Source organism: Nyctibius grandis, chromosome 4 (assembly GCF_013368605.1).
Source record: "Nyctibius grandis isolate bNycGra1 chromosome 4, bNycGra1.pri, whole genome shotgun sequence".
NCBI classification, from domain to species: Eukaryota; Metazoa; Chordata; class Aves; order Nyctibiiformes; family Nyctibiidae; genus Nyctibius; species Nyctibius grandis.
Window position 1 is genome coordinate 69754748 of NC_090661.1, and position 71102 is coordinate 69825849.

Here is a 71102-nt window from a genome sequence, read left to right on the forward strand (position 1 = left end):
AGGTGACCTTATTGCAGTCTACAACTACCTGAAAGGAGGTTGTAGCGGAGTGGGAGTCGGCCTCTTCTCCCAGGCAACTAGCGATAGGACAAGAGGACACAGCCTCAAGCTTCGCCAGGGGAGGTTCAGGTTGGACATTAGGAAGCATTTCTTCTCAGCAAGGGTCATTAGCCATTGGAATGGGCTGCCCAGGGAGGTGGTGGAGTCACCATCCCTGGAGGTGTTTAAGAAAAGACTGGACATGGCACTTAGTGCCATGATCTAGTTGACAGGGTGGTGTCAGGGCAACGGTTGGACTCGATGATCCCAGAGGGCTCTTCCAACCTGGTTGATTCTGTGATTCTGTGATACAGCCCAACTTCATTGCCAGCGCTCCCAGCAGGACGGCTGCTCTTCTCCCTGCCAGACCAGAGCCTTACAGCTCCAGGCTGGCTGAGTGAGCATCCTACGTTAGCTCAGCTCTCCCTGCCTGGGGGCAAGCACTGCTCCTCCCTGGAAATGTTTGTAATATTGGCTGAAGAAACAGATTTCAAACCCCCACGGTAAGGTCTTCCCCCCGCCTCACCCCGGGGTGAATACATCCTAATTAATTAGGAGAAATACTCCTGGTATACAGCCATTTAGAAAGAAAAGGAACTGGCTGTTGTGATAAAGTACATGGCAAAACACGCTGGGCTCCACTCTAACAACATCACAGGGATCTGAGGACATGATTGCCTTGTTTTTCCGTGCTCCCCAGGGCTGTGCTGCAGGCGATTCAGCAGAATGGGCACTTAAAAACTGCCTCCAGCAAACTCCGCTCCCTTCTGCCTGCTTTCCCAGCTCCCCCCTTGCCTTTGCTCGGCTTGGCAGGAGTTCCTTCTCCTCCTGCTCCGGGGAAATTCCCATCCTTTGATTCCCCATCCCATGGCTGCTGCCCCGGACTCAGTTAGTACCGCTGCTGCAGAGCCCCCTCCCCTCCACCACCTCCCCTGTATTCATAGTTTCCTATTTTATGCTTGGACTTGAAATTCTCTGGGACGTGGAGCATCTCCTTGTTTTAGTTTTGAGATTAGCAGTGTCGAGCTCCTGTTGCAATACAAATAACGAACAGGAATAACCCTTCCTCAGTAATATTTCAGCCCAGTGTCACAGGGTCCAGGCTGGTTGGTGACCTGAGAAAACCAGTCTCATTCTGGACCGTGTCACACTCCTTCCTCGGCGCTACTTTAAGCTAAACACGTTCTGGGAAAAACAACAAGATGTGCTGCCAAAATAGCAGAAAGAACCAACTCCCCAAACAGGAGGCCTTCCCCTGGCTCCACTGCTTGAACTGCAGGTTTAATGAAGGAACAGGAGGTAAAAACAACAAGCTCAATGTTATTTAAAGTTATGAATAGCTCCTAATCACATCAAATTGTTTCTCAGGAACAAGTCGGTAGCAAGGATTGCAGGGTCAGGCTCCAAAACGATTACGCTGAAGCACAGTAAAAAATGAATGGACTCTTTCCTTTCCCTCGCAGCAAAGATCTAATAGCCAGCACTGTAGTTAGGTCTGATACTGCTAGAAATTACTTTTCTTTTAGACAAAATACATATTGCATGCCTGCTAAAATGTATTTTCATAATTAAAAATGAACTGTAATTGGCAAATGAATTAAGTATACTTTTGTGGAGATCTGCTCTCATTCATTCACTGATTTGCCGTCAGTTGTTTGCGATGAATCTCCCTACTGATAGAAATTAAGACGCGCTATCCTATTTAGACCGTAAAAACACCAGCATACAGCCATTTAGCGCCTCATTCAAAATAACTTTATAACATTTTCACTACTGGTAATGCTGATTTTGATTTTGAGACAAGTAAAGCACCCATTGCTGAACTGGGCCGGTCACTGCCTGAGCTACTCTTCCTTGAGCCTTCACTTGCGGCCGCTGTTGGGGATGGAGGGACTTTTGGCCCAGCCTGGCGTGGCCATTCACAAGTTCTGCTTCTAGATAAAACTAGATAAGTCAGTGTAAAAGTTCTGCATTAGAGTACAAATATGGTGAAGCCGAAGCTGGCAGAGGCAGTGAAAGAATTTTGGATGCTCGTGACGGTACTGCAGCCAGCGTGAGGCGGAGGGAGGTGTTCAGCTTTTGGCTTTACTCCCTGCCCCTGTGCAGTTCAGGTTCAGGTGGATAAGCTACAGTTGTGATTTCAGCTGCTACAACATGAAATTTCATTTGCTAATGCCATATGTTATTTGTGTGATAACAAATGTGCCATTTTTAGCTCATAAAGCATCGAACAAATTCATCTGGAATAATTTCTACCCTAATGTGGCCAAACATCTAAAAACCAGGGTTCCAAAACGTGCTTTCAGGACTGCTGTTTGATTGCAGTGTGTGGGGATTCCGGTTCCCCAGTTTCCCTGCCTCCCCCTTCCTTCCCTTGAGGTCTTCTCCATCCTCCCCTTCTCTTCCCCCTCAACAATCCTGCCTAGAATCACAACCAAGGAGCGCATCAGGTAAAGCAAGGGATTAGTTACTTGTGCTTTTGCCATTAAATGAAGCACAATATCAAAGTATCCAGTGCATCCCTCTGGCTCATGATAAAGAAAGGATCCTTTTATTCCTTGGCTAGTCTTTTGTCTAGCCAGGAATCTGCCGCCCACTCAGGTAATTTGTACCAACAGATTGTACCTGTGGTAGCAGAAGATCCTGTCAGGAGGGAATATCCAGCAGAAACCAAGTGTTGCTCGTGCGTAAGAAAGGCTGGCTGGGAAGGGGGTGAGACTTTTCTTTTTGACTCATTTGGAGGAGAGGAGGACTCAGGAAGAGGCATTTGCTCAAACAGGGAACATTTATTTTTTGGCTTATCTTAATAAATGCGTGTGTTCTTAGTGAATCAACCACGGGCAAGTGCCTCATCTGGCTGGCGTACTCAAACTCGCACCCTCCCACTCAGTGCCACCTTTGAATACATCTTCCCCAATAAAATCTTCTCTCATTTCCCCTTCACATTTGCCCTCTCTTTGGGCACAGGACCAAGATTCCTTGTGTGTAAGGATACCAGAGCCAGCAGCATCACACCAAGATATAATTTGGCTTGGAGAGTATGAAAACGAGAGGATTATAAAAATGACAGGATGTCCCCACCGCCAGCCCTGTGTTACCTTGGCGGCAGCGAGATCTCAGGCATCTTCTAGTCTAAGATGGACAAGAAAAGCCTCCAGCTTGCCCTCAGCCTCCAGCTTGCCAGGTCAAAGGTGTCCTGAAAAATGAGGAATTTCTGGGGAGGCTGAAGATCACACAGAGATATTCCTTGCCAAAAACACCAGGGTGGAGATTTCCCCTTCCTACTGATGACAGGTCATAGCCAGCCACAGAAAGAAAAGTCTCTATTGCGCCCTGGCATGGGGTTCCTTGCTCGGGTCAGCTGGCACCCCAAATTCCCCTTTCTTGCTGCACTTTCCCACTCAGGTTGTCCTTTGTGCTGCTGCGGACACCCTTCCCTCGGGCTGATGGCACTCTTTGCCTGTTTGAAGCCTTAGACGCCTCTGGAATAACACTAACATGCTGATAAAGTAAAGAAATTAAGTTTTGAGGGCTGTTCATTTCTAATGTGCTAAAACCATCAGAAAAAATATCCACAAACCTGAAATTATTGAATTTTCTAACTGTGCTGGTGGAGCATACCACCATGTCAGATTTAGTGGAGCTATTCCCTTCCCCCTGCCCCTCTCTCCCCCAGTGTTTCCCGAAGACCTTTCCTCCTTCCCCCAAGTCAGAGGACGTGACGTTTCGGATGGCTCCGAACAAGTTGTACAGCAACACATCCAGTGCTCAGATGGATCTTTCTTGACTAAATTTGCTTGATCTTTTCTTTCCAGCTTTGGATATCAATTAAAACAACGCTACTCTCTCGTCTTGTGTGTTGCTCCCCTACAAAATAATGAACTGTTTAATACACTAGAGGCAATTTCAAATTATCTAGTTTAATGAGGAAGGTTGTGACAGAAGATTTATTACCCTTTCTGATCTGCTAATGTATTTGCCCAACCATCCCGGCAGAACCAATCACTGTATTTTCATTATACACTCTATTTTCAGGGGTTCATTAGTTGTAGACTAAAAATAACAGTGAAGGTCTCGGTCTGAGAGCTAATCCAATTTTTTTAATTGGAAACAAAATTTGATTAGACAACTTTCTAATCATAACAGCATCAAGACCCTTACTGGGTGTTTTGTCCAAATTGAAACTTCATGTGACTACGCATAAAGACCTGACCTAGAAATACAATCACATAACTGCTAGAAAGGACAAACCCAGCCTTTTCCTTAAACAAAAAACCCCCCGATAACACAAGCAAGAGACTGCAGTCTATTCCAATTGACTTGCATGGGGGAAAAAAAAGGTCTGGCAATGAACCTGTTCAACTGAGACAAACTCAGAGATGTCCTTAGCTAGTGGCTGAATGTGAGACTTAACATATAACTAAGACTTATTTTCCCCTCAAAGAATTAAAAAGAAAAATAAGGCAAATAAGATGGAAGAGCTACCAGATTGCCGGCAGGGCCTCCGACCTCGAAGCTGGATTCAACTCTTCCTTAAGTTGGAATTTCCCAGCAATAACTTTGTACTGGCGGGTTACAGCATCCAACATGAGCCCAGTGTTTTTCCTGCTGCATCATTTTGATGTGCAAGAGCCTCAAGCGTAAGGAAGAAGACAGGGAGACAAACATTTATGGATTTTACAGGACATGCTTTTTGCCAAAGGCGTCACCACCACGGTGGGAACCCAAGAGATGCGCTGCCTGCATGGCAGCTGCCCCGCAAGGCTGTCGTCCTCGCATCTCACAAGAGGGTCATCTGCACTGGAAGGGGGAAGAGGGACCTGTATTCACAAGGGCCAGCTTTGGCAGAGGGACGCTGGCTTTGGCCCTCTACAGTGGGCAGACATCCTTAATGGGCTAATGAGCCTGCTATGACTTTTAATTATGCTGCCCCCACCACGGGAGCTATGCGCTCTGGTCCGGATGTTCCTCTGACCGGTCCCAAACACATGCTCTTCAAGGGATTCTCTCCAGCAATAAAATAACCGGAGTACCCACGTGAGGACATCCTGGGGGCACTTGGCAGTTGTTTCTAACCCTACAAGGATCCCCGCAGGAAGGTACTTGTAATGACCTGCCTGCGGGGAGGCTGGGCTGAGGACGTGTTTTGGCCAGATAACGCATCACTCCGACACCCAGGGGACTTTTAACATGGACGTAGGGAAGAGAGAAGTTACTGCAATTCACGTCAGCCCCATGCTATAGATTTTAGATGCATAAATTATATATTTACATTCAAAACTCTATTATTCATAGAGTTGAGTAAACAAGTATTGATTTTTACACTGTAGCACAGATGAGTATTTCTAATGATGCAGCCAGAGGCTCTTCTTCCATCCTCGGTAACCCTGACCTCATCGGTGCTTCCTGAGAGTAGTATTTAACAAGGACGATCAAGTTTAAAACCAGTTAGCTGCCGCTGTTTGGAATGGAAATCAATGTGCATCTCTTTCTGAATGGACAACTTCTCCACCCACACCACGTCACGTGCAGCTCGTCCCACGACTGTTGTAGATGCTGAACCAGACAGACACAGATGGAAAGCAAGCGAGGAAAGGATGCGTGAAACAATCTCAGCTCACAGAGTAAACCTTCGCTCTCCCACCTTATGGGATGAGGGGAAGACATACAGGCTGGGTGAAGACAGAAGAAAGAAGCTTACTTCAATGTATAAAAAAGGTTATACTACCACAGAGCTCATATTAAACCCTTTGAGGAAGGTCCCACTATGTGAGCTTGCATCAAGATTTCTCTCCATTAAACGTATGATACTACCACGCACATTTAGGGGTAGCAGAAAAAATCCTTTAACTGCCTTTTCCAGTACTACGTTATTTCAGAGGTTAACCAAAATCACTGACTTCATTGCTAACTTTGCTATATTGAATCAATGTACAAGTTCCTTATTGGATTTTTATTGCAGATAAAATTGACAGAGAAAATCACTAGGATATACTTAAAAATGGGAAGGAAATGTACGTTTACAATAAAAAGGTCTCTGAAGGTCTCTTGTTTCATAGGAAGGAAGCTGTCTTTATATTGCATGAACTATAAAAAATGATTAAAACTGGAGAGACAGGAAGCTGATAATTTGATTTATCATCTTAATGGCTATGATTCATGAATAAATAATATAATGGTTTATGTCTCTCTTGTAAAAGAAGTAGAGAAGAGCAATTTGTCTAATAAATGACTTCAAAAATTACAGCTGAGTCTTGTTTGCCACATTTGTTCTATTTAAAAAGAACGAGCGAGTATCTTATTTCTTATTACTTACTAGGACATTTGTTGTATTATTTATAAGAGTCAAAAACCTTAACTAAAAGCCACTCATCTCTGACCACAGTCTCCCATTAGCTTTAAATTCAGGAAAGAGAAAGGGATTGATCACTAGATCAATAAATCTAAGCTTAGAGCTGACTAAAAGCTTCCTTTAACCTCCTTCCTCCAGCATCCTTTTTCAAAATTAAAGTATCCCCCTTGTTAATTATTTAAGAGCACGTCAATTTTGCAGGAAGGCCATGTATGACTGCATCATACAAGGATTTCTTCTTCATATTGGAAACACACCAGCATCTTTAAAAGGAAAGCATTTAAATTATGATCACTAGTTTATTTTACTTGAAGTTGGACACTCTACTGTAGACACACATATACTGTTCCAAATGTGCCCTGGATTTCATCAAGACAACTGCTAAGAATAGGAAAATTGAGAAGAAATGTGTCCTCCCAATTATCAGACACACAAACTACCCCAAATCCATCGATTCTGATGGAGCTGAAGTTGCTCTGTATTGATGGCACTGGGCCAACAACTGACATTACTACAGAGCTGCAAAAAGTCACTTCAGGCAAAAGCAAACTCTGGAGAACATAATTAATGGAAAGTGTGTTTAATTTTTTTTAAACCATCCTGTAAAAATAGCTTGTATATGTAGGTTTACCCAGCGTGCGTCAAGAGCCTGACCTGGTTTTCCCCCCTCGTATCAAAATAATTTATCAAAATCAGATCTTTTTTCTTACCAGCTGCTGTTCACACTGATTCAAGACACTGTGTTTCTACTGTCCTCCTATGGAACTGCCTTCAAAACACCAACCACATCAAGCAGACACAATTCCTGATGCAAAGCTGGCTGGGTGCCCTGAAACAGGAGGGCTGTGGCCAGGGTCACCTCTGGATTATGTCCCCGCTTGGCCACTGACCTGCTGCGGAGTCTTGAGCACGTGTTTTTCCGCACATCTCCGTACCTTTCCTTGTTCCACATTTAATCTTCACCCTGAAGAACTTGGGATCTCTGTCTTGCAAGAGCTTGGGCTTAGATAATGGAAGTTCTTACCCTGTTCCTGAGGCTAATTTTTTAGAGGGCTTCAACACTGAACTTCAAGACTTGGTTATCTTTGGATCATACTTCAGACACAAGGTGTTACAAAGTATTATTGGAGTGGGCAGCACTGGTAAGACTCTTAATGACAGCAGCGGGAGGAAAACTTTAGGATGACAATTCTTGGCATATTGTAAAAGCAGTTAATTTCTACAAGGCTTATTAAAGAAAAGAGAGAAAAAAGAAAATGGATTTAGGCAAAATAGACCTTTTGAGTTCTTATGTTTCATAAAAAGATGGATACTTTCACAGACTGCACATGTATACACAACTCACTGTCATTAGGTACAAATGTCACACAGGTATGAATGAACTGGACAAATAAACCAAGGAAAACTAGGGTGAGCTTCCACAAAAACCCATTCATCAATATTTTCTGTATATGGTTCCTCTAAGTAAATGCCATTAACAGGCCCACAGGCCGAAGGCACTATTTTTATGTGCCACACCTTCTTCCCCCAACTGCTATATTATATAGGTCTCCTAAAATTGGAGTGCTCAAGACATTTTTGGGGTAAGTGTTGCATCAACAAATGTCAAAACAACGTAGGCTGCATACAGAATGACACTGAAAACACAGCGTGTTGGGGAACTATATCCCAAAAAAGGTTCTTTCATGGCCTTTCATTTTGAAGGGACAAAACCTTTGCTCGTTTTGAAAGAGATGGTGGCCTTCGCTAACTTCCAGAGCAAGTGCGACTTTTGGTCAAAAACTATTTTTTGTCATCTTGCGATAAAAATAATCATAATGCCAATCTCTATCTAAAATTATGAGCTTTTCACCCTAATTAAGAGTTTCTGAAAGAGAATTTTAATCAAGCAGACTGCAAATATCCCTGACGTCACTTTGCGAAGTCAGATTTTGAACCAGATACTATGACTTCGTACTGCAGCCACACAAGTCACAGGCCACCACTCCACCATGACAGGCTCAGCATAAGAGAGCAGAGCAAAGATGATCCCAGCTGCTCACTTGCTTTGTATTTGGGAAACGGCAGTGATAGATAGAGGGGGAAAATAGATTTACTAGTACGAAGCTGTCCTTGAGAAAATACAGTTTAGGCAAAAGGCAATGTCAGTTGAATGGAAACAGCACAAGGAAAAAATTACCAAAAAAAAGGGTAATTTTTCTGGCATCAGTCATACAATTAGCATTTGCATATGGAGGAGGGAGAATCTCAGCTGGTATAAGCTATTATAAGCGTATCAATAAAGCCATGCTGATTTATAGCAGCTGAGAGCTTGTCCTGTAGCGTATTCATCCGTGTGCGATGCGATAGATTGATGTGTTAGCATTTTCTCCCTGGAGACTTTGGTTCAAAACCTATTTAAAACACAGTGAACACAACCGGGCTGGTCTCTAAGCAGATGTCCCTGGAAGTCTGTTTACATCATCACAGTGACAGCAGTTTAGTGGAAAGGGTATTCTCTGCTCGGGGGGCCAAGGGCAGGGTAGCAGGTCCCCAGTGGCAAAGCTTCCTTGGTAACTCCTGAGTACCCAGCTTGCAGTCAGGATTTGATGTCCACAAATCCATAGGATTCCGTACAAGGTGAAATTAAAAGATTCAAATAGAAATATTGCTTTCTCTTAGTCTACAACCTGGCAGTAAGACTCTATGGCACCATGCTCTACCGCTGGTAGCCTGCACACACACATAACCTCACGCACACACATAATTGCTGATTTTTGATAAGATCTTTTGCAGGCATGAAATTAAACACATTTGTAATTCTGCAGGCTGGGGGTCTCAGTTTCAAAAGCATTTCAAGAAGGTACAAAAGCTCCCTGTGATCAAAGGAGAGGAAACAGTGCGGTTGTTGTCATTACAATTACATCACCTCGCATAGTTTTGGCAGAGTAGCTCTGGGCCCAGTTTTGGGAGAGGAGATAAAGCACATACAAGCGAAGACAACAGAACCGCAGGTCACTCCTGCACCTCCTGGAGCTGTGCCCTGAGGCCAGCCTGGAAAGCAAGAGAGTTTCTTGCCTGAACCCAGATCCACTGACTCTCGTTGGGATTTCACCAATAATTCAGCAGCAGATCTGCCTATCCATGTAATGTAACAATGCTTTTAGGAGCATTATCCATGCATGGTTTTCCCGTACATGGAATTTGGCAGGAGGCCATTTGACCAAATGCTTCACATTGCAAGAAAAATCTGCAGACTTTTTTTTTTTCTTTAAACTATACTTATTAAAAAAATAACCCTCCTACTAACAAAGTAAGAATGTTATTCATTATCACCTCAGGATCAACCATGCAAGATCAGATATTTCAATATGCAGATTTTTAAGGAAATATCTTCCTTCTCACCCTCTCACCCCCATGCTTTATCATTTCAGAAGCAGCAGCTCCTATAGTGAAGACTGGGCATTTCATATAATGAAATAGTAACATAGCAATAAAGTTACCAAGTCCAAGCCCCATCTATCATAAGCAACTATATCATTATCCCTTCCAGATCAAATCCCAGTTTATGAGTAGTTTGCTTTTTACTGCTATTATACAAAATGAAAAGCTGTTCCAGAACTCCGCTGCTCTGACCATTACGAGCCTTCCTCGTTTCCAATCAAAATCTTTCCAGGACTAGTTCATACGTGTTGGTTCCTGTACTGAGTGTTGTCCTTAACTTGAATTGTTTTTCCCCTCCCTGGTGTTTAGTCCCCTGATGTATTTATAGAAAGATCATATCCTCTTTCAAACTTCATTTTGCTAGGAATAGTGATGTTAGAAATACACTGATGAATTTACTGTATTAGATATGGACGGACATACATACACACACATGGAGGCTAGAGCACTCATTTTAAAAGAAATGCAGAAAATACAGATGAGTCGATCTTTAGTTAACAGTGCATTATTCCAAACATGTCAGCAACATATGTAAATTACAATATAAAAGACAGATCAAGTTCAAAACTGATTTTTAGGGTTTTTTTAGATCTAAAGACTATCCATCTATAGAAATACCAGAAAGCCTACCTGAAATTCCATAAAACTCTAATTTGGGAACAGTACCAAAAGCCCACAATGAATATAATTTCTAAAAAAGAGAGCTGGGAAGACTCAAAGTACATTTGGATAAAAAAGCCTTAGAACAGAGGCTAGTTTGGGTGGTAAATAATCTGCAGAAAAAGAAAAAAAAATGCTATTAAAAAAAAAACCTAGAAGGAAGAAAGACTGAACATACTATTTGTCTGTTTAGAGACAATTTCATTCTTTCATAAAAATATTTTCTAGCTTTGCTGCTCTGGTACATCAATCCTGAGCACTCTAACTTTCGACTTATAATGATATTCCTTCAGATACAGCTTCACCGATGGAGGAATGGGAAGTGCGTCAATACCGTCGTAAGTTGTACAGTTGCAAATAACCGTTCTACATATGTGTTGGAGAGAAAAAGGGAAAGTCCTGTTTAGTGGAGTGGATAAAAGTGGCTCAAAGAACATACAGGAACTTGGATCTTTGTAGTGCTCTAGGAGTCCCGTGATGTCAGGAGAATGGAAGACACAGGGATCGTGGGCATCGAAGCTGAAGTTGTGATTCCACTGCTCTATCCGCGCATGGAGGGAACGACTGTAGCGCCTGAAGCTCACAGAAAACAAATAGTCTTCTTGGGCAGAATCTCGTAACAAAAATGTTCCCTCTGGTTTTCCTTCTAGCAGCGCCTCAGCTGCATATTTATCCATGACTCCCCAGTAGCAGGGATTGTTATTGATCTGGAGGAGGTCTGGGACGAGGCAGTGGACATAATCAATCTGCGTATGATATTTTGGAGGTGTTTCCATCCGTAGCAGCTCATCATCCGTTTCCCATTTGGGCTTGTTTCTTTTTCTAGAACTTGTGCACAGTGTTATAACTTCCTCATCAGAGTCCATATCGCTCTCATCTTTACTGCTCCTTACCACCTTACCTGTAACCAACTCAGACCTCAAATCACTCCTAGAAGAACTGCTGTCGGTAAAGTCACAGGACTGGGAGGGAGAGTCTGTTCCCCCGTTGGCAATCTCATCGTCTCGCAGCTGATCCTCCCTTTCCTCATGCTGGGATAAATCAGCAATTATCCAGTCTTCTGCTTTTGGGTTTATAGGGGCTGTATGTCTTTTGATCAAGTGCCACCGAAACGCTAGCTCCGAGCGCGGAGGGAAAGGACACTTATCTAGCATTAACTCACTGATATGAATTTTTCTCTTTGATGGCAGTCCCGAGGCGTGCCGACTGCTACAGTTCTTGATGGGAAAGCACTGACCCACAGCATCTTGCAGCTTCTGTTTGAGAGACCGGCCTAAAAACCTGTGACCACACGAACGGTCTAGGTCCAGCTCGATAGATGAGCAGCTGTACTTCCTCTCTTGGCTCCTTAAACTAGTCCCTGATCTTCCCGCAGCACTCGCTGTTTCAGCATCAGAACAATGCTCACTCTTTTTAGACCAAGAGAGCTTCTTTCCACTCCAGACGTAACCATCCTTTCTGTCCGCGCTTCTGCTCCGGCTGCTTTTGGGTCTCACATCTGCGTTTTTCATATCACTGTCCTTATTTTCTGCCATTCTGACAGCTTTGCTTCACAAATTGCCAGAAAGCGCACTGTGTTTCTTGTAGGGTTTTTCTACATAAGGAAGCTTCCTCGAGGCACTTGCTGGAAATATCTAAGGAAAAAGAAAACATAGAGTTTTCAGTTAAGTTAACAGTTATGCACGCACACAACACAAGACCAATGCAGGTGTGTACACACAATAGCAACAATTAATTGCTAACCATATAAAAAATAATGTGATCAAGCTGAATTTACTAGAACACCCCACAAGCCTGATCCCAGACAAAGCTCTCGTAACCCTTCCTTGAGAAAAGCATCCTCCAGAATAAACCACCTTAGGTGTTTTTAGAGTATCCATTCTGACTTACAGAATCACAGAATCACAGAATCAACCAGGTTGGAAGAGACCTCTGGGATCATCGAGTCCAACCATTGCCCTGACACCACCATGGCAACTAGACCATGGCACTAAGTGCCATGTCCAGGCTTTTCTTAAACACCTCCAGAGATGGTGACTCCACCACCTCCCTGGGCAGCCCCTTCCAATGGCTAATGACCCTTGCTGAGAAGAAATGCTTCCTAATGTCCAACCTGAACCTCCCCTGGCGAAGCTTGAGGCTGTGTCCTCTTGTCCTATCGCTAGTTGCCTGGGAGAAGAGGCCGACTCCCACCCCACTACAACCTCCCTTCAGGTAGTTGTAGACTGCACTAAGGTCACCTCTGAGCCTCCTCTTCTCCAGGCTAAACAACCCCAGCTCCCTCAGCCGTTCCTCGTAGGTCAGATGCGGCAGAGCAGAGAGTTTTAGGTGTTGGCAATCCTTCCATTTTAAATGGAAGCACTTCACGTGGCAGGTGATACTGCTTTAGCTGTTCATTGAGCAAATGCTGCATCTCTTCCAAATAACCTTTCAAGAAGGAACAAGCCAGAACAGAAACAACTAGGTCAGAGTACAAAGAGCTACTGTACCTAGATGATACGCCTGTTTGCTACTAATCCACGGAGTGGGATGCCAGAGATCTTATTCTTAACTGACACTTTTGGGTCACTTTCTGGATAAAAATAAAATTAAATTATATCAGTCACAGATTCCGTCAATTTCTGAAAGCTGTTTTCCTCTGCCTTTTCAAACGGAGCTAGAAAATACTGAGCCCCTAAGGGATTGAAATATCTGGGGCTTTACATACTGAAAAGGATTAAAACAAATCCAGTCCCTTACTAAAGCAATTTTAAAAAGAAAGATGGAACTGCTTATTACTCATTAGAGAAGAAAGTTTATATTATTAAAATCAGCGTTGCTCTGAGACCTACGGTTGCTGATTTCATTCTCTTTTGTTTCCAAAAAGGTTTTGAATTCTCAAATAGATAAGAGGGTTCCTTTTGAATGTTGAGCTTTGAAAAAGAAAAAAAATCCTCTTTTGATTACTCAGTTGAAAGAAGAGCAGAATTTTTTCAAGGTTCATAGATAGCAGTATGTTAGGTATGTTATACTCTCCCGAGGCACGGCAGAACGTAGAAATATTTCCCATCACCTACGATGATGCTTTTGCACCAAAAAGATGTACAGCTCCTCTATTGCACTGTTTTTTTTGACTGTGGGATTTTTGTTGTGTTGGTTTTGGGTTTTGTTTTGTTTTTGTTTTTGTTTTTTTTAAATAATTGCCATGGTAAATACTGAGCAGGAAAAGAAAAGGGCATCCACTTCCTCTCTCCATTCAATCCATTCTCATCACCAGGATTAGCCAGCATGACACAACCTCCCTGCGGTCCCCTGGGGCTGCGCAGGCTGAGGTCTAGCCTCTGCTTTCAGTAAAAGAATAAGACCGCCATGCCAAAAGGCTTTACATGCAATCTGGGGGCCAAATGCATCCCAGATGTAACTTTCACCCAGGAATTTTTGACATTGCTTTCCTTATTTACAACCCATAGACCTGAGAGCTGTGGGGGAAAGGAAAAGGAGGAGATACAGAAATGTACAATGAGGGTAAGATAGGTGAAATATTGCAAATATGTAAAAAAACCTGGCATTAGAGAAATGGAGATGAATAGTACCTCACTGGTACCAAGTGGAACCACGGAACGGGGTCCATAGTCCAGCAATTACAAATCAAAGATTAAAATAAAGATTTATTTTTCTTCTCTCAGGATTTTGCAAACCACTTTTCACTGAAAAACTCTGCAGGGTGCAACGCAGACAGGAGAAATGCACATTTGTATATGAGGTCTGAAATACCTTTATTTAGACCAAGATTCATTGATTGCTTTTAACATTGATATTTTTCATCCAGAAACAACTAGAGTGGAGCACTGAATTTTCTCCACAATTAAAAAAAGAGGGAAAAAAGCAATCTTGTTTACCCTGGTGATAATCTGAAGTAACTGAAGACAAACAGTTATTCTAGACTCATCCTGTGGTAAAATACATTAACTCTCTATATATGGGATTTTTAATTGGACACAGAGATATCACTGAGGTTGCAAAGTCAAATACTTAAAAATTAGGATATGACAGTTTGTAATTGCTTTTGAAACCTTCAATTATCTCGTTCTGCACTTCCAGCCCATATAAGGAATAAGAATATGCAGAAAATGGGCTTTTAATTAAAAACTGCAAACCGTACAAAAGGCAGAAGTGCTGAAAAGGCCCGTTATCTCCTAACTTCTGCCTCGCAGCTGAAATCAGCTCAGTGTTTTATGTCACTTCTGGGTGGTTGTTGTATTTAACTGTAAAGCCACCTTCTGACTTTGTACCCTTCTTCTATCGCGAATCATTAGCGGTACCTGAACGCTGAAATTTAAACTGGAGAAACAGCACGTGATGCTGTAAGACACGCACCATTAGCCAGCAGCACGGAAGGCTGTTTCCCTGGGGTGTGAAGGCTGCTGGAACCCAGGCGCCAGTTCTGCCACGTCACAGCAATAATTGCTAATCAGATATTAACACTAGACCTGTGAAAAGAGCACGGAATAAATGGAGAAAAAGAGATGTCACCCTACTAAAGCCAGGTTTGAACTTGACCTTGCAAAGGAGGAGTAAAGGATGGCTCAGGGGTCAGCTTGAGACTCGGGAGACAAAACCTCCATTTCCAAATCTGCTACAAACAAGAGCTGCCTTCTGCAACACGCACCGGCCACGGTGTATTTAGGTGCCCAAATCCCACTGTTGGGCATTGCAACAAGGGGTTACGCCGTCAGACCTTTCAGAATCCGTGATTCACGGCCCCACCAATAAAATGGGGACCAGAACCAATTTGGGTGTCAGAAATAAAAAGGCATAAAGGGCAGTGAGGCATTCAGTGCTGTACTACCACTTAAGGCTATCCACCTAAACGAGCGATTCCTTTCACTGCAAACGTCCAAGGGAAACGCCGTGTACTGTACATCCATTAACGGCTGGAGCGCAACCGAAAGAGCCGGCGAGGAGGCCAAGGATAAAAGAGAGGGAAGACGGAGTGTACTTTTCCCTACAGGGCAAGGTTAAATGGAGGAGGCCAGCACTGTGCAGCTTACACGCATCAGTTCTGAGATCCTTTTGGTAGATATAATTAGTCTCCTGCCTACAAAAGCCGCCTTCCACACAGGGATACCTCAGGCATCTCAGAAGCAGGCAGATTTGACAAAACCCTTATGCTTCAAACCCTTCCGCCTAAGCAAATGGCAAAGACAAAGCAATGTGCAGGGGTAAGTAGAGTTCACCCTTATTTATATAGAGAGTTTCTGCCCTTATTGCAGTCTACAACTACCTGAAGGGAGGTCGTAGTGGAGTGGGAGTCGGCCTCTTCTCCCAGGCAACTAGTGATAGGACAAGAGGACACAGCCTCAAGCTTCGCCAGGGGAGGTTCAGGTTGGACATTAGGAAGCATTCCTTCTCAGCAAGGGTTATTAGCCATTGAAAGGGGCTGCCCAGGGAGGTGGTGGAGTCACCATCTCTGGAGGGGTTTAAGAAAAGCCTGGACATGGCACTTAGTGCCATGGTCTAGTTGACATGGTGGTGTCAGGGCAACGGTTGGACTCGATGATCCCAGAGGTCTCTTCCAACCTGATTGATTCTGTGATTCACTTCGGGCTATGGGATCCAGCTTGTAGTTCAAGGTTATCCAACACTGTCACAGCTTACAGTCCCTGAGGACAAGCACAGAGCTGGGTGGCTTTTGTTGTTGTTTTTATAATGTGCACAGCTCCCTCCTTCAGAGGCACATCTCTCACCAGGCTGTGGAGCGGGGGGCACAGACGGCTGCGCAAGATGCTTTTTCTTTGAAGCGCTGATGCCTCAACACTAAGACTTCAAGCCCAAACTAAAAGCGATAGCTGGTAGCTTATTTGGAGGCAATATTACCACCTCCTAGCCAGAGGTAGGCTGCAATCAACAACTGTGAAAAGACAGTTACAGCCTCACCATATGTCTAATTAAATCAGCAGCAAATACCCAATAATTCTAATAGGAGAATCAAAACCGTAAGCGCAGACAGACCTTTTTTTTTCATTTATTCAATAAATACTGAATTGCTTTAACTGGGTATTTATGTCCTGAGCCACTGGACCCTTGCCTCTAGCCCAGTACCTCCAACTCCTCTTCATCAAGCTGCTTCCCTTTTGGTATAACGAGGAAGCAGATGGTGGGGGGTCTCCAGCCCACCCTCCCGCTCAGAGCAGGACTGCTGCCAGCGTGGGCTCAGGGGAGCCACGGCATGGTCTGGCCATGTCCTGAAAACCCCTGAGGATGGAGATCCCACCAGCTCTTCAGTGCTCCCATGCTGCACGACCCTTCTAGTGAAGGAAGAACTTTGAAAGTTTTCTGTCCAAGTACACAAAAGCCAAAGCGTTGCTGTGTTAATGCCTCTAATTAAACAAGAGAAGGAGACTCACACAAAGGAACAATAAATCAATTCTGGAATTGTTATAGAAGTTTATATACTTCTAGAGCTGATAAAATCCTGAGAGAGAACAGCAAGCTGTAATAAATTGCAGTACTTTTTCTTTTTTTCTTTCAACTTACATAAAAGTTATTTTTAAAAGTTCTCACCAGTCACATGCTGTTTTCATTAATTTCGCCCAATTAGATTTTGGCCACAAGACCACATTTTAAAACCTGACCTTCCACTGAAGTTGAGCTGTTAGTGACTTATTTTGGAAAAAAGCCCAACCTATTAAGGATAACATTAAGACTCAATTCCTCTGTCTTAAATGATTTTTCTTCAGTTTTGACTATGGTTATTTTGATTTATGATACCGTCCAAAAATACCTAAGCTAGACTCCAGAGGCCTTTCCAGCAAATTAAAGCAATAATCACACATGCACAAAAAAAAGTGACCGTTGAAGGATACCATGATAACCTGCTCTGCTTCTTGCTTGGAAATACTCTTGATTCATCTTGGATCTGCATACCCCCAGAACTAACCCCAACATTGGGGCTATTTTATTCACACCCAGGAGGTAGAAGCGATCTGGAAGCAGGTGGCAGAGGTGAGGGCTGCTCGTATCTACTTCTTTAATGAAACGGTGCTCATGTGCTGAAGGAGAGCAGCGTGCACGCAGCGCTTGGCACCGCAGCAGCCTCTCAAGTGCTACATCAATAAAAGCTTTATGGTCCATGACCAACACTTCGTGCTCCACCCAGAAACCGAACAGGTGAGCAGCATGATTCCCTGCTGCTCCGCTCGCAGCCACTCACACCTATTAATCAAGTCAGCAGCAGGTTGAATTCCCAACCGGATTTAAAGAATAACCTTGCATTTGATGCCGTGCTACTTTGGGACGTAACAAAGCCACAGGGCCTGCAGTTCCTTTGGCCAAGTGACCATGGGATTCCTCCGAAAAACCTTTCCCCCGCCCAGTTTTCCTATATCATTCAAAGAGTTACCCCAGCAGGTAGCACCTCCAGACAAGGAATTTAGTTGTTACATTGAACAGAACTTCAAACAGCTTTTGTACTGTAAAATATTTTAGGTGCAGTTTGTATGAGCGTTTCTGCAACTTAAAATAACAAAGAAAAATAAATACAGCTGACATGCATTTGTCTCCATCCCAGGCAGCGGCTTGCAGTAGGGCTGCTGTAAGAATAGCTTGGTCTTCCCACTCATCTCATAAGTGGTTCAGCTCAAATCATTTTGCTAGAACACATTATCCTCACTAGAAATCACGATTTACTGAAATATGTCAGGATACACCCATGGAAAACATGTCTCTACACAGTTTCCACAAGGTTTAATAATGAAATCTAGGCAGATTTTTTGTTTTTTTTTTTTTCAAAAAAAGAAGCGTGCCTGCTTTGTAATCCTGTCACTTATTCATGAAAGTACCAACAATGTGACTGCTATAGACAGCCCGACCATATTTCTAATATAAATAAATCACTCGTCTCACCCCAACCACCAATAACTCCGCTGCAGAGCAAAACTGAAGATAAAAGGGTTTTGCCTGGAAGCAGTTTTTCTTAGAAGCAGGAATAAACTGGGCCAGATCATTAAAGCCTCATAAAGGGAAAACAGACAACTCTGTTTTTCCCTCTTTATTTCAAGTATGTCGAGCTCTAACATTTGTCGTCCTTCAAGACCTAAACCACGCCGCTTTCCTCCTATTTTTCCACCACATGAAACCTTAATGATTTTTACCATGCAATCGCTACCTGCCTAACTACAACCGCTGTCAACTCCATCTAGCACACGCACCGGCATGGCTATAATTACAGAGTAATTCCATGATTACCATAACGATCCCCAAATGGGGTTGATCCTGCACCCCCCGGCCTCCCTCCAACACTTTGCTGTCACAGGGGTTTCAGATAAGCTGGGGGTGAAGGGCACTGCCCCTCATTTGGGGTTCCCTTGCCATTCCCGTGCCTCTTGAGGGACTCCCATTAAATGCATACGCATAAGTATATACAGTAAATACATACGCACTCTGTACATTAAGGTATGTATTCCGGGCATGCACCCACACGCAGTTTTTCACGGAAAAAAAACGAATACCCGTCGAGGAGCGAGTCCACCCCGCTGACAGCGGCGCAGACCCCGGCGGACACCTCCTCAAGCCGTCGCCCACCGGCCCGGCTCCTCCCGACCCCAACTTACGATCGTCCGGAGGGAGCGGCCGATCGCGCTGCCCTCCCCGGGGAAGCCGCTCCCTCAGCCGGGCAGGGCGGCCTGACCCGCGGCGGGTGAGGCGCGGGGGTGACGGCCGGAGGAGGAGGAGGAAGGTCGCCGGCTCCCGCACAGGCGACGGCAGCCGGGCTGAGGCGGTGGCAGCTCCGGGTCCCCTCACCCGCCGGAGCGGAGTCGCTCTGAGGCAGCCCCGGCCGCGCCTGCCGCCGCCATCCCCGCTCTCCCGGCCGGGGCCGGCCCCAGCCCCAGCCCCGCCTGCACGCAGCCCCGCCCCGGGCTCTGACGGGGCCGGCCCGGCCCTCGGGGCGGGCGGAGCGGCGGGGCCGGCCGCGGCGGCGCCCAGCGCGGGAAGGCTCGAAGCGGGCGGCGGGGCCGGCGCGGTGAGCGGGCGGGAAGGTAACGCGGCCCCCGGCCTCCCCTCCCCTCGCCCCGGCGGGCGGCACGGGCCACTTTCCCGGCGCGGGGGGAGCCGCGGCCTCCGCTGGGGCGGGGGGTCCCTTCCAGGGCCTGGCCTGGCTCGGCTTGGCCTGCCCGGGCGCCGCCGTGCCTGAGGGACAGGCCCCCGGCACCCCCCGCCCCTCCGACCTCCCGTAACCCGTTTTTTTCCCCCCTTTTCTATCACGGTTCGCTTCCACGGCCGGGCCCTCCCGCCGTGAGGGGGTGCAGGCGCCGTGTTCAGCGTCTGCCCGGCTGCGATCCCCTTAGGCCGAGCGGGGCACGGCTGAGCCCCGTGTCCCCAGGCCCGCGGGTGGGTCGGTGGGTGTTCCAGCGGCTCTGACCTTGCCCTGCCGCCTGAGCCTCTTTCCGAAGCTTTTCCTCTTTAAACTTATTTCATTTCTTCTCTTTTGTCCTCTGTAAATAAACAGGTGAGAGTGAAGATGCCGTCGGTGCAAAAGCCGATGCGGTACGGCCACACCGAGGGCCACACGGACGTGTGCTTCGATGACACTGGGAGGTGAGTGCCTAATTCCTAGAGACCAGGGTGAGGTGTAGTCTGGGGGAGGGATGGTCTCCTTCCTGTCTGTTGCTTTCTGAGGTGACCAAGCTGGTGAAGGGTCTGGAGGGTCTGACCTACGAGAAACGGCTGAGGGAGCTGGGGGAGTTTAGCCTGGAGAAGAGGAGGCTCAGAGGTGACCTTATTGCAGTCTACAACTACCTGAAGGGAGGTTGTAGTGGACTGGGAGTCGGCCTCTTCTCCCAGGCAACTAGCGATAGGACAAGAGGACACAGCCTCAAGCTTCGCCAGGGGAGGTTCAGGTTGGACATTAGGAAGCATTCCTTCTCAGCAAGGGTCATTAGCCATTGGAAGGGGCTGCCCAGGGAGGTGGTGGAGTCACCATCTCTGGAGGTGTTTAAGAAAAGCCTGGACATGGCACTTAGTGCCATGGTCTAGTTGCCATGGTGGTGTCAGGGCAATGGTTGGACTCGATGATCCCAGAGGTCTCTTCCAACCTGGTTGATTCTGTGATTCTGTGAGTTCCTACACCAGCCCCTGCTGCGTGAGACGCTGGGATGGATTTATGGCCAGGCTCGGTCTAGCAAATCCTTTGGGTTTCACCTGTGTTGAGAACTGGCTCTATGACATATTTTGATGCCCTGAGTTTTGAAGCGATTGATTTGTAACTTAAATGTAAGCATATATATACACCCATGCATATATATATAGTATGTATATATATATATAAAAACTCTATATGCACTTTTTATGAGTGAATATATCTAGAATCTAGCAGAAATCAATGGAGCGTGGGAGTAAATATGTTCACCTAAGCACTCAGAAGTTAAAGATGTTGAAGAAATCCAATATTGGCCTTGCTATCTTGTTATTCTTGCGCTAGTTCTTGAGTGTATAAATATAAACTAAATATTTGCCGTTACCTTTTTATTGATTAAAAATAAATGGTAAACCGGAAAACAAGCCCTCTCAAAATGAACTCAGGGGCTAAGTCTTATATATTGCATATGGTTTAAGTCCATATTCTCTTATTCTTTTTTTCTGTTCATTAGCCTTGGTACAAAGAGGACTGTTAATTAGTCTAATAGCAATCCCCTGCGACCACAAAAAGCTTTGTTTGCCATTAGAATGCAAATATTTTAAAAAAAGATGCAGACATCTCTGGTGAAGACCACTGGTCCGTTGCTGCTGGACTCCCCAGCATCAATATATTCAATATCAACACAGTGTTGTGTTGCTGTCAAAGTACAGCCCTTACAGAGCTAAGAGCAACATCACAGCTTCACCACTGGCTTTGTAACATATTGTTGTTTAATTAGAATTTTTTGGGACTGCAGACAACTTTAGGAAAAAAGAATGTAAGGCTTGATTATAGATTCATGATGTCTTTAATCAAAAATCCCATGCAAACTTCTGTATGTTTGCTCTGTGACTTCAGGTTGTTGTTTACTGCATTAAAACTGTGCAAGTTAACTCCAGCAAGCTTGAATTCCATATTAGCTGGTTTTTAAGGGTTCTGTAGGCCTGGAACATGTTAAGCTTGTTGAACTTCAGTCAAGTATGCATTAACACTCTTAGTTTTGCCCTCAACTTTGTACTGAGCTGTAAGGTAAGTTTTCAAAGGCTTAAGAAGCAATTAAATGCCCAGTTCTTAGAGAAATCAGTGCTAATTAAGTCCTTTGAAAAATTAGCTCTAGATCCTGAAAAAAATGGATTGACCAGTAATATGTAAGGGTCAGTTCAGGAGTGCCAGGCTTAGCTAGTTATCAGAGACTCAAGGTACTGTGTTACACTAGCAGATGTGATTTCCCCCCCTCCCCATGTTTAATAAGTTACTTAGACATAATAAATGTAGAAAGTCACTGTATCACATAGTATGTATTGTGTTACAATTTAAAAAAATAAAACCACTGTAGTAACATTTTCATTCTCGGATTGAAAGCCACAGTGGCTGTCCTTTCCATTCCTGAATGTTAACAAGTCCTGTGTCTTTCCACAGCTTCATTGTAACTTGTGGCAGTGATGGAGATGTTCGGATTTGGGAAAACCTGGATGATGATGATCCAAAGTCCATTAATGTGGGGGAAAAGGCCTATTCATGCGCTCTAAAGGTATTGTAGTTAACAGCACTCCTCTAAGTTGTGTCATGCTGGTGTTGATATACAGCACGACTGTACAGATGCTGGATTTTCAGGCTCAGGGATGCTGCTCTTGTGGGTAACATTAAACATATCCTCATAGAATCATTGTATACCAGGATAATACACAGAAAAAGGCAAGGTTAATATTGTGCATAGCACATTTCAGTTTGGTGTATGTTAAATATGTAGATCTTTGTCTTCAGATTAATGTATGGAAAAAATAAATTGAATGCTGTTTAATGAGCAGCAGTTATTTAAATTCGAGCATATGAACATATTCTACCTTTATGTCTAAGTGAAAATATTAAAGCAGTATTGAAAACATAATTTTCTAAAAAACACAGAAATTTAGTTGATTAAATGTGCCTATAGACTTTCTGAATATTTTAACTAAATTAAGTATTTTATATAAATCAAGAATACTCCTGACAATTCATTTTACCCCATACAGGTTTGTAGAGGAATTATTCCCTATAATAAACTTGTGTAATTTTTTTTTTCCCTCCTTTTTCTTCACTTTCAGTTATACTCATTTCTGACTTTAATCTTCTTTCTGAGAAACAAACCCAGCAGATTAAGCTAATTATGCAGTGAACTTTTTAGGCTCTTTCAGAGTTTTCTCACAATGTGAGTTACAACGTTTCCCAGCATTAAGATTCCCATCAAATATTAGGAAAAAGAGCCAAGATGTTGTTTTATGTGGGATTGTTTTAAGGTCCAAGGATTTATAATCTATATTAATCAAAAATTATTTTCACAAAGTCAGTTTCTGGTAATGCTTTGGTAATATTTTTTGATAATTAGTTGATAATTTTGCTCTCAAAATTGTTGTTTAGCCCAAAGATGCCTCTGCCCACCGTCCCCAAAGTCAGAAGAGAACAAGATTCTTGCTTGCCTGAGTTGTAACAGTTTGTGAGGATGCTGATTACAGGCAGTTTTGTAGTCTGAGTGACGGGCGTTTGACGCATAACCTGCTCTGGTTGGTTTAATGTTAAGGCAGTTCCTTTTAGTATATCTTGCAGGAATCATTATTTGTAAATAAGGAGGCAAATAAGTTACCTATATGAATTAGTATAATAGAAAATAATTCTTTTTACTATGCATGGTCACGTATTTAGCTTGAGAATTCTCACAATATTCCCTTTATGTGTAATTATTGTTCTATTACATTAATCATAGAAGGTCTAAAATGTCTTTGTGGCAATTGTAGAAGAGCAGAGGAATTCCAGAAGTCTACATCAGTTCTTCAGATATCGTGTAGCTAACTTTGCAGAGATAAAGGAAAATTTTAAAGTTATTTTTCAACTATTTGTGATTTTGGAGAGGACTATGGAAGAGGAAATAAATGATAATTAACATATATGTATTATATTTTTTAAATAATAATTTGAAACCTTATTTAGAACTACTGCCTTAAGTGAAACCTCTTTCTTATATCCCTTTTAACATACCTTATGTATCTGTTCCTCAATACCTGTATAATCTATTTTCATCATTGATTTTTAGGGTATTTTGCTGTTGATTTTCATTGTATTATTTATCTTTTCACAAACCAAGTGAGGTGACTTGAATGAGTTCTCTTAGCAAACCAGTGGCAGAGCCAGAAATTGCTAAAACTATTAATGAACAGAGGAGGGAAAATTCTGGTTTTAATTTTTGATACCAGTAAGAAAGATCCTGTGCTCTTAAGTTTATTGGAAAGTGCTTTTAGTTTTGAGGAATTTTTAAATTTTTAAATAGTGAGATTAAGAATGCTTTGTGAGACTTAACTTCAGGAAATACTATTTAAAAAATTATTCTTCATTAATGAAAATGTCATGAGGAACTGATCTGAGATGTCAGTGTAATCTAGGTAATAAATCTCGTTTCTTAGTTAGGTTATTTAGTACTGGCTGCTGCTTTGTTTCTCTTCAGGATTCTTCTGTTTTCTGAAAAGAGCTAAGCTGTAGTTCATGAACTTCTCCTCTTTCCCTGGTGGCGTTTAACAGAGCAGTTTGGTCCAAGGGTGCCCTCTCCTGATATTGCAGCATATTAATCTAAATAGGATGCAAGATTCTTCCTGTTCTAAGAGTTTTCTTGCCTATGTGAAAGGAGTGGATTTTCCAGAAGATCAGACAGTTCTCTTTGAAGTGACTTTGAGTATTCATTGTTTGAATAAAGATACAAGTTGGGAAGCTCTTGATGCAGTAAATTGCCATATAGTTAGCATAATGAATTTTAAGTCTACTGAAGCAACTGGAGTTTCAGTATTAAATCTAGCAGTGTGTTTCTACAAGACTGAAAGTAAGAGCATAATTTTTCTGGTTTTCAGTAGTTTGGTTAAAGTGATGAAGTATTAAAGTTACTGTGCTTGTCTGTATTTTTTGGGGAAGAAATAAAAGTTAAAGAATCTTTCCCCTACTACTCTTACTGTCAGACCTCTTTGGAACTACTAAAGTTCCAAACATTTGGAACATCAGAGCAATTGTTTTGGCTCCATGGGCGTAAATGTGTTTTAACTAACAAATTTTATGATGGTTTTTGTTTTCAGAATGGAAGACTGATCACAGCAGTATCGAACAATACTGTTCAGATACATACATTTCCTGAAGGAGCTCCAGATGGCATCCTTACTCGTTTCACCATGAATGCAAATCACGTCATCTTTAATAGCGATGGTACCAAAATTGCTGCTGGATCTAGGTAATCTGTGCATGACAAGGAAAAGCATTGCTATCGTTCAAAATCTGGCAACTTCCTCCCATACTGATTTCTACCAATGAGATCATTAATCCACATACCTCTGAGGGTTTTAAAGTATTGCAAAATGCCTTCCGGGGATGGAGGGGAAGAAAGGAATGAAAAGGACTTCAGGAAACAATGCTCTAAGAGATACTTGATCCACCAAATAATTTTAAATGGAATTCTGGTGTTGTGAAATAATTCCTTTTCTGTAGCAGGCTTGAGTGTTTTCAGCTTTCAGTCTTACAGTGTATAAGCATAAGCGTTCACCCATACGGATCTCATTGCAGCATCAAGGATTTTGTTACTATGTGCTAAAGATAATGTTCAGGATCGTGGTGCTGCAGATGTATATACACATGAAAAAGTTAGATGGGTTCTAATTTGTGCGAGAGCTTTGAGTCATTCTCTGATGTAAGTATCATCACCATTCTGCCAAACGATAACATGACAGTTGCAAGACTTGCTTTAGGGGAATGAAATGAGTAGTTTAGTTAATTTCTTAGGGCAGCATGTTTGCTTTCACGTAGTGTACTCTATTCCATTAACAGAGATGGCAAAATAGCAAGCAAGGCAGTGTTTTTTTTTTTTTTTTCATTTATATAAGGCTCAGGTGATTCTTTATTGGATTTGGTGAACTCTTTCGGCAGCTGTAGCTAACACAGGCTGTGTGCTTGCCTCTCTACTGGAATTTGTCCTCCACAGTAGAGGTGGCAGAGTGTTGCATCTGCTCCCTGGCTCCTCTATGTGTGAAGTGAACTAGAAAGCAATTTGGATGAATATGCTGGACTGTGAACCCTGGCAGCCGCAGAGCAGACACACCAGCTCCACCAGCGCTGGGAGGCTGGGCAGCTGGGGGCAGTGACCACTCTAATCTCTAAATCTGACAGGGATCATGAGTTTGGGCCCCTTACCAGTGCTTGTTTCTGAGGGAACAGCTTTGCCCCAGGATCTGACTTTGATTAGAGAGATTAGGCAGATGGCGAACTCCTTCTGTTTCTAAAACTTTTACAAAAACCCAGGACTTCTGCAGCCTGGCCAGGGCTCTTACATTAGGAAAAAGAGCTCCTAAGACTGAGGCCACCCCTTGATGAGGTCTTCTGTAACATACTGAAGGAGAAGGTGACAGCTGTGAAATGAGGGAATGCAGCTAAGAAGAATTCCTTTTAGTTGTCCCAGATTTATCCATTTTTACGTGAAGTTTGCGAACTTCAGTTTTACATAAGTTTAACATCCAACTGGCTGCCAAAGTTCACATGAACTATTTGAAAAATAGTTGTGTGGCTTCTTAAACAAAAAATATCCTATTGCCTGTTTTTTTTTTCTCTTTAAAGTTGTCTTGCATTGTTTAAGAGTGCTAACATAATTTTAGTTGTCTCGCAATATAGCTTATAGGCTTCCTTTTATGACTGTGTGGTTGGTATTAGATAGTTGACAAGACTGAGGCTCTATTTCTGAATATAGTTAAAGTAATGGTTAACCCTATAGAATTAGGTCCTAAAATTAAATTTCTCTCTGAAAGATTGTCACAGGAGCTCTTTGGCTTACAAGTTAGCATTGATACTTGGAGTTAAACTGCAGTCGTGTCTGTAATGTTGGAGGAGGGAATAAAGTTGTAAAAAATCTGTTAATGTATCTGATACACTACATGGTCTTAAAAATCCTATTCAAAACGTCACAAAATAAACTACTTGCTCTATTTTTTTAAAAAACCACATGACCAAGTAATTATAGTAATAAATATTGGTCCTGTTCAGCAGATCTTAAGTCAGGTCTCTGGTATCTAAGCAGAGGTTTTCATTAGGTCATAGAAAATATTATATTAAACAGGTGAATGGTCTGTGTGTGCATAATATCCTTGTCAAAGAGCAGCCATATTTTATGAACTTTGACATGAACAAAAATTATTTTCTGATAAAAATAGTCTGGCCTTGCTCCTATTGTAAGCCTCAAGATTCTCATTTTCCCTTAGATCATACAGTGTTGAGAGCCATAACTTCCCCAAAAGATAGTGCCCAATTTTTATTGCCATAAACACATAGTTTAACATTGTTAATACCAATGTTAATACTTTATGTCTGTGCTGTTGTGATCTACAGTGACTTTATGGTCAAAGTTGTGGAGGTGACTGATAGCAGCAAGCAGAAAACATTCCGAGGACACGATGCTCCTGTTTTAAGCCTGTCTTTTGACCCCAGGGATGTTTACCTGGTAAAAGCACTTTCTTGTTTACTTTCTGCTTTGAATCTCCTTTTCCTTAGGAAAGAAAATAAATACATATTTTTCCAAAAAAGCAGTGAGTGGGCACATGAGACTGCTTCATTTCAGCTGCCCTTACTGATGATGGAGTGTGTCACAACTTCTTGCCTCCCAGGAGAACTCACTCTTTGCTTTACAACTCAATTATGGTCTAAGTTCTTCAGGAATCTAATGCTGATCTGGTTTCAGAGGGGAAAAGATGGCTCACTAAAGAAATGTAGTATTAATTTTGAGCCTCTTTTGTGAATAAGCAACTCACTTGAAGTACGAGGGTTTGTAATTACACTAGCTTGGAGTCGAGTACAATTATCAAGATGACAGTATTAGAAAGTTTTAAGTCTTAAAATGTTTTAAACAGGGAGGCTTTCTTTTTAAAACTGCCTATATATTATATGTCTGCAGCATTGGTTACAGTTTTTTTTTTCAATTTTGTAGCATTAATTTCTCTATGTCTTTAAGTATTAATTCATTTACAAAAATCTCTTACATAGGCATCGGCGAGCTGTGATGGTTCTGTCAGAGTATGGAAGATCGCAGACCAGGTAAAAGGCCTGCCTGTCAAAGTTAAGTGTTTTGTAAGAAATCCAGGATTTCGCAGACAGTGAGAAGAGCTGGACTGAAATAACCCTGCTGGAATAGGGTTTTCTTTTGGGGGAAGAAATCTAACTACACTTTACAGAATACTTTTATAGAATCATAGAATCACAGGATGATTTGGGTTGGAAGGGACCTTAAAGATCACCTAGTTCCAACCCCCCTGCCACGGGCAGGGACATCTTCCACTAGACCAGGACACCTTCCACTAGACCAGGTTGCTCAAAGCCTCATCCAACCTGGCTTTATCTGCTTCTGGGAGAAATTCCAAAGCCTGATTATGAAATGTTGCCTGGGTAGCTGTGGATTTTTCTTCCTATCTGTGGAATCCCTGATTTCTTCCGTTCATCTTTCTTCATTGGCCGACGTTGTGTGTTTTGTCCTCAGCACGTTCAGAAATAACGCTTCTGTGTAAAGATAGCAACTGACATCAGATTCCTTATTTCTGAATTTCAGCTCATTGCTTTCAGAGTTAAAGAAGGATTTTTATTATAATAAACAACTGTCTAGGTATATTTTGTTTTTATTTATTTTTACCAAGCTTCCTATGATTCTATGAATGATTTTCAGGATTGTAGACTGACTGGTGAAGGTGGAATAATGTTCTGAGATGCTACACAGTATCTTCTGTAAGTGATCTGATTGGTTAGTCTCTTTAGGAGCACAATTACTTTGACCTGAGATTAGGAAGAGAGATGGATCTCACATGCCAGGATCACTGAGATGATGCCTGTGATGGTAACATTTTTATTTGATAGGGGACTTTGGACACAGTGTTGCTTCGGTCACTCCTGCTCTTGCCTATGGCTCACACACTTCATTTTCTAAGGACTCGAGGTTCACCTCAGTGCATTTCAACCTTTTAGATTTGAATGAGTTTAAGGCTATTGACAAGGGCCTTGCTATTCCATCTTTGTTTGTTACAAACTTTACAACAATTTCTCAGAAGAAGGGTATAAATCACAAGGTCGAAGAACATAATTTATTAGAAATACAGTCTTTGGGCTTAGCTTGGCAATAGTTGGCTGAAATATTTCAAGGCCTGTAAGAGATCAGATTTAGTGACAGATTCAGATTTAGTCTCTGCTCTTGGAACCTCTAAAGAACTGAAAAGAGGGTTTCAGGTGAACACTTTAATGAGGCAATTCTGCATACGTATGTGGGATTGTTTTTGCTAAATGCCATTGACTGGCATAAGAATACATATGGAATGATTCCTGTAAGTGCAGTTGAAAATGTACCCCCACACTTGTGGATTGCTATTTTTTAAAACAAAAGCATACTTCTAATGTGAAACTCTCCTGTTCGAGTACTGACAGTGGGTGCCTTTTGGGGCAATTACACTACAGTGTCCTGGGATTGTGGGCAGTATAATGTATGTCTGTGCTATAATTTGAGAATATAGCCATTCATTCTTTATACTACTGTGGTGAGATTTCAGGCTGATGTGTGTCACCTTGCTGCGGTTGATCTGGGTTTGACAAATGCATTTGGCCAGATTTCTCTGTAACCTAAAAATATGTGAGCTCATTTGTTCTGTACTCAATTAAAAACGCTTGTTCTGTGATTTTATTTCTGTTACAAGCAGTTGTATTGTCATTAAAATCTTTTCAGGTGTATATTGGCAAGATTATTTTTTCAGTTTTTTTTCTTTTAAAGGTAGTATGTACCATTGTATTTGGATGAAAGGGATTATTTCACTTCCAAAAATGGCATATCTTTTTTCCTTTTCATTTTTTCCACACTTTTCCTTTAAGAATTTGTACTATACAGTAGATTTTCACAGAGGTAGAAAACTAATTTTTTAATATTTTGTTTTCAGACATGCGTGACAAGCTGGCCGCTGCTGCAGAAATGTAATGATGTGATAAATGCTAAATCAATATGCAGGCTTGGCTGGCAACCTGGCAGTGGGAAGGTAAGTGACACTGTTTTAGCTACATCTTAATCCTTCTTTTCTTTTTGGGAGTCCCAACAGTAGAATTCAATCTGGGACAGCCCAAATTGCAACTCCTGGGACTAAGGAAAATATTTGGGGTGAAGTTCACTTTTAGGAAAAATAAAAACCTGGAAGTGGTTATTTGTTTAAGTCCCAGACTGTGTTTGGCAGTAGTCCAGCTGTCAGCCCAAAACAACCTTAAACAGTCATGTTAGGCTGAGTAGGAAGGAACATTGTACACAAGGGAAATAATCAAATTGCTCACAACAGATCATCAAAGGAGTTCGATCTTTTTCTACTTGAAGTAATTTTTGCCCTATCAGTAATCTTGCTCTGTAAATATTTCCTTAGTAAGTTGTTCCATTTCTTTTCACCTGAAGAATGAAGGTGATTCTGTTGTGACTAAAGGTGGTGCTGATAATAGTACGTACTACAGGTCTCGTGCATCGTGTGTGTACTGCTGCAATAGTACTTGGTATGGATCACTGATCAAAATGGGTTGAGGAGTTAGCATAGCTGTAGAGATGTCTCTGTAGCACGTAACCTAGAACACCTCTGCAGCCTCTGATAATGCAAAGGGGAGAGGAGGAAGGAGCAGATAAATGTGAACCTGTATGAAATGAGGCATGGCCCGCCGTGCTTGAAGGAAAGGACAGGGAACTGAGAGGAGGCTGGCCATTGGAAAAATTATTTTGTGGCTTCTGTTCTTGCCTGTGATAATAGTGTGGCAGAATCTATTCATCCTTTATTGACATTCCAGTATACTGGATCTAAATAGTATTTCCCAGTGTCCTCTCACAGTTCTTACCTGAATAATCTTGTTTCTCCAACGTAGCCTTTGTGGCTGTCTACCCGTGTCCGCTCTTCAAAATACCTGGCTGCTATGACAGCGATAAGTGTAACTTCTCTGTGGAAGAGGCGATGTCACCTGCAGTATCCATATTGCATAAAAACAAATACTTTTAATTTTTAGGCTAATTCTTCACACACACACATATTTGAAGTGTAAGTAGTTGTTTTGCTTTTCTTACAAAGCAAACTGTTAGAAGTTTTTAAAAAACCCAAATCCTAAAAAAATAGGCAGTAACATTTATGTAGTTTCGTGAAAGATGAAATGAGCTATTTCAGGAATCAGCTATTCAAATAAGATTTATTGAGAAATTGTAACCTGATCAAAAGAGGTTTGGGGAGGGAGGGAAAAGGAGAATGTAAGCCTTGTGCTCAGAGCATTGAAAACTAATTATATGTGTGTATTAGCTGTTTCACAAATAAGAACTTCTAACCTTATGGTGCAGCTGTCATTATCTACTGTTTTCTGCAAGAAAGAAATGAAGATTAAAATAAAAACAGGCATGCTTTGCTATGTTGCATGTGGAAAGCATTAAAGAACCTTGTAATTCAAGTTACTTCAGCTTTCTTTACTTTCTCAGTTGGCATTGCTAGGATATTAGAGAACTGTTAAAGACTGAGGCAGTCACAACTGTAATGCTTCTGAGTGAAGGAGCTATGCTATGTGAATGTTCTGTTTGAAAGGTAGCTTGTTCTAAATTGTCTGATTCTTGTTTCCTTTGAACAGCTACTGGCAATTCCTGTGGACAAAGTTGTTAAACTATACAGAAGAGAAACCTGGGATAGTCAGTTTGATCTGTCGGATACATTCATTACACAGGTCGGTACATAAACCAGGTGCTTGCTGAATCTTCCATAATTTCAATGTTAATTCTCCTAGAAATTATCTTCTGTACAGCATCTCCCTGCTGCCCCCCCCGCCCCCCAATTTGGTAACGATTGCTCACATTTTCTATTTCATTTCTGATCCTCTTGCTTTATGTTGGAAAACAAGGCAAGAGACACTTGATGAGTGTCAAACATGTCTTTATGTGGCTCTGGTTCCCCTGTCATTTATAGTCTAAGGTCTACTGGTGAGTCACCAACTGCAGCTGAAGAACATCTGTTTTCACAAATTGCTCTAAATACGTAGCTTTTTAGGGAAAGTGTCAAGAGTATTCTTTCTGTACAGAACAGAGATATCAGTTGTTCACTTTATATTGTATTAAGCTGAAATTTAGCTACATAGTAGCCCTAACTGTGCCATCTTTTGACCTTGTTATATACTTGGAAACCTTTGGGTTAAAGAGGACCACTTTCCTAGTTTTATTAGGATACAGAACACACAGTCTTGGATTTTAATTTATGGAACGGTGTTAAGTTCAAAACAAATAAAGCTGTGTTTAGTGTTGAGTTCGCAAAATATACTATGCTTCTGTCTACATGTCTAGAATCAGGTTTTGTTCAACCTCATGGCAGCGTTTAATGACAAAATATGGATATTCTAGAAGAAAAATAAGTGTGCTATCATTAAAGAATGGTTCTTGCAGGGAACTACCTAAAGCCAGCTCTAGTGCAGGAGGCTGGATGTGGTTTGCTAAAGATGATTATTATTATTATTATTATTATTATTATTATTATTATTATTTTGTTCCAGAATGCCTGTCTGTTTTAAGCTCCAGAATATGAATGCTGTGTGTGCGTTGGTAATAATTGTTTTCTATTTTTCCTTAGCCCTTGAATGTTGTGGCCTGGTCTCCTTGTGGGCAGTATCTGGCAGCTGGAAGCGTGGATGGGAGTATAGTGGTGTGGAATATGGAAACCCCGGAGTGCATAGAGAGGTATTCAGGGTTGTTCCATAAATCCCTAAGTACATGTTTTTTCTTGAAATAGAATTTTGTTTTTTCTGTAAAACTTATTTGTGCAAATGTAGAACTCTACCTCTTGAAAAGCCTCAATAAGATTTACAGGGCAAATCTGTAAGTTCTCTGCTGAAGTTCCACTGAAAGCAAGCACTCCAGGAGACAGCGTATGAGGGCTCAGACTGAAGTATACCATTTACCTGGCCTCATAGATGGTCTCCCAGCTGGTGGTGGGGCTGGGAGCAAATCCACAGAGAGGGAGCCAAAGCACACAGGTCAAAAGAGCTGTGTCAGATCTGGGTGATGCTGGGAGGCCAGGCACCTGCTCAGTCTAGATGATGTGACTCACTGATGTGAGTCCCTCTGGCCATCAGCTTTAGCGGGGTACATTTATGCTGCAAACTGGAGTCTGCTGCAGAGAGGCCAGAGGTGACGTGTATCTTGGATACTGGAAGCAAACTGTGAGGGTGTGGGGATGGGGCAGTGTTCCTCACTTGTGAGCGTAGTGAAGTGGGAGTCAGCTTCTTCTCCCAGGCAACTAGTGATAGGACAAGAGGACATAGCCTCAAGCTTCGCCAGGGGAGGTTCAGGTTAGACATTAGGAAGCATTTCTTCTCAGCAAGGGTCATTAGCCATTGGAAGGGGCTGCCCAGGGAAGTGGTGGAGTCACCATCTCTGGAGGTGTTTAAGAAAAGCCTGGACATGGCACTTAGTGCCATGATCTAGTTGACAGGGTGGTGTCAGGGCAATGGTTGGACTTGATGATCCCAGAGGTCTCTTCCAACCTGATTGATTCTGTGATTTTTCTATGTGCAAATATCTTTTATTACTTTTTAATCTAGTAGTTGATGAAAGGATGGTTTTGATGGAAACAAATTTTCCTCACATCGCAAACCCCAAGATCATTGGCAGTAAGATGTATTTTCTAAAGGGAGAGGGAAAGAGATACATCAGTCCTCACTTGTAGGCAAAAAAGGACAAACTGACAAATTGCACTTTATCTTGGTTAGTTAAAGCATCTCTCTTCCAAAAAAGAAAAGACAAAAAGGTATGATTAAGTGAGGTAGAGAAGGGATGATTTATCTGTCTGAATATTTTGGGTAAGAAGCATGATTGTTACTGTAACGCCTATGTTATGAATTAAAGACAGATTGTGTAAATAATTAATGGGAGGATTTTTTGTGAGAATAAAGGGTTTAAAAGATAGAGGATTAACTCATCAGTTTGGTACAAGAGAAACAGCTGAACGTTCTTTTTATAACTGGATGATTCTGGAATGTATGACTGCTGGGGAATTACTTTGTCTTTTCTACATGTATCGGGAAGCTGTTGTTTTAAGAGTATGATTCTGTTTGATTTTTAAAGCTTAAATGTTTTCCTCCGTAGAAAAGGAAGACCTGCTGTATTTTTTTTTATAGTAGCTGTTTATGCTAAAGGTAACCTGTTAGTTATTATGTGTAACATCACTTTCTGATACTAGTAAATATTACCACCTTTTTACAATAATTCTCGTGGATGTTTCTGCCCTCAGAATCTTACTAAAAATCCATTATTTTTATATCCTTTTTAGGATGAAGCATGAGAAAAATTACTCAATTTGTGGACTGGCATGGCACCCCAAATACAGGCAAATTGCTTATACAGATACAGAAGGAAATCTGGGCTTGTTGGAAAATATCGGCGATGGAAAGAAACCAAATGACAAGGTGATCAGTACCAATTATTTCTTAAATTAACGTGATTATTTAGGTTACCAAATGATATTGAATGTTCTGTATTGTGTGTTGAAAGGTCCATCTTGTGGGTTAATTCATGTCTTGAACTCCATGTCCAAAAGAAGTTTTATGATCATTATTAACCTGGTTTTAGGTTGCCAGTGCAGTGACAAAAGACTACAATGATCTCTTTGATGGAGAAGACGACGACTATTTAAATGGAGATGTGATCGAACCACAGTCTTCCCCAAAGGCTGGAGCTAATGAAGATGACGGTGATGATGATGACCTTATGCCAACTTCAGGCCGCCTGAGACGGGCAATAACTGATGATGATGATAACTCACTAGGTACAGAATGAGCTGATTTTCCAGAACTCTTTAGTGCTGTTATTGGGACAATCTCTTAGCATCTTCTACTCAGATATATTCTGCCTTATTTTTCTAGAGAACTTTTGACTGTTTTAACTTTTCTTACCTATATTCTGTCATAATAACATGTCTAAGATGTAATTTATTTTTTCTTTAAACTTCTAGATATTGGGATGATAAAAGCTAGTTCAACTCTTCTTGAAAAGGAGGATGATGATGATGATCAGACTGGTGGCTTTCCAGCTTTGCCACCGCCATCTACACAACAGCCTTTCTATGATGGGCCAATGCCAACCCCCAAGCAAAAGCCATTCCAGTCTGGCTCCACTCCTGCACATCTCATGCATCGTTTCATGGTAAATCTCGCTGCTGTGTGGTTACGTAGATCTAGTTGCTTTGTTAATGTTGTCCGGTTCTTGCTGTGTCTTAATCTAAACTTTCCCAAGATTTTTAGGTTTTTTTAATACTTCACAGTGTGAAGCTAAATAATGGAAAGTAGCTTTGCGTTAATGCAAAGACTGCACAATGTTATGCTTTACATTTCAGTTGCTTTTGATGCAGAAATAAATACTTGACTTTAAGACAAAAGCAAGCTACACAGTTTGAACGTGTGCTATGGAATTCTAGCAAATCTTCTTTAAAATTCTTTTTTAGCCAGAACTTGTGGATATTTTTGTGCTTTTAAGACTTGTATGTGAATCATACACTATTTCTTTATAACTGCAAGTTCTTCACCCTTAATTTTGTAAGGAGAAAGATGACTAAGCAATGAGGATGAAACTAGTTTCTACCTAATTCAGCTATTTTAGCAACTACAAGTCTTGACTACACAAGTCTTCAGGCTTCCTCCAGCCTACTGTTGTTTCAGATGAGAAAGTTATAGCAGGCTGTATGCTTGTATAGGGCAGTATGCTTGATTTGTTGGGGTTTTTGTTTGGGGGGGTTCTTTTTAATAGGTATGGAATTCTGTTGGTATCATTCGCTGTTACAATGATGAGCAAGACAATGCTATAGATATAGAATTTCATGATACCTCCATACATCATGCAACACACCTGCCAAACTCTCTGAATCACACGATGGCTGACCTCTCTACTGAAGCTGTTTTACTAGCCTGTGAGAGTACAGAGGAACTTGCAAGGTAAGTCATGGCCTTGCTCGGCAAAACCCATAGTATGGAATTACACTTGACTTGTTTCAAGTATTTCAGCTTTTAGTTTCAGCTTCTATCACTTTTTGAGATTTTTTGGCTTTTGATTGTGCTTTTTATTTATGGGACCACTTTCGAGGAGGATTTTCACACCCACCCACTTGAAGACTTCAAGAATATTGAAAGATGTATTTTGTTTCCTGAGGATTTTTTTTTAATCCCTTTTTCAAATATAAGTATACTGGAAGCTTCATGCATTGCTAGCTCAAAGGAAATTGTAAACATGAACAATAGTTTTTCAGTCTGCTCAGATCAAAGACAGATCATAAAGGGCTATGCTGTTTGTTTTCACACGGTTGCTAACTAGACCTGTTTGGAGATACCCAAAGAATTATAAGTGTGAGGAACACAAGTTTATGAAAACCATAGAAAATTTAAGCAGCTGGGCCAGCTAGACTATATTCTTGCATTGAAGAACAATGTGTGGCAGTATCTTGAAGAAAGAACTTTCTTCTTCTTTTCACACATACAGCATTGTGATAAGTTGAAAAGCACCCTTTACCTTTAAAAGTATTATTTTTATGTATTGGTTGTCTGACTCTGAAAATTCATGGTTTTTTTTCTTAATGGAAGTGGGCAATCTGTCAAAAGCTGCAGTGTCTGTGAACTGGTCATGGGCAGTTTGCAATTATTAAGATGGCAGAACTGAAGTTCCTATTTTTTTTTCCTTTTGAAAGATAGCATAATATGACAGACTTGAGGGCTGATATTCAGGGGTACTGAGCACCCTCAGTTCTTATTAATGTTAATTAAGCAGGATGCTTACCTGTTTCCAACTAAGAAATCCCCCCTCAGACTGCTAAACTGTCTCTGGTTCAGGCTTTAGAGGCTCTAAATCTGCAGTGCTGGAGGTCGAGCTGGCTCTTCAGTTCTTGAGTAATGAGAACAACACCTTTGCAAATGACCACTTGTAATTTGTAGTTCCTTTCTATGACCATCACAGATTCCAGGTCTCTGATAAAAACATAATATATTGGTATATTTGCAGATATTGTCTTTTTCTTCATGTTAAGATATTTCACTATTGTTCTTTGTCTCTGCTTTAGCAAGCTCCACTGCATTCATTTTAGCTCATGGGATGCAAACAAGGAGTGGACAGTAGATATGCCAAAGGATGAAGACATTGAGGCTATCTGTCTAGGTCAAGGCTGGGCTGCTTGTGCCACTAGTGCCCTGCTAGTTCGTGTGTTTGCAGTTGGGGGAGTTCAGAAAGAGATCTTCAGTCTCCCAGGACCCGTGGTGTCTATGGCAGGACATGGAGAGCAGTTGATGATTATTTATCACAGAGGTAGTTTTCTCACTTCTGTCTCTTTTGAACTGGGGTTATATTTTCAATCCTTGTCTGTTACTGGCTTCAAACACAGGTTAATTTGTATGTTATCACCAGAAGTATTTTATTTATCCTCCTTCTTCTTTTCTTCTTGATGATGCTTTTGCAGTCACAGCCCATGGATCTTTCACATCTGACAGCAAAGCCTACATTTTATATTGGGATGTCTAGATCAACCTGTGGAGAAGGGGAGAACTTTATAACAGTGACATTAATGTATTAAACTTGGGTTTCAGATATGCCAGAATGAATTATTGTAGGAAATTAAGGAAGTAGTTGTTATGCATGCTTTGTATGTCCAAACTGACAAATAGCTGTTTGTCTGACAGTGGTATTCATGGGTAACCCTGCATTAGAATTAGTTTTTGATTCAAAACTTTAAATTTAGAGACAAGACAATTCTTTTGTTTTCTAACATAGTCATTGAACAACTTCTTTCTAGGTACTGGGTTTGATGGCGACCAGTGCCTCGGAGTACAGCTGATGGAGCTAGGAAAAAAGAAAAAACAAATTTTGCATGGAGACCCTCTTTCTCTTACAAAGAAATCCTATTTGGTATGGGTTGGATTCTCTGCAGAAGGTATGAAATACCTGCACGAGTGACATTGAGAAATCTTGACAGTATTGGGGGAATTTTGGAGGAGAGTTTGGCTAATTAATGCCCTTATAGTAACGGTGATCTTGGGACTTAGACTTTTTTTCCCATCTCCTCAATGCTAAACAAAATTCTATTTTCCTGTTCCTTCAATGTATTTATCAGAAATCTTTAATGTGTTTCCACTATGAATAGAATACACTTGAATGTTATCAGAACTTGTTTTCCCGATTAGGGTTATTAGACATTGGAAGGGGCTGCCCAGGGAGGTGGTGGAGTCACCATCTCTGGAGGGCAACGGTTGAACTCGATGATCCCTGAGGTCTCTTCCAACCTGACTGATTCTGTGATTCTGTGTGTGCTCAGCAAAAAGAAATAAACTGCTTTAGAACACCACACGTGTGTTCAACTATCTTGGCAAAAGCCCCTCCAAAAAAAGCTGGCAGCTTGGGAGGAGTTTTTATGATAATCAGAAAAAGTAATTGTAAAATAGCTAATTTTCTTTGGGAATCTACCCAAGTAGTATGAATTTGATTTATTCATAAAATGTTTTTAAATTTGAACTTGTCAGTTGACCAGCAGTACTGTTGACTGTCAGAAGGTGGCACATCTTTCTAAGGAAACTAGTCTTTCCCAGCTAGGTTGTCCTGTTTGGGTGAGAGGATGTTGTATTTGAGATATGTAAACCATCATTTCCCAGCAGTATCCACCAGTTCAAATTTACTTGCGTTGTAATTAGTCGCCTGCCAGAATAATTGTTTTCATTTGTAACAAACAGGTACCCCTTGTTACGTGGATTCTGAGGGAATTGTGCGGATGTTGAACCGAGGACTTGGGAATACTTGGATTCCAGTGTGTAACACACGAGAGCATTGCAAAGGAAAATCTGATCATTATTGGGTGGTTGGCATCCATGAAAATCCCCAGCAGCTCAGGTCAGATATTTCACAAGGAAATGCTTTGTTTGTCTTGGTTTTAATTTCCAAAGCACTTCTTACTAAGAGAAACTGGAAACAACTTTTACTAAAACAGGTGGCTAGTAAATATGCACAGTAAATGATCTAGTTCATGAATTTAATTCTGCATGAATGTTTCATTACTAAATTGATTTTGAATAAACATTAGAGTTTTATAATTTGTAACTGACTAACTGTGGCTTTTTGCCTTGGCTAACAGGTGTGTGCACTTTATTACAAAATCACACATCTCTGATGCAGACACATTCATAAGACTGCATTTTGCTACAGAAATCTAAAAAGTTATGGTTGCTCTTAGGGATCTGCTTCTGCTGTTGATGGTTTTTGGGGATATGGGTTTGTTTTATTTATTTATTTTTTTTTTTTCTTAGCTACATTTTCCCTTTTGTCCCTTTGAGAAGAATCCAATCCTGTAACTAATCTACATCATTAGGCACAGATAAATCAGAACTATCAGTTATTATATTAATATTTAAACTGTGGCCATGGAGAATAGTTTTGTATGTAAAATTGCTCAAATATTTAGCTAAGAGTTAGCCATTACTTTATAAAATGTGATAGTGGTGATGTCTAAATAACTGTTTCTCTGTATTGTAACAAGCATCCTAGACCTTTAGTTGCTAAGCTTTGTTTGTAGTCCTCTTTATTCAGTGATCTGTGTCCTTTTCCTACTGGGGCAGAATCCATCAGCTCACGTATTTTACTGAAATTTAGCCTCTCATACTTTGCTAGTCATGCACAATTGTAGAGGTTGGTGGGAGACTGCATTTTATTTAAATGTACGTGACATTCTTTGTAATCATCTGGGTTTTTCTTTAATAAGGTAATGATTTGCTATCACTGGTAAATGCCAATTCACTGTCTTGTTTCTTCTGCCAAATCATTAAGATGATTTGGCCTTCAGAAAATTCACCAAAAATGTGCAGGACACATCACATTGATGGGATGGTCAACTGTGAGTCTGTCATCATGAGTTTTTTTCCTTCTACTCCAAAAAAGAGCACGCTGCTTTCTGAGTTGCAAAACACATTTTATTCAAAGCCACCAGCATAAAAGATAAGAAGGGGGAAGGGTTGTTGTAGAAACACCATATGCCTTAATTAACACAGATAGCCAGAGCACTAATGCTTCCTGTTCTTTTTTTCTTCCTAGTGTCTGAAACAGCAGCTTATAAAAACAGACATTTTTGTCACTGCTGCATTCGTGCTGCTGGAGATACAGTTCTTCCTCAATCAATATTTTAAGTGATTGTTACCAGAAAGTACTAGTTTAAATATAATGAAACAGTAAGCCTATGCTTTTAGTATATGCTTATCTGTTTCACCCCTCTTTTTTTCTTTCTTTTTTTTTTTCTGTGTGTGTCTGAACACACTCTCCTCATGAAGTCCAAAACCCCTCATCAAAATGAACAGTAGATGTGCCTGCTCTTTTTCCAGTGGCCTTCAGTTATTCAGTAGTTTCTGATTTTCCTAAATTGCATTTACATTTTGTAATAGCTGTTAAATCGTGTGTTGTGTGAGATAGAGTTCTGTGTCTGTTATGTGCTGCATGTGGAGTTTCTGGTGTGAACAACAGCAGCATGTGCTTTGCTGGTTTTAAAATCTTTTATTGGCTGTAATGTAAAAATAACACTTTATAATGCAATCTTACATATTGCTATATTTAAGTCAGTAATTTAATTACTACTTTTTAAAGAACAAATCCTCTTAAAGTGTCTTGCTTCTTAGGAGACGTGATCTAGATGTAGAACAACTGGTGACCGTAGGTGATGAGGATTGCATATGTTTTTGTTTCCCTTGCCCAGGTGCATTCCTTGTAAAGGAGCCCGATTCCCTCCGACGCTCCCACGGCCTGCTGTAGCAATATTGTCTTTTAAACTTCCTTACTGTCAAGTTACAACAGAAAAGGGACAGATGGAGGTATGGAATGGTGTTGAGTCCACAGCTGATAGTCTCAGGTGTCCCCATAGTAGGGTTTACACAAGATTCCTATTAATCATCTCTACTATGAAAGAGGGTAGTATAAACTCTGAGTAAGACATGTGGCGAAGGAGGATATTTGGGTTCAGTGTTTTGTGTAGCTTTTCTGGTTTGGTTTGGTTCACAACTGTTTCTAGAAGAACACAAAATAAAGCTGTTAAAGCTGATGCAAGGCTATATTTACACATAATCTATTTCTGACCAATGAAGTCTTTCTAGCCCTCTCTATTTCTATTTTTTAGTGGGTAGTGATAAGTTTTCTAGGAAGTACCACATTTTGGGATCCAAATCAAGATCCTTTTGAAGGTGCCTTTTTTTTAATATTTTAGGCATAACAAAATTTCTGGAAGGTCTTTTTTTGAAAGATGTACTAAGTGCTCTAGTTCATACAATCACTCTGAAAACATAGGCCTTCAGGCTTGACTTATTTATTTAAGGTAGAGGCTGGTTGAAGCAAGATGTACTTGGCAGAGAACTTCTAGAAGGATATCTGTATTTATTCTTCAATTTTTTTATAGGTTTAAGTATTTCAGTCTTGTGGGGTTCAGCTGCAGTGCACAAAATAAAAATGAACATAAAATTCTAACCTCAACCTTAGAGACAGTTTAATGCTATTTTAAATTTATTCTCTTTGATAGCTGTGTAGATAAAAAGTTTCAGTAATAAACACTTTATCATTTTAAATGAATTCTCCTTCATTCAGTTCAAGTCTTTTTGTTCTTTATCTGATGGGGTATGTCCTACACAGCCTCCCCCAGAATAATAGAAGGGGGAATGCTAGGAACTGTTAATTTAGCTTGAGGGAATATGTACTTCTCTGTGGGTAAAGAAGCAGATTATTCCAGTACATCAGAAGAAAACAAACGGGATTTGAATAAGTTTATAATTACTTTGTGACAGAGCTAGCCTGGTCTAACAGCCATACTAGTATTTCCCTGAACAGCAAGAGTTGTATTTTCTGTTTACCTGTCTCACAAATGATTACCCCTACAGTTACTGAGTTGTCCTGGAATACTTCCAATTTGCTGCGGGACAGAAGTTATAAGACAAAATAATCAACTTGTTCTAGAATTATCTGTCCTGGTAGCATACTGGTGAACATATAGGTCTCGTCCTGCTGAAAGCCTATAATACAAATGGAATTTAACATGTATGGCAACTGTTTGGATCAGTTTTTATACAGATGGTTGTTGGTGTGCTCTATTTTTTTCTCAATAGGCTTTGGCTTTTGAAGAGGGTTGTCTGCCCCTCACACTCATTATAAGATGAAAGGAACATTAAAGAATAAGTTGATAAAATGCATTGTAAATTGTTAGGCATTAAGTTGTGGGCTGTTTTGTCCCCTCTGACCTCCAGCACGCATCTTTCTCCCTTTTTCAGGAACAGTACTGGCGTTCTGTTGTATTTCACAACCATGTGGATTACTTATCGAAAAATGGCTATGAACTTGATGAAAATGCTAAAAGTCAGTCAGTGAAAGAACAGCAAGAACTTTTAATGAAGCTGTTTGCTGTAAGTACAAATAAATAAAAAAAATAGAAAGAATCCCTGAGACTTCATTTTGAGTAGATGGCATTTGATGTAAATTTGGATGTGATTCCTTGTGTTAGAAGTCTGGCTAGTGATTGGCAGTCCAGCTAGTTCAGACTACAATAAGAGGTGGGGTGGACTGCAGTTAACATTGTCATTGCTTATCAGTATGAAGGGTGGGAGGAAGAATTATAAAAAAAAAGAGCTTTTTCTTTGCTATGCTTGTTGGTGGTTTGTCTTTATTCAATCAGTCCACCAAGACCATAATATTCTGGTCCTAGAGTCTTGAGAGAGCTGTGTAACTGTGAAGTGTGTAACTCTCTTTTCTTTCAGCTTTCTTGTAAACTGGAGCGTGAGTTTCGTTGTGTGGAACTTGCTGACCTCATGACACAAAACGTTGTGAATTTAGCTATCAAGTACGCGTCTCGCTCTCGAAGACTAAATTTAGCTCAGCGACTTAGTGAAATGGCAGTAGAAAAAGCAAGTGAGTTGACAGCAGCACTGGAAGATGAAGAGGAGGAAGAGGATTTCCGAAAGCACTTGAATGCTGGGTAACACAAATTTCTGTGATTAAAAACGTGGGGACATTTTTACTGATCTATTAACATTTTGGTCCAGTTGATGCACTTTTCTGGACCGTAGTTTGCAATGTATTTGTTATGAAGTAACAGTTTGTGTTGCTCTACGTATAAATAGTACATTACATTCTTGTTCTTATCTTGTGAGGACTCATTCGTACCAGAATACTAACACAAAGGCAAATACCTCCACTCCTTGCTTGCTGTATGTCTGTGTTCAACAGCTTCAGAGGCAAAGCAGACTCAATACCAAGTTGCTCTGATTCGAATTTTTTCTTTTTTTCCTTCCCCTAGCTTGTGCTGGTTTGGTTATTGGACTCCAGCCTATTTTTTTCCTCTTTGTCTCAGTCTCTTTACCTCACTTCATTCCACACCTATCTTAAAATCCTTCTGTCTTTCTCCAGCCATCCCCTCCTTCAGTATCCCATCTCAGTATATCCTGTTTAGTCTTATTCTCTCCTGATTAATCCCAGCTCTTCAAAACTATAGAAATATTACAGGTTTGCTATGCATTTTTATCTGTGCTATCTACCTTTCCTCTCCGACCTGCATCTGCTTTGTAAAGCACAATGAGGCAAAAGATGTGTGTAGTTTTTTAAAATACAGACCATACAGAAGAGCCATGTTCTTTCTTGGCCTCTGGATGGTACAGCTGTGAGGAAAATAGTTGCTAACCAGCAGTCTGATACAGCAGTTCTTCTGTGTGAAACTGCACATTTAAAACTCCTTTCTAAATGCTCTGCCTTTTTCTTCTGCATCATGCATGGAAGCTGTAATCCCATGTCTGAGACTTCAGCCACTCTGAGGGTTAAAATTCATCACAAACACTGTATTGTTCTTAGTGCCAGATTAATCTAGTACTGACAATCTGGTTGAAAGAAATGAACCTTTAGTTTATGTATGGATTTTAGTAATCAGCAAAGATTAGGAGAGAAATGCAAGAAATGTACGTACTACTGTTGGGAATTTAGAGAATAATCAGATTAACATTAAAACCCACTTCTTAAGCTTCAGACTGAAAATATGCATCTGTGTTACCACCTGTGTATTTATTCATGTATGTAGAAAAGTAATCTGGTATTATTTATGATATTGGAGGTATACGTGTTTAAATGGAGATTATGGAAGAGGTTTGAAGGCCAGCACGTGTACTTGTAGCTGAGTGTGAATTTCAGGCAGTTTCATAGCCGTGTGTGGTCTTTCTTAAAACTCCATGAGTACCACTTCAGGCGACTGCACTTGGTGTTTCAGGGTGAACTGAAGTGGTTAATGAATCTTTATTTTATTTTTAGTCATCATCACAGTTTTATCAGAGGTATAATGCAAATAAATGCCAAATGTTATTGTTTCCTAAATTAGGTAAGTTAGTTAGCCCTCCTTTGTTCCAGTTTTCCTTCTGAATGTGGTGACCACTTCCTTTCTAATGAATTCCTTCCATTTAGTTACAGCAACTCTGCCACTGAGTGGAGTCGGCTGCCGGTCAGAAACGTTCAGCAGGACCAAGAAATGGAAGATGCTGAGGAAACTGATGTCTGTGAGGAAGTAGAAGAAACACCAGAAGTGCATAAACAGAGTAAGAAAAATATATTCTCTGAATAGGCTGGAAGTTACCTGGATACATCTTTCACAGTTTTAATAAGGAATTCTGGAAAATTCCTAGATAATTTGTAGTTTGGATAACTCAGCAGTCTGTAGGACTACGCAAACAATGGGGCTTTCTGTCTGGTTTTTTTGTTTTGTTCTTTTTGACATAGAATTTAGGAAAGACAGGCACACCACCTGTCAAGTGGCAACGAGTGAGGTACAGGAGGTTTGATTTAGAAGCCATTTACATAAATAGAAAATAATCCCATTTGTTTCACTGGGTTTTGAAACTCTACAATTGTAGCAGGGACTAGATTTTCTGCTACCTAGTTAGAACAGGTCTGGTGTCTTATTTGGGTGTTGACATGTGAAAAAATGCACAGGAATAATGGGGTGACATGCAGTAACTCCTGCCTCTGGGCTTCCCACTGCCTGGAATTCCTTGTGGGAGATTAGTGGTGCCTACCTGAGTGAGTGGGTGCGTATTCCAGCCTGTGCCTGCAGTTGCTGCAGAGAAACAAGTCTGGTGTATGTCACCTGCTCTGTCGCAGCTTGCTTGTGCATCATATTTAGTAACCCTTTGAGGGACCCTTGGGGAGATTTTCTGTTGTCTGATACTATTTCTAATGGACTGGGTCACCTTGGGAAACAGTTACTTTGGTTTCAGCTCAGATCTTGCAGTTGAATTGATAGACAAGTAGTTTGCTGGGCACATTTTAAGGACTAAGTTTAAGGGTTAGGGAATAAGTACACAACTCGTTAAGTTAAATCTAGGTAAAGATAACAGTTTTGTAAAAGTGTATGTACAATTTGAAAATGAGAATCATGCCTTAAAATATAGATTGCTTTACTATAATTTGCTTGCCTGGGGTTTTATTTTTTAAAAAGTTATGCTATTACATTTTATTGCACTTAAATATGTACCTCTGTCTTTGTTCTGAAGGGCCAAATCCTTTCCCCAAAGGTGTCACTTCAGCAGAGGTGAATACTCCAAAGTCTGGTGAGTAAATCTCCATTTATTCCAGGACGAGAACTTTGTCATGCTTCACGATATTTGCTCCTGTTTTATCCTCCATTCTCCCATTACTACTAAAATTTGGTGCATAACAGTGTTGTCAAGTGGTAACTTGCACTGATTGTTGTTTTCACATTTTTAAGAGGTTTCCTATTCCTGTTGATGTCTTCATTACCTGATGATGTTCCATAACACTATGCTGATTGCCTTAGCTGTGCCAAACTCTGGATCAGTTGTCTGCCTGGCTATGTCATGAAAGCATTCTTTGGGCCAGTGGAAAAATGAGAACAATGATCAGTTGATTTGTTTTACAAATCACAGGCATATTTATTGGGTGCACTTACAAGGTGGAGTTAGTAACCCTGCCATAGAACTGTTGAGTCTGAGCAGGCAGGGGCAGAATGCGACCTATTGCTGCTTCCTCCCTCCTGCCAACCCTCTAGCAAGAATAATAGGAGTGGAAATGGATTTGGGAGTGGAGGAAGTACTGGGTCTTCCTGTGGATTTGTATTTTAAGCTGTTGGTCCTGTGTGGCATTGCTGATGACTAATAATAGCTGAGCATGTATAGTATAACCTCCATGTGGTTATTAAAGTGTCTTTCTCTTTATCTGACCACTTTCAAGCCTAGTGGTAACTTCTTTGGTGTGGAATAGTTGATGCCTTTGATGTAGTTCTCCTCGTCAATTTTCAATGAACAGAGGCTCAAACACACAAAATGAGTGTTAGTCTTTTTCTTTGGAAATGAGGCTGATGTTGTTTCATCTACTCATCTAAAATTTGCACATTGCTTCACAGATTTACACACACACACATTTTTACATTCTTTTTTCTTTCCTGTTAAATAGTTGTAATTACATCAAGCAGCCAAGGACGAGTGAATCCCTTTAAGGTAAGAATTTTGCAGCTGTTTTGATTGTGGTGTTCTGGAAATCACAACAGATTATTATAACTAAAGTTTACAGTGTAACTATGACAGTTATCTTGGAGGGACAGAGGAGGGGAATATGGCAGAAAGTAAAGGAAATGTCTTATTTATTTGTTTTGCTAGGTGTCATCTAACAAAAAGGACCCAGTGGTCCCCTCAGCAAATGTTCTAGACACTATGAGCAAATACTCAAAGAAAACTACTTTGTCTGGCAGTCGATCTGTAAACAAGCAGACCCCTCCAGTTATAAAGCCTCTGATTCCCAAACCCAAGTCCAAGCAGGTAATGTTTCTAGTCTTTTTATATTGTTTCAATGAGCAAAGAACAATAAATTGAATTTTACCAGCTTTTATCAAGTATGAAATCCTGTTGATTGAGTAAAGCATCATTTAAGCATACTGCAGAAACTATAAAAGCACATAAAACAGCAATAAAAATATTTCAGAAATTACATTCTGCACTGAATCATGTGCTTTTATGTTAAATAATGCTAACTAAACATCTACTGTGCTGAAATTGGATGGATTAGATGCTATATTAATGCAAGTGATTATTATGTCTTTAGGAAAGGCTTGGGTTTTGTTAGGCTATATGGTACATGTTGTCTGAGAGTGAGGTGCTCTTACCTTTTTTTTTTAACCTCAATTTCTACAGGCTTTAGCAGCCTCCTTCTTCCAGGCTCGTACACCTAACTCTAGTGAAAAAAAGGTGGAAGAAAGAGAAGAAAAAGCAGGAAATGAGCCCCATGAAGTCAAAGTCACTGCACAGGAGAACACTGAAAACAAAAGGTGCGTGGACACTTGCATCTCAGCGCCACATCCCAATTTTGGTAGAACAGCATGTCCAAAAACTATTTTGTTTCTGAAGACGTTGGACTGGCCAAAGTAGCATAACATCAGGATTAAAGTGTTAACTCACCAGTTGTCATGTTTGTGAATTCACTGCAGAAGTTTAGTAAACTGCTGCTTATACTATGTATATTATCAAACAAACCTGCTTTAAAAAAAAATTGGTTGGATTTCCAAATTGCCTCATTACAATCACAGTGAAAGAACAGAGAAAAGCATTCTGTTCGTTAAAACTTTCCCAGTGTGCATGGCAGTGTTATTCAAAGCAGAAGTGTGCATCGGCCTGAGACAAATACATGTGTGAGCGAATAATAAATGAACAACGCAAAATGTAATTTTGAGCTCTGAGCAACAATTAGCGCCTTGATCCCACTTATGCATCTGATAGCGACCTTTGAATGATAAATGAAACTATGCTGCTGTGCCAGTTCCAAGTACAGGAAATACTTCAAGTTTAAACATCTCCAGCAAATCTCAAAGGAGGTCTAAAAGCTAAGGGTTTTACGTGAAAGCGTAAAAGCTTTATTTTGGTGTGTTTTTTAAAAAAGAAAACGAACAAGAAACTTCTATCACCTCAGGATCACGTCTCTTCCTAGCTAAGACTCTAATCTGCCTTGTTTCTCTGGAGCAAATGTATTTTCTAACAATCCCAGTCACCACGAATCTTGCTTTATTATAATCATGTTTCATTTACACTTTGTTTAACTGAGGAAGATGAAGCTAATCATTATTCATTTGCACTAGCATTCTTTTCATTAACCTTTACAGATAATGTTCTAAAACAAGCGGGAAGGAGAACTGTGAAAAGGATTAGCTGAAACGTGCTAATATATGTGCTCTGTTTTTAGGTTGATGGGACCCTGTCAGAAAGGGAGAGAACCATTATGCTTTGTCATTCTAAAACTGAAATGTTAATCTCCATATATATCACAGTTCTAATAAAAATGCTTGACTTAGTCCTGCCTTGTCAGCATGTTCTTTGAGCATACTGCAACAGGAGAAAGCAAACTGCTGACTATATATGGCTTTTCTTTCAAGAACATAAAAGTCCAGTTTTGTTTTGTTTAGACATGTTGTTTTGGGAGGATATGGTTTTCCTATAACCTTCTTAAATGGACAATTTTTGTGTGCTTGTTTCAGACCAAAGACAGGATTCCAGATGTGGCTAGAAGAGAACAGAGCAAATATTTTGACAGATAATCCTGATCTGAATGAAGCAGAAGTAATAAAAGAAGGCATGAGTCGATTTAGAATGCTGTCATCAGAAGAAAGAATGGTAAGATAACACTCTCTCATTCTGTTTTTTTTGAGAAATTTTTTTCTCCCACTGAATCCCGTGGCTATTTTTGGTTAGGAATTTTTTCTCTAAATTCCACTGTTCTCCATCTTCATGGACTTCAGTTTTGAATTGGGCCGTGATCTGCAACGTACACTTGATGAAAATATAAACTGTCTGAATAACAAGTAATTGCAGAAAGCGGCTTTTCCGAAGTGGGGTGTGTGAGAGAAACGTAATCAATGAAGAAATTACAAAAGAGAAGGGAAGGAGTTAAAAGTAACGTAGCCAGGCTTAATTCATTGGGGCTTAAATTTGTTCTGAGGTCTTTTGGGTTTCTTACTTGTCCAGAAAGACAATTAAGAGCTTCAATTTCATGTACAGCCTCAAATGAAGTACAGATTTGAAGGAGAATGCTGTTACAAAAAAGGAAGAGGAAATTGTTCCTAGCTTGATCCTTATTAGCTCTTAACAGGAATTATTTCAGTGCTTCCTTATAATAAGAGAAAGAAGGTGTGTAAAATAAAGTGGTGAGTTTTGTGGCCTAATTTGTAGCTTTCTGTTTAATGATGTACTTTCTTCAAAGGCGTGGACTGAGAAAGCAAAAGGAGGAACAGTTAATGATTTAACGGAAGATAAAAAACGAAAGCGTCCCACAGCTGATGAAGATGAAGTGAAAAAGAACCAGGAGCAAAAATCGGAGGACTCAAATTTATGCAAAAAAACAAAGCCTTTAGATCAACCTACAAATGTCAGACTGTCAGCTTTTGCGTTCAAGCAAAGCTAAATAATGTGGTACCTCCTCAGCGTGTCTTTTCTGAAAATATTAGGTAGCTCTGTATTGAGAAATTTGCTGCTGTGCTCAAAGAGCACTAGCAAAAAGAGTGCCTTGCTCCAAATAGTCTTTTAGAAAGTATTTTATTGTCAGTTCTTGAGGGAAATGTTGAATCCACTCTCCTGATCTTCTGCAAGTTACTAGTATAAAGCTTGATAGCAAAATTAATACTAATGGACCTGTTACCCGGAAGCACAGTTCCACAGAGTGTTGTGTAGCCGTGTGCCTTGATACTTGTGATATTTGATGCTAAATACAGATTAGTCATTCTGGGGAGGATAAACTACGTCCAGAAGCTGTGCTGTGGTTTTAGAGAGGCGAAATAATGGTTTCTGTACCATTCCTTCTGCCTGCTGCAAACACTTGTAAGAGACAGACCCTTGAGGAAATGGGAGTGAGGGGCAGGCAGCTTAACATGGTGCTGGTGTTCAGCTGCATTTTCAACATCTGTGTCTGTGATAGTGGCAGAGAGCAGCCTGATATGGGCAGGGAGAGAAAACGGGGACAGGAGCTGAATTAGGAAGGTCAGGTCTGCAAAAATGAGCCATTCCAGACTGTGCAAATGTACTTTCTCTATCTGTAGGGTCCAGAAAGTGCTCAGAACTTGAAAATCTCTGGATTGTTTTATGTAATGTTTGTTTTTAAAATACAGTGTGAGTGTTTCTTTGTTTAAGGTGGTAGTCTCCTTTGCAATTCTTATAATTCAACCGAACACACTTCTACCTACAAGTCATAAGGCAGTCGTATTTACTTTCTCTGGGGAAAAGGCAGGACGTCTAATAAATGTATTTGAAGCAAACTCAAACTTTGAAACTTTTTTTTACAATAAAGTAAAATAATTTAACTCCTTAGCACAACAACTGAGACTGAAGAGTTCTAATTTAGGGCTTTTTTCCTGCGTTTGCACATCCTTTCATCGTTTTCTATTTTCATTATTTCTCTTCACATTATTACTGAAAAGGCAAATGACTCTCTGTTTAGAATACATTTTTAACATTGAAATCTATAGATTGAAGATTCAGTGAGGTTTCTGTAAAAGCCACTAAATCTTAGTGCAGGAGATGTTTTGCTAGACTTTTTTAGCAATTGTTATATGCCATTTTGGAGGAAAACAGCTCCTCTTTTCACTGTGTGTAGAGAATGGGGGTCATGATGTCAACCAGGGATGGTAAAGAGAAATAGAGACAGACCTAAAGACCTGTCATTTTAAATGTGTTTTTTTTTAATCCACAGTCCTTCTCTATTGTTACAAATGTTATTTGTTTAATGCTGATAGTAGATAGCAAGTAATAATTAATGTAATAATTGATTTTCTGTATTGACATAATGCAATAAATTCAGGAGAGTAGTGGCATATTACAGTGATTTTCTACATTCTTTGGAAAGAAATCATTGTATCAGAGACTGGAATTTATTTTTAGGCAGTAAAGCGTATTTCCACATTCGTGTGTATTGGAGAAAAATGGAATTGCATTGGTAAGAAAAACATCCTGATGGAAAAATCACTGTGAGCTTAGTGAACTGCATGATGTTTTCTTTCTGCTGATAATCACAGAATCAATCAGGTTGGAAGAGACCTCTGGGATCATCGAGTCCAACCGTTGCCCTGACACCACCATGTCAACTAGACCATGGCACTAAGTGCCATGTCCAGTCTTTTCTTAAACCCCTCCAGAGATGGTGACTCCACCACCTCCCTGGGCAGCCCCTTCCAATGTCTAATGACCCTTGCTGAGAAGAAATGCTTCCTAATGTCCAACCTGAACCTCCCCTGGCGAAGCTTGAGGCTGTGTCCTCTTGTCCTATCGCTAGTTGCCTGGGAGAAGAGGCCGACTCCCACCCCACTACAACCTCCCTTCAGGTAGTTGTAGACTGCACTAAGGTCACCTCTGAGCCTCCTCTTCTCCAGGCTAAACAGCCCCAGCTCCCTCAGCCGTTCCTTATAGGTCAGACCCTCCAGACCCCTCACCAGCTTGGTCGCCCTCCTCTGGGCTCGTTCTAACACCTCAACATCTTTCTTGAAGTGATGAGTTGAGCATCTTGACCGTGGTGCGGGGTGATGGGTTGGGTGTGAACGGATGGCCTTTCTTTTCATCTACCTCCATATAATCCATATTCAAGCAGAGCTGCCCTTTCTGGAGGCCAAACGTGAGGAGTCAAGGCACCCTCTGCAGTAAGGAAGCGAGATTTTGAGCGACTCCACAGGGCTTCTGTGTGAAGGCTGCGTAAAATTCCTTGAGCGAGGTATTTATACCTTGGGCTCAGGACATTGAAGCCAGTTGTGCTTCTGGCTGTTGGGACTGTGTCCACCATCCCACCCTGCTGTGCAGGCTGTGCTTTGCTTCAAACTACAGGCACAAACCTGGTACGGTTCCTGTTCTACAACAGCGGCAGGTAGGTGTCCACTGCTGCAAACAGCCGGTCCCATCCAAAGTCCTTTTGGCTTCTGTAGGAGGGAGGAAACATCCAAAGTAAACTTCCAAGAGAGGTTTCTGAGAGCTGGACGTTTGCAAACGTGTAGCTCTTCTGAACAGACACGCCAAAAGTCTGTTTAAAGGGAGGCTCCTGGATTTAGTGGATGGTTTCATGGAAATCACTGGGGACGTCGGGCACCATTCTGCATGTCCTTAGTTCCTGTTTGCTTTTCTCCCGGCTTAATTTTTGCTGTATAATGCTTGTGGGTTTTGTTAGACCCAATGTTTGCAGCCTTGAGGTTGCAGTCTGGATCTCACTGCTACCTCCATGGCTGGTTAGAGGCAGCAAAACTGTTTCCCACATCAGATTTGAAATTCTGCATCGGAGCTGCATGGCTGGTGATGGTGATTGCAGCAGGGATTTTTAATTATGACAGTTGCTGCTGTCACAGCAATAAAATAAACAGCCAACGAGGGCTAGTGAGATCATGGAAGCAAGTACCCGGCTGCTTTTATGCTGGAGGATCTTTCATCAGATGCTGATGTTACGGTTCTTTCATCAAAGATGGGTTTTGCTCTATTACACGGCTCCAGGCAGAGCTACAAACACACCCTCCATCACCTGGAGCCTTCCAGGGAGCTGCGCTGAGCCAGCTGGGAACTGGGCGCGCTCATCCAGCAAAAGCACCGGCAGGACAGCGCTAAGTATAACTTCCAATTCAGGTGGAAATGAAATGCCAAACTGAAAATGAACAGAAAAAGTAGAACGGATTTTCAAATGAAAACAGTTAAATCTCTACTAGCTGGATGGTTTGGTTTTTTTAAGATGCTTCCTAAAGAATTTAATAGAACTTCACTGAAGTCTTCAGAAATGCTTGTTTATCCTGAATTTGCCATCTTCCTGCTGAAAAAAACAGGTATGTTAGAAAAGCCAACCTGGAAACTGTGTCAGGGAACCTGCCTGATGTTGGTTGTTCCTACGCTGCTCAGAAAACCAGAGCGGGAGGATTGCACTGCAGAAATATCCGATCTTTGGATCGGAATGGAAAGGCTCCAGCTATTGACCCATCGCCGGGGCTCTGCTGTGACCGTGCTCTCTGTGTTGCTGTGCTGAAAAGCTTTGCTGCATCTAAACCCAGCTCTGGGTCCCCTACCTAATTATTGCCATTCCTCTTCAAATCCCAGCAACATGAAGCACCTCCTCCTCCTTCTTGCTCTCCATGTCCGAGTCTGTCATCCACTTCTGTTTCATTGCATTATTTGACCTTAACAAAAAAAAAATCACTTTCTCATGTACTTTTTCTGAAGAAGAAAGTCATGTTAAAAAAGTAGCATATGAAAAGTAGCTGGGCAGAGAGGAACCTCATGAAGGTCAACAAAGGCAAGTGTAGAGTCCTGCACCTTGGGAGGAGTAACCCCATGCACTGGTACAGGTTGGGGGCTGATCTACTGGAGAGCAGCTCTGCAGAGAAGGACCTGGGTGTTCTGGTGGACAACAAGTTCCCCATGAGCCAGCAATGTGCCCTTGCGGCCAGGAAGGCCAATGGTGACCTGGGGTGCATTAGGAAGAGTGTGGCCAGCAGGTTGAGGGAGGTTATCCTGCCCCTCTACACTGCCCTGGTGAGGCCACATCTGGAGTAACTGTGTCCAGTTCTGGGCCCCCCAGTTCAAGAAAGATAAGGAATTACTGGAGAGAGTCCGGCGAAGGGCTACGAAGATGATCAGAGGACTGGAGCATCTGTCTTATGAGGAGAGGCTGAGGGAGCTGGGGCTGTTCAGCTTGGAGAAGAGAAGACTGAGGGGGATCTTATCAATGCTTACAAATACCTTAGGGGCGGGTGTCAAGAGGATGAGGCCAGACTCTTGTCAGTGGTGCCCAGTGACAGGAGAAGGGGCAACGGGCACAAACTGAAACATGAGAAGTTCCATCTGAATATGAGGAGGAACTTCTTTACTTTGAGGGTAGCAGAGCACTGGCACAGGCTGCCCCGGGAGGGTGGGGAGTCTCCTTCTCTGGAGATATTCAAAACCCGCCTGGATGCGACCCTGTGCAACATGCTCTGGGTGACCCTGCTTTGGCAGGGGGTTGGACTGGATGATCTCCAGAGGTCCCTTCCAACCCTTAACCATTCTGTGAATACAGGTAGCAGGTGCTGGAGTCTGCAAAAGCAAATATCACTGAATATGTGTGTGTGCGGCATTTGCTCAGTTACCTCTGTTGCTGCTGTTGCTCCATATCTAACCCAGAGATGCTCCTTGCTGGAAAGATGCAGCTACTAAAAACCAACAAAAGTAGTCCCAAAATGATGGGCAGAGTCTGACAGTTTTTCATGGGGGATACAATCCAAAGTAGCAAACACCCACCTCCCTTGTTCTGCAGCTGACAGAGCATTTTGAGCCCTTTATCTTATAAAAACATCTATAAATTGCCTACTAGGTGTGCTGGAGTGTTGCTAACCTGTTGGACTTCAGAGGGAGTGCTGGATCCGCAGGAAGCTTGCATTCATTCAGAGAAAGAACATTTGTACTATAAATAAATAAAATATCCACTCACCTCCTAAAGAATATTTTCTTTGGCTTTCCCAGCACTTGCTCCGTAACATAATTTTGCTACGAAAGAAAACAACAACGCCGCGACACCTTTCAGAGAAGAAAGATGTCTCCTTTTGTCTTCTGGGGATGTTCTGTGTCTCCAGTTTCCACAACAAACCTGGTCCCTCCTCGGGTTAGCTCTGCTGATGTTGGTTAGGAAGCCATCGGTTCTCCGGGGCTTCTGCTGTGTCCCTCACTGAGGATTTTTGAATCCACCTACAGCAACGTTCCCATGGCTTGTTTGGAATTGCATTCCCTGATTAGAAAATTAATAACTCTTGGTTCGAACTTCTCCCTTTGTTGCTGCAGCAGTGAGCGATGCCATCAGACAGCGAAGATTTGCTTTACGAACCAGGTGTAAGTCACCTTCATGGAGCTCTGCGGTTGTCACCAGCTCCAATGGTGCACGTAGCCGGAGCAGCTTGGTCACTCCAGCTGGGAGAGTTTCTTACTTCATAGGCAGTAAAAGAAGGTTTGATAGCAACAGGGAATGTTTTGGGGTGGGAAAGTCAAGAAAACTCAGCCAGTTTGGATGCTTGGGATGGAGCTGGGCAGAGGAGAGCCTGACAAGCTTTCCCCTCTCAAACATCTGGCTATGAAACACACCTCAACTTCTTTCCAAAGAACATAACTGTGTTGGTCATGGAGTGACTCAACTTGGTTCTCCCGGCTGCCTAGTCCAAGGAGAAGACAGTAGAGCTCTTTGATGGAGAACAGCAGACCAGGCTGCTTCCCTCTCCTCCTGGTTGATGCGCTGAATGTGCTTGGGTGAATGCTGCCGTATAAATTTAATAGTAATTCATTTACTTAAAGGCAGGCAAGACACAAATACCTACCCGGGCTGCGAAAAGAGCCACTTGATGCTGGACTCAATTGGACACGAACGGCAGAGGAAATTTGCAGGAATAGTTTCAAGCCTCGTGTTGCCAGGGAACAGTCTAGTCTGCAAATCACATTATCGATCTCAGGGTAATAACGGTGAGAAGCAACTGAGGAGAGTGATGCGGGGACACAGCTGCCATTCCTGTCTGCCCGGCGCTTGAATCAAAAGCCGCCCTTGGTTTAGGAATGGGCTGGAGGGACCTAGAGATCACCCTGGCCCATGTCAGAGAGCTCCCATCGGAAACGGGGTACAGGTCCACGAGGAGCTGGAGACTTGTATTATATGTCTGTTTTCACATTCTTAAAAGCATGAATATGAGTTCACCTCCTACAGCCTGCCTGGGCCATCCCTCTGAAGTTTTCCAAATTTGAGGGAGCATCAGCATGAGATCCTGTGTCCTTGCTCTGTGAAGGCGTGAAAGGAAAGCCGGGGCAGGGCAAAGCTGCCGCCTTCACTTCCAGTTTCAGCTGTAAAATTTGAGACCTCACCAAGGAAGTTAAAACGCAGATCACATCTGCAGAAGACCCCCTCAGACCCTGGGGATCCTCTGTCCTTACAGAGCAACAAATCCCCCGTAAGAGATTAGTATTTTAGGAGCCTGTAATCAATTTTGCTTGTAATTTTTGGGTAATAGAATTAAATCACTCGTGATTCACTCTTTAAACTGACGCACTGTGATTCCAGGGGCTGATAAATCCCAAGCTGTATATCCAGGGCACAGGAAGGATGTCAGTAGGCTGTGACATTGCCGTCCATTGCCGCTGTGGGCACAGCTATTATTTGAGGATCACATCTGAGTCACGTTCTGGCCTGATGTTAATAGCAGGATCGATGTGCATTGCTCTTTTCCTGCTTGAGCTGTTAATGATGCGCTGGGTCAATGCAGATGGTTTGAGAAGGTGGAATTCATGATCTCTAACTTTAAGCTCTGGTCCCAGTCCTAAATGCTCCTGCTTTATAGTCACTGGAGGAAAAATAGGTGTCTTTTGTGCGTGGTTTATCTCAGCCTTTTAGCAGCTGTCAGCGCAGAAATTCCCTTGAAATACATTTTAGATGGCTTCATCTGACCCAGTGAAGGCTGTCCAGGGTCTCTTCATCCTTAGCCAGCTTGGCATGGAGAGGTTTCTTTTGAGAGCCAGCTCTTCAAACCCTGAGGAGCATCTCAGGCACGCAGGGATGCTCCAGCCCTTCCCCGCCAGGTCCCACTCAATGCCACCACAACCACAGGGAAGCTTGACCAACTAGAATGGGTCAAGGAGCTGGAGCCTGAATACAAACCTGCTCCATCCTGTCCCTAGTTTGTATTTTCCCTGCTTTCTGATGGGCTTTACCATGACCACACACCTGCATATCCCCAGCCTTGGCACCCAGCAGCATCCCCTGGCTCTCGCAGGAAGCCCCCAGGAACCCTCCAGCAGATGCTCTGGGCTTTCACTTGCTCTAGACCTTATTCTCGATTCGCAAATAATTCAAGTTACAGCCTCAGGGCTTTTTACACTCCCTGTTTTGTTACTTTTTAAGAATCTCTCGTCAATCTTTGAACATTGAAAATAACCCCCGAGCTCTGAGCAAGAACAGGGAAGAGAAACAAGGCAGATTCCCTCTAAGAAATTCAGAGTAAATCTTTTAACAACATTACATGGTACCATCTGCTGCGCTTCTGTTTATAGCCTGTGTTTCACTTTTTTTGGCTATAATCAGAAATAGCGAAGAAATATTTCTTTGGGAAGACTACATGAGAACATGGGGTGTAATTAATAAGGAACTATCAATAAAATCTTATCACAAGACACTTAAAAAAAAAAAGCCCAAGCATTAGTGCTTCTGCTTACCCAGCTGCCGTGGGTTTGTGTTTGAGAGGGAGAGGACTTCGCCATGGCTGGAAATTGGGCTGTGTCGTAACACATCCTGACACGTATTTAAATTACCTAAACTTAATAATTCCGCATTTGCAAATGCTGTTAGCAGAACTGCCGGCACCGGCTCCCGCCTGTGCAACCTCTGCTCAAACACACCCAGAAAAAGTGGTTTTCTGCGAATCTACGCAGTGCTCACACCAGGAAATAAGCTGGCAACAGCCCTTCTCCCCCCATAAATACGAGAAAAATTGCAACCAGCTCCCACAGCTGCTGAGTTCAGACTGTTATAAAGCCCAGGGGGACTCCGTAGGGAGCTTATCTGCTTCTTTTCCAAGAAAATAAAGGTAGCAAAGATGAGGGACTGCCAAGATACTTAGATGCCCTTTACTAACCCCTTTTTCATACAGATGATTAGGTCTCAGTGGTTTGTAGCTCCTAAGAAATGCTACCCAACCCTCTGAAGAGTGTCAGCTTGGTCTGGATCCAATGAAAGTGGAAGTCGTCCTCCTGAGCCCTGTGAACATTTTTCGCACGTTTCCAGCAAGGGAACCCATCCAGTTTATACAGAGGATTTGGATGTCCTCAGAGGGCTGTGGAATGGTGCGAAGTACCCAGCTGCACCTCGGTGGGTGTCTGGGGAGGAGCAGGGATGGAGTTCAGGGCTTCAAATCCTCCGGTGCAGCAGTTTCTGTTCCTGGTGGGAGCCCGGGGCAATAAAACCTCACTACAGCCTGGCTGGCTGCAGGCCAGCGCCAGTCCCTCCATTTCACCTGAGTCATCCCAGCTCTGTTCTGGTAAAACCTGTGATCGGAAACCGAACGATAAATGCGAAGCGCATTACTGCTGCTGGTTTTTTTTTTTTATTCATTTTTTTTTCACTTGTCTTGGTTAAATGTAGCTCTTGTGCCAGTAGGAGACAGAGGAAAGCCAGTGAGTTGTGCTCCGTGACCCATCCCTCCGACAGCTCCTTCCCTTCCTTCTTTCCTTGGCGATTTAGCATTTCCTAGGCACAAGAAGGGAGAATTTGTCCCTGCTGCCTTGCAGACAGATCGGGTGTGAAAAGAGAGTGCTTTGCTGTGTCCCTTAGCATCTCAGCCACTTATTTTGATGGCAGTCCAGAAAATATTAGTTACCCTGCTCACGGCTGGGTGACGGGCAATGGAGCATGCACCCTATGCTCAGCTGAACCTTAAGACTCAGTTATAAAATCCCAGAATAGCTTTGGCTGGAGGGGACCTCCCTTCCAAACCACTCGCCCCGGCATTTATTTGTTCACCAACATCTGAATCCTACAAGGGCTCAGGCAGAAAGGCCTGATGGCTGCTGTTGGCGAAGATGAGCTGTGCTCCGACTCCCACATTTTCCCCAAAAGCGTTTGGAGGATGCTCAGACCACTGGCAGGGGTGACACCCGAGACAGATCCCTGCAGAAACCCCAAAATATTTGGTGTCAGTCATCAGAGACGGCGCATTTCCAGAGCCACACGTGGGAACATGAAAACATCGGGGCACATGAGGCGTGCAGCAGGAGCTCAGAGGTTTGCGGGGACTGAAACCCAGCTGTGGTGAAGGGGTAGGGCTTGTCACGAAGGAGGATACATCCACGGGTGGAATCTTTCCGGTGGACGCATCCTGCTGCCAGCGAGGGCCACGGAGATGATCAGAGGGCTGGAGCACCTCTGCTATGGAGACAGGCTGAGAGAGTTGGGGCTGTTCAGCCTGGAGAAGAGAAGGCTCTGGGGAGACCTTCTAGCACCTTCCAGTACCTGAAGGGGCTACAGGAAAGCTGGAGAGGGGCTTTTTACAAGGGCATGGAGTGACAGGACGAGGGGAAATGGTTTTAAACTGAAAGAGGGGAGATTTAGATGAGATCTTAGGAAGAAATTCTTTACTGTGAGGGTGGTGAGACCCTGGCCCAGGTTGCCCAGAGAAGCTGTGGCTGCCCCCTCCCTGGCAGTGTTCAAGGCCAGGCTGGATGGGGCTTGGAGGAACCTGGTCTGGTGGAAGGTGTCCCTGCCCGTGGCAGGGGGTTGGAACTGGATGATCTTTAAGGTCCCTTCCAACCCAAACCATCCTGCGATTCTGTGATTCTATGACTCGAAGCACCCCGGGACGGTTCCGATGGCGTTCCAGCAGCACCAGGGAGCTCCTGAGCGGGGTGATGCTGTGGGAAAAGGACCCGCTCTCGAAGTTGGAGAGGATGAAGAGAAAACGGAGAGCGATGTTGGGCCCCGCTGCGCGGAGCTCGGACCCCCGCCCCAGCGGGACCTCCGCACCCGTCCCCTGCCAGCGCCGCCTCGCCGCTCGCCCGGGGCTCCCCGCGGGCCGTCCCCCCGTCGGAGCGATGGAAGGGGCTCCCCTACCGCGGCTCAGGGCCGCCCCCCCCGTGCCCCCAGCCCGGCCCCTCCGCCGGGATCCCCCCGCTGCCGCGGCGGGCTGAGACCGGCCGGCTCATGACACCGCGGGTGACGTGGCGGCGGCGGCGGCCAATGGCGGCGGCGCGGGCGGTATAAAGCGGGCGGCGGCGGCGGCGGGCGGCAGCGTTGAGGTGGCGGCGGGCTGAGGGCTGGGGCGGGCGGTAGCGCTGAGGGCGACGGGCTCCGCCACCGCGGGCGGGCCCTGCCGGGGCCCATGGAGGCGGCGCGGAGCTGTAACGGGTACGCGCGGCAGGAGAGGCCGCCGCTGCCGCCCTCCGTCTCCCCGTCGGCAGGAGCCGAGAAGCCGCGCGTCCCCGCCGGCGGCAGCGGGGACGGTTGGCGGGGCGAGCGGCCCCGCAGCGAGGAGGACAACGAGCTGAGCCTGCCCGGGCTGGCGGCCGCCTACACCACCATCCTGCGCTCCCTGGGCGAGGACCCCGAGCGGCCGGGGCTGCTGAAGACGCCCTGGAGGGCGGCCACCGCCATGCAGTTCTTCACCAAGGGCTACCAGGAGACCATCTCGGGTAGGGAGCGCTGCCCCGGGGCGGGCGGGCGGCTGTCACCCGCGGGGGGCTCCGGGCCGGGGGGCGCGGAGCTGGAGCTGCTGCTTTGACCCCAGCCGTGGTGCTGGCTTGGCTGCTTTACTGCTTAAAACGGGCTTTGCCGCTGTAAGTTACTAAGCCATCATCAGCCTGTGCTAGGAGCACCTGCACCTCAGGGGCTCTCTGTCCCCTCCTTCCCCCGGTTTACTCCATGCTGGTAAAGTTCACATTTTCTCATGAACTTCTGTGCTTCTGGTTTGGGTGAACAGAGGAAGTGCTTTTGCTTTCCCTCTTCTGGTGTAAACTTTTCAAGCTCTGGCTTAAGGACTTGTGGATTGCACCTCCCTCCATCCCCAGCTGAGCTAGGCTGTGTTCAGAAGGGGTAGGAACACTTGCTTCTGTGAGCAGACATAGGTGGTTTCAATTTCTCAGAAAAGGTCCCATTCTGCTGATGCTTTTATCAGGTGAGGTTTTTCAAAGGTGGGAATGAATGTTGAGGAAGCGAGGTAAGGAGAAAGGAGGAGGAGGTCGGGGAGATCCCAGCAGCATCTCAGGGTCCCAGCAGAGAATGCAGCGACCCTGAGGTACCCCAGGTTCACATCCCTGCCCCAGCAGAGTGTCTTATCCGTTTGCTGGCTGTGGGCCCTCCCTGAGGGCAGGAGGAGAGGAACTGGGTGGGATTTGTTCTCCTAGTCGCCAGCAACTCCAAAGATGGCTCTTGGTTCCAGTGCAGGGTAAATCCTGCTTGAAAATTTAGTTTTTACGTCAGTTTCCTCTTCTCAGCCTTCCCACTAAGGACTGTACCCACTAGAAACAGGGCTTGGGAAGCTGGGGAATTCCCCCTTCTGCTCCTCTTACAGTAAAAGGCAAGTTCCTGGTAGTGCGTAAGGGATGCAAACACCCAAGCAAGGGCCTTTGAGTGTGAATCAGGAAGGAGCTGATCGTGTTCTGCTCTCCAGAGTACAATGCTGGTGTATCGAGTGCCCCAAACAGCATCAGCGTATGGAGCTGAATGAAAGGGCTGAACAGCGCTGATGGCTGGCGTCAGGGAGCTTCCTGCTGACATGTCAGAGTCCTTTTCCTAAGTGCAGGCTTTTGTGTTTAGTTTCTTTTTCACTTCTCAAGGGTTGGCTCTTCTGAAATCACATTGCATGTAACTTCCAGCATTAACTTTCTCATGGCCAGCTCATACTTCTGTGCCAGCGTTGTGTTCTAGCTTCCCCTCAGAGCAGCGTTTCTGCCTTGATCTTTGTTTTGCCTTTCTGAGCAAACCAGGTTTTCAGGTTCACATCTGGAAATAGGCTCTGGGCTGCAGGGGCCACCCTCATTCCCATCTTCCTTCAGTCCTGCTGCACAGTCTGAGATGAAGTTTCATTAAAACCTCGCAAAATAATCCTTAGTTTACTGGGAATAACTTTCCTCATTTGGGGATTTCATGTGTCTCTTTACTGCTGTAAAACACATGAGGCTTCACAGTCATCCTGCCAGTCTCTAGCAGAAGAATTTTTTAGTGGTAGTTTCTGAGCATAAATATCTGTGCTGAACTTAGATGAGGTTGCTGCCCATCTTAAATCCTCTCTTATCTTGCTGCCAGTGTTGTGTGCAGAGCCACACATTCCCTTAAGTTTTTTAATAGCTTTTTTCTGCTCCAGTGTGGATTCTCTGGGACCCAGATAGCCTCTCCCAATCTCTCACATACATTTCATTAAGCAGAGTAGTTCTGGATAGTCCCCTCCTCTGAATATCCATACCTTGGAGAGAGCTGTATTATATCCAAGAGTATGAAGTGTAACTGCTAGCTGCAGTACTTTTGGACTGCTTTTTTCTTTTCTCTCTAGGAATTAAAATGAAGCTGTGATCTTAACATCACTTTCTATGTCAGGTGGGGAATCTTTTTACTTTCCAGCTACTCACCTCTTCTTGCACAATGCCCAGCTTCCAGTTTTCCCACTCTTACTAGCCAAACAAGAGCGAGCTGTAGCTGAAGGACAAGTCCACAGCAGCTAGCAGAACGACTAGTGGATGAGAAGTTGGCTGGGAGAGTTGGTATGGGAGTAACTTCCACTCGGGAGAGTTTTAAATGCATCGTGAAGCCTAGAGCCAACAACTACCAATCTTTGGGAACAAGGCTGGCTGTGGGACTGCAGCTCCTGCTCTTTGTCTCTGCTGCAGCATCCTGCTGTGCTGTTCACTTGGTTATACTAATGCAACTGTCTGCCTGGCCAGGCTGTGAACTAGACCAGGAACTGGCTTGTAAAAGCAAAAAAGACCAAACCACCTCAAAAACCCAAACCCCAACAAAAAGCAGCCCTGACCTCTTGTTTCCTCAGGTTCATTTTGCAGCTTATTCAGCTCCTTATGTGGAACTGTCTGGGACAGGCAGAGGTTAAAGCAGTGATTTGCAGGGTGTGTGTTAAGGAGCATGTTCAAGTTTACCCCCCAGCAGGCAGAAGATAAGAGACAGTTATAATAGCTGCAAGTCCCATCTTCTCATAGAAGGTTTCTCAAGTAAAAGCTCTGTGGTGGTGACTGTACAAACGCAGGGCTAGAAGCAAGGTGTGTTGCAACAGGCACCTGTCTTCAGCTGGCCCCAGCTGAGCTCACAGCCCTTGCCAGTCTGTGGAAATGTTGCCAGACTGTGCAGCCAGAAAAGGCTGAACCAAAGCCTCGTGACAAAGACAAACCGAGGTAGTGAATGTTAGCCCAGGTACAGGCTTTAAAATCAGCCTTCTGAGTTTGTATGCTCGAGTATCTGCCTTAGGTAGGCAGGAGAAAAGCAATTAATTTCTGGTGGCACTTTAATTTTCCATATGGGAACACAAAAAAATGATGTAATAAATATATTCCCAAATTATGAAATACAGTGAAGGCTGGGGAGTGTAAAATTGCAAGTACACTGCAGGAGGGCTTCAGTGTTTAATGTTCTTGTCTCAAGCCTCACTTGCTGTAAGCGAGAACATGGGAGTTGTGTGGTTGGTCCCAAAACTAAGCTCCATGACTGCTTTGAATGCTGCCCACTGCTCTTGGAGGTTAGCGATGTGGGTGGTGCCTTGCTCTTACTTGTCACTGTGCATTTTTGAGTACAGTCAAGTTGCTGGAAGCTTTCTAGTATGGTGAGGGATGATGGCCTTACCTACCCTGCAGCCATCTGTCCTATGTGGTGGCACTGGAGGAGAAGGTGACCAAGTGATGTGAATGGGGGGAGTCTGGTTTAAGGCACCCTGGTTCTTTTAGTTTTAAGGAGTGCTTTTGGGAGCTGCTGAGCTGATGTGTGGTTTCAACAGAGTCAGCAAATGGGTATTGTTTTTCAGCCTTGATTGATAATTCATCCCTAAGAACAAACTATTTTCTTGATCTCTTTGGTTACCGTGTATCTGAGAACATACATTTGGGGAACGGTTAAATATGCTGGTTGTTTGATCTCCTTTACTGGGTGTTGTCACTTTGCTTCCATGACACCTGATTGTATTTCCCACAGCTTAAATGTGTAGTGGTGTAGGGAAGGTTACATCTAAATTCTGTCCCTTCTCTCCATTCAGATTTATGTGAGTAACAGAGAAGCTGATTCTGCTTTCCAGCTTCCACTGTGTGTGTATTTCTTAGCTTGTTTTCAGCAGTGCAGAGAACCAGTGTTCCTCCTTTACCTGTTACTCATCTTTGCTATCTGTGTTGTGCAGCTGGTCAGTATTGTATTTCAGAGCCATTTGTAGAGTTTACTTGCTAAATGTCTAAATCTGGCTCTTGCTGTTCTTTCTAGATTGTGTCTTTTCTCCTATTAATCCTGGCTTTACTAAAGGCCTCACTCTTTCTCTGTCAAAACATAATCAGATGTTTTGATCTCACTTCTATAGCACTAGTCATCAGGCTTTCACTGGAGTAGCAAGAATACCTCCAGTGACTTCAAATAAAATCCACCTGGGGACCGGATTAAAAAATGCCAGCAGTTCACCCTTGGGCATCTGTGTAGACTCGCAGCCATTACAGCAGAAAACTCTTAATGTATTGGTAAGGATGTCAGAGCAGACAGGGTACTAAAAGTTTTGCTTTTCAATTTCATGCAGTGGTTCTACATGAACATCCAGGAACATGTTTGATTTTTCCTGAGCCAGGGTCAGATCTATCAGCTTCATACTTCTGGGAGTAAATTGTGTAGCAAAGGAGTAACCTATTCCCTTGGTTAATAAAGGTGAGCTGGACTGTTGGTAGCTGGTTGCTTTTAGCTTTCTTATGGTTGGTTCAAGCAATTGCCTGCCACACAAAGACTAAACCTTGGGAGATCTGTCCCTTCTTTTACTAAAGGCTTAATGTCACACTCAGCGGTGCAGTCTGTGAGTCTATATAAATACTACAAAGCACAAGTGTGTGCAAACGCAGTAAATGGGTGAATGCATGGAAATAAGATTGCAGACAGCACTAACCTGAAGCTGAACACTTGAGAAACCGATCTTGCTAAGCGGAGCTAACTGGGTGTTACAGAAACAGTGAGTGTCAGCGATGCAGGCTTCAAAAAGGTAAATTGTAAAGGAGTTTGTTCTGATTGTGTAATCCCGTAGGAAACATCAGGCACAGGGCTGAACAAGCTGCCTGCATCTGCAGTAGGAAGTGAGCTTGTCCTCATCATCCCTGAGCGCCCTAAGTGGAACGGCGTGTTTGTTGAACAGTGTAGCTGCTGGTAATGGTGATAGTTGTTACATTAACAGGAGCTGTCAGGCTGTTTCTTGGTAGGTATGTGAGCTTTCAAGCCTGTGGGCAGGTTCAGCTGTCCTGTCAGTGTGTTTAATAGGGAAATGAAAATCAGAAATATGGGGAGAGGGTGACTTTGCTTTCTGAACCTCTGGTTTGAAAGGCTGCATGTATGCTTTATTTGCCTGGAAGCTGAGTGACTCTGCTCTGCAGCTTTTATTTTAAAGCAAATAACAACTAGTTAGGTGTCATACAGTCGATTAACACCTGCTGAACTGTGTGTATGTTGCTTTTCCTCTCTCATGAGTTGATATGTTTTTCCTGTGGTGAAGGGTGGAAAAAATGCAACCTTAATACTCTTTTTCTTCATCTTCTTGTCTGTGTGGATTTGGTATTTTGACAGATGACAACGATGGTGTAAGCTCATAAATTTTTCCAAGCCTACTCAGTTTGCTGTGGACGAGAGGTGCTAAGCATTACTACATAGAAATAGGCAGGCAGTGCCTTAAACAAACATGGCTGTTTGATCAGCAGCGGTGCCCTTTGCTAAGAGCTGGTGAGTTACTTCATTCTTTCCTGTTACTGGAAACAAAGTACAGCTAGTTCTCTTGCTTCTCATAGATGCAACAATCTAACCTATAAATAACTTAAATATCAGTGTTATTGTGCTATGGCAGTGGCTTGTTCTCTTAAACAGAAGGGGTGGGAGATAGAGGGTTGTTCAGAGTACGGTTCTTGGGGGTTTCTTTCCTCAACCTCTACCCCTGGGTGGGTGAAGCCTACTGTGCTGAAACAGGGACTCAGGGCAGTGAAACTTCTGCTGGGAACTAGGGCTGTGGGACTTCCCAGGATGATTTCCCCTGGCCATTAATGCTCAAGTAACACCAGATTTGCTAAGCTTCTTTGGGGTTTTGCTGGGAATTTATTAAATGTCTTGGATCTTAACTAGTTAAAGGCTTCTGATCTCTTCATGTTGCTTTTCCAAAGTGTTGTTTCATCCTTTCTGAAATGGAAACAAAGGAAAATCAGAGAAAAGTGTAGATGGGGGGACTTTCAGCACCTTCTATGACATGAGACATTGAAATGGTTATTGAAATCCTGATACATTTTAATGAGCATCTCCATAACCCTGCTGTCCCTCATATTAATAAATCTCCTGGCAGAGCACAGCTTCTAGAACCTAATCTTAGCTTCATCAGTTACTGCAGGCTCTCAGATCTCTTATGAACAGACTGGAGTCTCTCACTGCAACGTGGGAAAGTGTCTTATCGGAAAATAAATGGATCTGTACAAATGATGGCCAGAATTAGTTGAACAGCACTAAGGCTTTTCCTCCATCTTTGCTTTTATGAAATGTGCCTTAATTACACATCTGGTTCACCTCTCTTCTGGTAACTGAGGAATTAAGCTTTGGGTCTGAAGCAGATGTTCCTGTCTGAAGTTGAATGTCTGTTTCTAGTCCTTTGGTGTGGCAGTGATAAAATCTGTGGAAAAATTAGGCATAAACTTGTGAATTCTTTTGTACATGAGGCTTGTCTTGGTTTCTGTTAGGAAGGTATGTTATGGCAAGGAAGCCACACAGTGCTTATTTAATTTTCTCTGCAGCTTTTGAACTCATTGCCTATTAACATAGTAATGTGGCATCTTAGGCTGTGTCTCTTCTAGAGCTCTTCAAGACTTCTTGAAGCAAATGGTAATTCTCTTGTGAATTGGCATACTCAGACCACTCCTTTCTTAGCAACCTGAAGTCATTAACTTTCTGCAGCAGTACAAACTCTCTTTATATGAATGAGTGTTTTTGTAGCCTGATTCTCTTCTCTGTATGCATAATAAATTCCTGGTACCTTTTTAAACACTGAAAGGCTGCAGTAATTGTCTTGTTTCTTGTCTGGAATATTTTCTCTAACTACAGCTGTCCTGTAGTGTCATCACATGAATAAATAAAAAATTTAGTTTTGACTCTACACCTTGCTGCTTACCCAGCGGCAACTGAAAGGTTTTTATAGCAATTTCCTTCCAGATTTAATTCTGACCCTGTAGTCAGTTGGTTTCTCTACCACACATTCAGCTGTTAGCTCATGGCTCCTGCTCTGGCAACTACATCTGTCTTCAGCTGAGAGGAACTTTTCCTAGAGAAAAACAAAGGTATCTGCCAACATCCCCCAGCTGATTCTGCCATCATGAGCCATTAGCCTTTGGTCTCTGGCTCATGGCACTGCTGTTCTGGGGTATCCTCCAGACCATGTTCCTAGTTCATGCAAGGTCCCCTGCCATTGTTTTTGGTGTAACTCTGTGTTCCTGGAGAGCAGAAGGTACCTGAACTCAGCCTGTACTTTAGTTTGTTCAAGCTAACGGGCATTGGTATGATGTGACTTGCCCCACCACCCTTGTGGGTCATCTGCATCCCTTGGCTGGCACCCATTCCTGCAATGGCCTCAGCTGCCTGCTGCAACATATATGTCACCATGGAGAGCATGGGGCCTGTCAGGACATTCTGGAGCTGTGGGTGTCAGGAGAACCTTGTGCCTTATGCCTCTGCCAGGATGGATGAGCACGTGAACAGTATCTGTGACTCTCTGAGACTGCCTTCATCCTGGTGACACTGAACAATCCTCAGTCTGACTCCTCTGAAGTGGAGGCAGTGAGGCAGCTTCACACCATGGGAAGTACTTTAACTCATAGTGAGAACAACCTACATCACTATCAGTCTTCTTGTCTCACAGGCATAGTAAAAATGGGACGCCTGAAGTGCTGTGAAAGCTGATGCAGTGCTGCTCTGCAGAGTGCTGCCAGCCTTCATTCCCTTCACCTGCCGAGCCAGCTGCCGGGTGGGCTCCAGCTTCTTTGGTTGCCAGAGGTGCTTTTGCTTTCCTGTGTCACATTAAAGCCATGCAAATAGTTTCTATAGCAACAGGTCTTTCTGCTTAGCTCTGACGTAAAATCCTGAAAGGCCTTTCTCATTCTGTCTTCATCCAATTCTGATTTTTTGCTTTTATCAACTCTTTTTGAAGATAATGGGGAAAATTAATTCTGCTCTGTTTCAGGAGTTAACTTGCAGCAGAGGTGACTGTTCAGTTTTAAGAGCCCACTGAAGTTTCTACAACAGGACTTGAACTATGGGCTGAAGGAAAAATCAGCTGGAATAATCTAGAGAGCGCCCTGACTGTACATAAATGTTCTCGTTCCCCTCCTCCCAGCCATATATTTTAATTAATGTGATGTGTCTAGGCTTAAGGACTTAAGCAGTAAATTCCCTTGGCTTTTCTGGGGTGGTGGAGAATGAAAATGGTGTTATTTGCAGTCTCATTTGGCTTATAGGGCTTGGTGGCAGCACTTGAGCACAGCTGTGACTAATAAAAGCAGAGTGAGGGGAGGTAGGACTGAGAGGCCAAGGGGCAATGTATGAATGTCCCCATCTGTGCAAACCTCATGAAGTTCAACAAGGCCAAGTGCAAGGTCCTGCACGTGGGTCGGGGGCAATCCCAAGCACAAATACAGGCTGGGTGGAGAATGGATTGAGAGCAGCCCTGAGGAGAAGGACGTGGGGGTGATGGGTGACGAGAAGCTCACCATGAGCTGGCAATGTGAGCTTGCAGCTCAGAGCCAACTGTATCCTGGCTGCATCCCCAGCAGCAATGGCCAGCAGGGCGAGGGAGGGGATTCTGCCCCTCTGCTCTGCTCTTGTGAGACCCCCCCTGCAGTGCTGCGTCCAGCTCTGGGGCCCTCAACATAAGAAGGGCACAGAGCTGTTGGAGTGAGTCCAGAGTAGGCCACGAAGATGCTCAGAGGGCTGGAGCACCTCTGCTATGGAGACAGGCTGAGAGAGCTGGGGCTGTTCAGCCTGGAGAAGAGAAGGCTCTGGGGAGACCTTCTAGTAGCCTTCCAGCACCTGAAGGGGCTACAGGAAAGTGGGAGAGGAACTTTTTACAAGGGCATGGAGTGACAGGACGAGGGGGAACGGTTTTAAAACTGAGAGAGAGGAAGATTTAGATGAGATCTTAGGAAGAAATTCTTTGCTGTGAGGGTGGTGAGACCCTGGCCCAGGTTGCCCAGAGAAGCTGTGGCTGCCCACCTCCCTGGCAGTGTTCAAGGCCAGGTTGGATGGGGCTTGGAGCAAGATGGTCCTGGTGGAAGGTTTCCCTGCCCGTGGCAGGGGGTTGGAAACTGGATGATCTTTAAGGTCCCTTCCAACCCCAACCATTCTATGATCTCCTTGCTAGCAGAGGAGACACTAGTCCTATCCTGCTGATGTGGAGGATTATGTAGGTGGTACTTGGAAGGAGTAAAAGTATTGCTGTGTTTGAGAGGAAGAACTTCCTTTCAGTATTAAGGAAAAGTAGCCTGTTGAGGAGGAGCCCATCTGAGCTGCACAGGTGCCTTGCTTTGTCAGGAAACCAAGCCAGCAATATGTACTTCTAGCCCTCCTTCCTTCTAAAAGCTCTGTTGACTTCTGTGCTTGTGCTTTGAAGATCTTGGTGCCACAGGAGGAAGGGATGGAAAACATGCAGTTGCATTAGAAGGGCAGGTGGGTATTTTAGAGCTGAGAGACACAGCCAGTGTAACAGCCATGTTGCTCTGTGTGAAGTGGGACAGGCCTGGGGAGGGACCACATGACTTCTAGATCTTGCCCTATGTGGCAAGAGTAAATGTTTTGGGGCCTCCAAATGAGGAAACTGACATCAAGCTAGTGAAGCAGGCAGTGTGCCCTAGTAGGTGGAATGAAAGAACAGGAAAAGAGGCACGAATTTGTCCCCAACTTTGCTTCTTGGCCTGGTTAATCTTAGGCCCTGTTTCCCCTTCTGTCCTTTCAGCTCTGTTAAGTTCTCCAGAACATGTGCTACAGGCTGAGCTTGTTGGGGCTTTTGTTTTACCCTCATGTCCCTGTATCACCTGGCAGTTGTGAAGGGGTTATTGGAGGGGCTAACACTAAGCTGGTTTCTTCTTTATAGGCTCTGGCCTATAAAGGATGGATGACCTTTGTGTTCCTGTTTGATTGCTTTAGCCATGAGAAAGATGCATTTTGTTCCTGAAGTTGCTGTGTGGCACTTCATAGGTCATTTAACATTCTTTTTTCCCAGCTTTAGAATAGGGCTAGCAGCTCTCTCCATGATGCAGCTCTTCAGCATTCCAGTGATAGACCTGGGTTCCTTAGATGAAGTTTGGAAGGATCTATTAATATATATTTTATACATGAGCGTGTATATGCATTTATGTACACATATATGAGACTTCATGGTTGAAACACTTTCTGTTGAGGCTTGGCCTTACACTGTGTCACATGTTACCATGACTTAAGGAGAATGTGGCCGGTTTTGATTGTCTGACAGTCTGCTTCAAAAGTGTGCTGACGTAAATCCATATCTACCATCGGGCTCCGATACGCTCCTGGCAAGGCTGGTACGAGCCAGGCTGGTGGGCTAATAACAGCAGCAGTCAACTCTGGAGATGCTTCGTGGATCTGTTTGGATTTTGTTTTAATAACATTGGGCATATAGCAGGTTTTGTGAAACCACTGTTGCCTTTCTGCTGTAGAAAATGGCACATCTGCAGAGTGCTGCTAAGAACCCAGGCGGACTGCTCGTCTCTCCTCTGTCCTCTGAGCCTGCTCTGTGTCAGATTCTGGCTATTCCTGGCTGAATTGATACTTACAAAACTGCACGATGCTCCCCATGTAATCACAATCCTCTCTGGCAGTGTTTGGTATAAACTAGATGCTGACATTGGAAGAACAAATCATGTGCCTTCACAGAGTTGTTTTCCTGGCCTCTTTCGTGCCCCCTGCTCCTGCTCTCTGACCTGATCAAAAGCCTTCTGGGGTTCAGCCTCGTTGTCTTGCAGGTTGCCAGCCCTTCCCAGGAAAGAACGTGCGTTGCAGGCAGAACATCTTGCGCACAGTTTCCAGGGTTTACCTGTGTAGTGCTGATAGCGAGCAGGAAATTAAAATGCTCTGTGATGATGATACGTTATCGACAACAGATGGTGGCCATTAGGTGTGCGTGCGTGTCAGGGGAAGGCATAAAGGCAAGTAGAGCAGACACAACTATGAGATTTGTGTAATCGCCACCGCAGGTGCTAAGCTCCACTGTGGATGAAGCAGGGCAGTCCCTGAGCACCCTGGTTCCCCTTCTGACAGTTGGTGTATGTGACTCTGGTTCCTGGAAGTAACTCCAAGTAGTCAGTGTGGCTTCAAGTGACTTGTTTGCAGAGTTCCTTGTTCTGATTATTAGCCCTTCTGTACAGCTAGTTCTGTCTTGCTGTTCTGTCTCTCTCTCTTTTCTATACAGCTCTTCTCTCTTGTCCTTCAAAAAGCTGTTCCACTTTTAACCTCTCCCAGCACGGTCCAGCTGCCTGTAGTCTCTGTGGAGACTATAGTGATCTGCTGTAACCTGTGTCAGGATTGCTTGAGGACGTGTCAGGGGACTGCTAAATCTGGAAAATCAACTGAGGATCTGTTGTGCTGAGCTCTGAGACTAGCAAGGTGTCACATTATGTGTTCCTTTTCTACTGAGCTGTCTCTTCTTCCTTCTATCTCTGTGGGTTTCTCCATCT

General features: G+C 43.1%; 3 protein-coding genes across 4 annotated transcripts in view; 2 read left to right on the top strand and 1 right to left on the bottom strand.

Moving 5' to 3' along the window:
- Positions 1-10234: 10234 nt before the first annotated feature.
- SOCS4 (suppressor of cytokine signaling 4) lies at positions 10235-19307 on the bottom strand. The gene is made up of 2 exons (XM_068399358.1): positions 19066-19307; positions 10235-12108 (listed from the first exon to the last, which is right to left on the bottom strand). The coding sequence occupies exon 2, from the start codon at positions 12007-12009 to the stop codon at positions 10699-10701; it is 1311 nt and encodes a 436-aa protein (XP_068255459.1). The 5' UTR covers positions 12010-12108; positions 19066-19307; the 3' UTR covers positions 10235-10698.
- A 107-nt stretch (positions 19308-19414) lies between these two features.
- Positions 19415-50616, top strand: WDHD1 (WD repeat and HMG-box DNA binding protein 1). 2 transcript variants are annotated; one of them, XM_068398466.1, is made up of 26 exons: positions 19415-19491; positions 19962-20050; positions 22050-22161; positions 24722-24873; positions 27012-27123; positions 27663-27713; positions 29588-29683; positions 31281-31373; positions 32267-32373; positions 33965-34100; positions 34264-34459; positions 34646-34836; positions 35437-35621; positions 36737-36978; positions 37463-37600; positions 38394-38550; positions 40397-40511; positions 41952-42083; positions 42435-42652; positions 44122-44252; positions 45207-45263; positions 46126-46169; positions 46329-46487; positions 46860-46993; positions 48194-48329; positions 48916-50616. In XM_068398466.1, the coding sequence occupies exons 2-26, from the start codon at positions 19974-19976 to the stop codon at positions 49114-49116; spliced, it is 3372 nt and encodes a 1123-aa protein (XP_068254567.1). In that variant the 5' UTR covers positions 19415-19491; positions 19962-19973; the 3' UTR covers positions 49117-50616. The 2 variants fall into 2 exon arrangements, with proteins under 2 accessions (XP_068254567.1, XP_068254566.1); XM_068398465.1 differs by having other exon boundaries at positions 19416-19475.
- An 8892-nt stretch (positions 50617-59508) lies between these two features.
- Positions 59509-71102, top strand: part of GCH1 (GTP cyclohydrolase 1) — a 15491-nt gene continuing 3897 nt past the window's right edge. Inside the window, exon 1 of the mRNA XM_068397411.1 lies at positions 59509-59852. Coding sequence (XP_068253512.1) covers positions 59543-59852 — 310 coding nt within the window. The 5' untranslated portion in view covers positions 59509-59542. The remainder of the gene's footprint in view (positions 59853-71102) is intronic.

Excerpts from the sequence above, each read along its gene's own strand:
- SOCS4 (XM_068399358.1), bottom strand. The coding sequence starts at position 12,009 with ATGGCAGAAAATAAGGACAGTGATATGAAAAACGCAGATGTGAGACCC.
- WDHD1 (XM_068398466.1), top strand. The coding sequence starts at position 19,974 with ATGCCGTCGGTGCAAAAGCCGATGCGGTACGGCCACACCGAGGGCCAC. Across the intron at positions 29,684-31,280 it reads GGCAACCTGGCAGTGGGAAG|CTACTGGCAATTCCTGTGGA; the intron begins GTAAGTGACACT and ends TCCTTTGAACAG. Across the intron at positions 34,460-34,645 it reads TGATGATGATAACTCACTAG|ATATTGGGATGATAAAAGCT; the intron begins GTACAGAATGAG and ends TTAAACTTCTAG.